General features: G+C 43.5%; 2 protein-coding genes and 1 pseudogene across 4 annotated transcripts in view; 1 reads left to right on the forward strand and 2 right to left on the reverse strand.

Moving 5' to 3' along the window:
- Positions 1-3263: 3263 nt before the first annotated feature.
- Positions 3264-47761, forward strand: LOC110303537 (solute carrier family 5 member 4A). Of its 2 annotated transcripts, XM_021174649.3 has the most exons (15): positions 3264-3432; positions 4096-4167; positions 6329-6433; positions 9578-9637; positions 13032-13136; positions 18491-18596; positions 19657-19737; positions 22651-22871; positions 26713-26848; positions 33079-33186; positions 35275-35425; positions 38996-39164; positions 40014-40229; positions 44022-44124; positions 47451-47761. In XM_021174649.3, exons 1-15 carry the CDS (start codon positions 3298-3300, stop codon positions 47663-47665), a joined length of 1983 nt encoding a protein of 660 aa, XP_021030308.1. In that variant the 5' UTR covers positions 3264-3297; the 3' UTR covers positions 47666-47761. The 2 variants fall into 2 exon arrangements, with proteins under 2 accessions (XP_021030308.1, XP_021030309.2); XM_021174650.3 differs by lacking the exons at positions 3264-3432; positions 4096-4167; positions 6329-6433; positions 9578-9637 and having other exon boundaries at positions 13041-13136; positions 44022-44140; positions 47458-47761.
- Positions 47762-56290: 8529 nt separating this feature from the next.
- On the reverse strand, positions 56291-57327 carry LOC110302706 (large ribosomal subunit protein eL32-like; annotated as a pseudogene).
- Positions 57328-65440: 8113 nt separating this feature from the next.
- Prmt2 (protein arginine methyltransferase 2) overlaps positions 65441-72089 on the reverse strand; it is a 29793-nt gene continuing 23144 nt past the window's right edge. For both annotated transcript variants that reach the window (XM_029482901.2, XM_021173876.2), the window contains exons 8-11: positions 68645-68774; positions 67588-67724; positions 66669-66840; positions 65441-66001 (exon numbers count right to left, since the gene is read on the reverse strand). In XM_029482901.2, the coding sequence (XP_029338761.1) occupies positions 65969-66001; positions 66669-66840; positions 67588-67724; positions 68645-68774 (472 nt within the window). In that variant the 3' untranslated portion in view covers positions 65441-65968. The remainder of the gene's footprint in view (positions 66002-66668; positions 66841-67587; positions 67725-68644; positions 68775-72089) is intronic.

Consider the following 72089-nt stretch of genomic DNA (forward strand, 5'->3'; position numbering starts at 1 on the left):
TCTGATTCACTCCCATTCACTGCTTCTCCCCAGCCCACCACATCTACTCCAGATCCCACATCCAGTGATGTGCCATACTCCAGATAGCCCCCACCTGTTCTGCAACTATGCTCTAGGCTTCTGCAAGGACCCATCCTACCTGCTACATGTCCCTTCTGCACTACATCCAACCTCTGTATCCAACCAGAACTCTCAAGTCCTTCTCCAGGGTCTAGCCTGGTGAATTTCTCTGACCTCTCCATCCATGCCTTCTCCCTTAACTGCTAGATCCACCCTAGAACCTACATCCGCCCCCCCCCCCCCTTGGCCTTCCCAACCTGCACCAAAACCTTTCTCCAGGAAACTCACCACCTGTCTTCCAAGCACAAGACCCTTCCCACTTAACATCCAACCTTTATATCCAGATGTCCAGGCTTCCACAGACATACATCCTGTACACCAGACCGGTCCCATCTGTCCACCTGAGTTTCATTCCACTCAGGCCATTCCCAATCTCTAGGCAAGACCATCTTGCACATCCCCTTCTTCTGCCCCAAACTGCTGTGCCAATATCAGACTTGGAACTAACAAAACAAGACCCCCATGCTCAGATCCCAAAATAAAAATGTTAAAGGTCAAACCCGTCCCTTCTCTCAAAAACCTACCAGTCCTGCAGAAATATTTGCCAGTGAGAATTACTTATATAAATCCCAGGACAAAAAATAATTTAAAAAAAAACAATAAAAAACTTTACAAAAGAATCCAGTGGGTTTAATGAAGAGATGCAAAGAGATGGCTAAATGAAATGAAGAGGAAAGAACTCGAGGAGACAAAATCCTGGAGAGATGCCAAGGAAAACACAGACATAAGGCTGATGATGGAAATGACGAAGACCATCGAGGGTTAGAGAGCAGCATTCAATAAGAAGACTGAAACACTGAAGGGGACTCAAGCCAAAATAAAGAGGGAATTGAAAAACCCTACCACTCAACTGTAAATCTCAAAGGAGAGCTCTAGAAGTCAATTAAGCAAAAAATAGACTGCCAAGACTCAAAGACAAAGTAAGCAAGATCCAGACCAAGTAGGTAGAAAATATGAAAAATTAAATAAAAAAAACATAGGAAAGGAACATACAGGAAATATGGGAAACCCTGAAACAACCGCAAACCTTTGAATTCTAGGTATAAATAGATGAGGGAGAAGAATTCCAAATCAATAGCATAAACCAGGTCTGCAGAGACTGACGTTGCACACAAGACCTGCACGGTTTGAACTAGACAAAATCCCAGCGCTGAAAAGAAGAGGTGGATATACAAAGATTAAAGATTATCTAACCACAACAACTGCTGAGAAAGAAAGGGAGAGTCCCTTGCTCTCCACGGGAGGGTCACTGGGTAAATCAGCCACATGCTCTCCATGGGAGTGTCACTCACTGGGTAAATCAGCCACATTCCAGAGCGGCCTCCATGTCCACAAGTTGGTGGTCAAAACAGAATGGGCTCAGTTTGGTTTTGGTTTTATTTGTTTGTTTGTTTGTTTTGGTTTTTTATGTTTTTCCTGATTTTGTTTACTTGTTTGTTTGTTTTAGAGAGAGAGGAAGATTGAGAGAGAGAGAGAGAGAGAGAGAGAGAGAGAGAGAGAGAGAGAGAGAGAGAGAGAGAAAACATGAGCAGGTTGGCTGGATAGAGATGTGAATAAGCTATGAGGAGTTCCAGGGGGCAACAGAAAATAATCCAAACACACTGTATGAAAAAAAAAATGTTACTAAATTCTCTAAATGGTGACAGGGAAACTGAGTATCCACATATAGAAGAATGAGCCCAGACCCTTCTCTCTCTTAGTGCTGCACAAAATTCACTCCACACAGATCAAAGACCTGAACCTCAGACTTGAGACTCTGAGTCAGCTGGAGGGTGGTATAGGAGAGGCACTTCAAGATACAAGCCAAAGCCTGACAAATACAGAGCTGGATGCTTGCAGCCAACCATTGCACTGAGCACCGGGACCCTAATGGAGGAGTTAGAGAAAGGAATGAAGGAGCTGAAGGGGTTTGCAGCCCCATAGGAAAAACCACAATATCAACCAGACTCTCCAGAGCTCCCAGGGACTAAACCACCAACCAAAGAGCACACATGGAGGGACCCATGGCTCCAGCTGCATATGTAGCAGAGGATGGCCTTGTCTGGCATCAATAGAAGGAGAGGCCCTTGGTGCTGTGAAGGCTCGATTCCCCAGTGTAGGGGAATGCCAGGGCAGGGAGGTGGGAATGGGTGGGTGGGAGGGGGAGCACCCTCACAGAAGCAGGAGGGTGGGGGATGGAATAGGAAGGTTCCAAAGGGGAAACAGGGAAAGGAGATAACATTTGAAATATAAATACATAAACTATCTAAAAAAAAAAAAAAGATACAAGCATGGGTAGAGACTTTCCGAATAGGACTCTGTTCAGTCAGCAAATGACGTGACAAATGGCAAACAGAAACTCAAAAAATTAAAGATCATCTGCATGGCAAAAGGAATCGAATTGAGGTAGCCGATAGAACAGAGCCGGGTTGGTGAGGGTGAGGGGTGGAGCTTGTTGTCAGCTTTTGATGGAGATGAGTTTTAGGTCACGCCAGCCACGTATTTTAAATGTAAAAGCATGGGGCAGGATGCTCTGAGGGTTTACTTCTAAGGCCAACCGCGTGTCTTCCAAGTAGCTGGTATCCTGAGCCATGGGGGCCACCAGCACTCGCCTGAGGCTTCATTCACTCTTCAAAGCCTCTGACTCACCCACCTCACAGCCCCACCCATATTCTTCTGCATGTGGTACAGCAGTGCTGGTTGCCCTTTCTGCACAGGTTGTAGGGTGGGGTAGGGGTGGGGGTGTGTGCGGCTGTTCTGATGTAGCCTATGACTTATACCTCTTCTGGGTAACCTCATTTTCAAGAGACACGATTATCTATCTAGGAATTCCACCTGTCTAATAAGGAGCCTCTATCATCTGTGCCTCCTGACTTTGTCCTGTCCTGGCTTCTCACTTCCCGTATTCTCCTTTATCTCCCCTTTGTACATCTTTATACTGTGCCCATTGTCTTCTGTCTCTGGTGCTCATCCTCAACCCTGGCTTCTCTCCTTGATTTTCCAATTCCACTCAAGCTGGCACTAGTCACCTTAAAGAGAGAGCCTAAACGCACAGGAGCAAACAGTTTAAAGGTCTCCAGTGCATAGAAGCCACCTCTGTGCTCTCTCTCCCCACCTACCTGAGGCTGATCATTAACTTAGGACTTATATAAAAAGAGGTGTCAATGCCTGCCATAGGGACTGCGCTTGCCTACAGCCATGGCCAGCACAGCCAGTGTCAGTACCAGCACTGCAAGCTCAGAGCTGTCTTCACTGTCAAATAACATCAATAATGCTGCTGACATCTCTGTCATCGTCATCTATTTTGTGGTGGTCATGGCTGTTGGAGTGTGGGTATGTGGGAGCCCAGTGAGATTTCTGGGTGGGCACTAAGATTACCAGGGAAAACATGTCACAGTAGGCCAGTGGAATGGTGAGCTGAGACAGGGTTTTTCCAAGGTCTTTCTGCCTGGAAAAGTTGCCTGTGTGTGGCATGAATAATAGCTGTACTAAATGAATCCATTCTCCAAGCAAAGCATCATTTGAGCACAGCCGGGGCTGGGTTCTGGGTGCTGGCTGTGCTCCACATGCCCAGTATCCGATATCAAAACCCCAACTGCTGTTTCTCTTATCTCAATTCAATTGCTTCCCTTTGCTATTTATTCATGTTCTCACTTATCGAGTGGGACATTTAGACCATTTATTCTTGCTCTTTAGTATCGAGTTTGAGGCTCAAATTTTTCTTCCAAGGACCGCTTTCAAGATGCGAAATTCTGTTTTCATAAGCTAAATTAAATTGTGGGGTTTCCAGTGTAATTTCTTGAAGTACATCATCTGAGTCATTATAAAACCATGACTTGTATGTCCATTAAAAACGGACACTGCGTTATTCAATCTAGAAAGGCATGTCTCTTGGAAGAGGGGGCAGTGCTGAAATATGTGGAGCGGCTGCAGGGGTTCCTTGATCTTGGGTGCACCTGTGATTTCTAACCTTCCAGTGGTTTCCTTTCTGCCCAGGCAATGCTGAAGACGAACCGAAGCACTGTTGGAGGCTTCTTTCTGGCGGGTCGATCTATGACTTGGTGGCCAGTAAGTGGGTCTGAGGTTTCTGGGGATACACATTGATTGACAAATCATGGTGGTAGCAGGGGTACCTGACAACTAACTTACTTTCTCTCTCTCTCTCTCTCTCTCTCTCTCTCTCTCTCTCTCTCTCTCTCTCTCTCTCTCTCTCTCTCTCTCCCTCCCTCCCCCTCCCTCCCTCCCTTCTTTCCTTCCTTCCTTCCTTCCCCTCCCTCCCTCCCTCCCTCCCTCCCTCCCTCCCTCCCTCCCTCCCTCTCTCTCTCTCTCTCTCTCTCTCTCTCTCTCTTTCTTTCTTTCTTTCTTTCTTTCTTTCTTTCTTTCTTTCTTTCTTTCTTTCTTTCTTTCTTTCTTTCTCTTTTCCCTTCCTTTCTTCCTTCCTACCTTTCCTCCCCACTCTCTCCCTTACCCTCCCCTCCCCTTCTTCTTTCCTCCCCCTTCCTCCTCTCCTCCCTCCTCCCACTCCTATCTCCCTCCCCCTCTTACATCGTCCACTTTAAGAGTAAGAGCTGGGATTCCAGAAAGATCATACCATATGATCAATTAAGAACAGCTCTAGCCTGGCCTCTGCAGACCTATCAATTCAGTTCAATTTCACGCGCCTCTCCTTAGTTCTCATGAAAACCCTTTTCAACATTGATTAAATCCCTGAATTCCTTTTCTGTTCCCAATCCCGAGCTACCCCTGCTCCTGCCTGGGAGATTATCTCCTCCAATTTACTCCCTGTTCAATCCGCCTTGAGCATCCTGTTCTGTTCTGCACACTTACTGATTGCAGGCTCGGTTCACTGCAGTGATGTTTACAGTGATTCTCTTGGATGGTTGCCTGCCAGATTTGTTCTTCTGGGTTTTGGTATACGGCTTCCTCAGCCAGATGTCTCATTGCAGTAGAGTCAGCATACACCTAAATGAACCTAGAAAGTATCAGGGTTAGATTCTGTATACAGGGAGTGCTCAGAAAATGCTCCCCTTAGGATCAGTATACAGAGAGCACTCAGTAAATGCTCCCTTCAACAGGTGCTCTATCTTGTCTAGATACCATAAAGGGAGATGGAATTAACAATCTGGCGAGGACGGTAGACACTTGGCGCCCACAGTCAACCAAGCATTGTCTTCTTGCTACTCTTTTTTCTGGGAACAAGGGATCCTCAGCTAATCCTAGAGGGGTGAAGCAAATCAGTCCCATCCCTCCCTGACCCCAAACACCTATGTACAAAGAACGACTGTAGAGAGGGGTGCAAAACAGAGGCAACGACAGTGACAGCACCGCAGGATCTCATGGTCCAGTTCCGCTGTCAGCACTAGAGCCAGTCTCTGCCCATGGAAGAGCATGGCCTTAACAACAGAAAGCAAGGGCTTTGGCTTTGAGAAGGAAGAGAAATCGCTCTGATGAAACTGTGGAGTCACCGAAGAGTCAAGTGCTCGTTGGAGACCTGGATGTCTGAGGCTCCACTCAGAACCCGTGGAGGATACGCTGATGTTTCCCTAAGGCAGGCTCTTCAGGTTTTTCTGTTAAAATGCCTAAATGCAAGCATCTTGTGCCTTGGAGGTCAGAGTCTATCATGAATACGCAACACTAGCACTGGTACACGAGGCACCTGCGGTTAGTGTGCTGCAGCGTGTGAAACTGGACATTGTGTTCCAGTGAGAGAACGACAGACGCTGAATTTTAACTTCTGCCTAGTTGCAAGTTTGCACATCTCCTCAGATTAAAAACAAACAAATATACAAAAAATATTTTAAACTGAAATATTTAAAATATTTCAGTGTGAACCGTGTTCTTGGCTCAGGAACCATAGAATAACGGGCAACAAACTAGTTTTTTTGGGATGCACGGATGCTTATTGCTTTTGCTGCAGGAAGTAGGACCTATACATTCCAGCACCTACCTGTTTCCAAGGAGTCTTATTCCAATCTTTTGAATCTAATCTTAGTCCAGTTGTTCTCAACCTGTGGGCTGCAACCCCTTTGGGAGCCACATATCAGCTATCCTGCATTTCAGATATTCACATTACAATCCCTAATAGTAGCAAAATTACAGTTACCGAAGCAGCAATGAAATAATTGTATGGTTGGGGGTCATCACAGCACGAGGAAGTGTATTACAGGGTCGCAGCCTGAGGAAGGGCGAGAACCACTGCCTTAGTCTGATTGCTTGCCTTGCCTTGCAGATGGGCGCCTCTCTGTTTGCCAGCAACATCGGCAGTGGCCATTTCGTGGGCCTTGCTGGGACAGGCGCCGCTTCAGGAATCGCTGTCACGGCGTTTGAATCACATGTGAGTGACAGAAAATAGCTTTGTTCTTTTAAGTCAAATACATGTCTAGGTATTTTCAACCAAATGTATCCAGGTTTTTCTGGGAGACAGTATCAGATTTACTACCTTTGTTCTGGTTTTTATTCCCGCCTTATCCAGGATATTTTTCATTTGTCCTTGAGCGCTTCTGTGGCCTCATTCTTTTCCTGGCTAGGCATTCCCACCAGGATGTCAGTTTTGTACAGGTCAAGCCCACTTTCTAAAGATTTTATTTATTTTATATATATGACGAGTGCACTATACCTGTCTTCAGACACACCAGAAGAGGACGTCAGATCCATTACAGATGGTTGTGAGTCACCATATGGTTGCTGGGATTTGAACTCAGGACCTCTGGAAGAGCAGTCAGTGCTCTTAACCACTGAGCCATCTCTCCAGTACCCAAGCCCCACTTTCATTTTGTCCCTGTGACTCTTTGAGCTCTCATGTCTCCTTTCTGAGATGTCACAGTGTGTGCCCATTCTTGAACCAGAAGCAAGGATTAAAAGCCAACAGAAGCATGCTGGGGAGAGGCTGCAAGGTGGACACACTTGTCACACCAGCAAGGGGACTGGAGTCCAGGTCCCCAGAAGCCATGTCAACACTGCAGAGACATGGCCTCCCATCTGACGTTCCAGCCTCAGTGGCAGAGAAAAGGGATTTGGCAAATTGGCTAGTGAGTCTAGCCTGTGTCTGTGAGCTTTCAGGCTAATTGATAGCCCCTGCCTCGAAGAATAAGGTCTGAGCAATTGAGGAAGATCCCCCAACATCAGCCTTGGGCCCCCACACGTGTTCATGCACACCATAGACTCAAGGGAAGAGAAATATGTAGGTCAGGCATTTGGGACTTTAACCCCAGCACTAGAAGGGTAGTAGCGAGGGCCGTGATGGAGGCAGACCAGGGGCAGGGGCAGGGGCAGAGATGCAGGGGTGGAGAGGCAGAGGTGCAAAAAAGCAGAGAGGCAAAGAAAAAGTCAGAGAGTAAGGGGCAGGGGGGGCAGAGGCAGAGACAGAGGCAGGCAGATTTCTGTGAGTTCAGGATAATCTGGTTTACTTAGTAAGTTCCAGGCCAGCCAGGCTATATAGTGAGACCCTGTGTCAAAATGAATAAGTATGTAAATGACAGGAACAGCATGATCTCCTATTTTCATGGCTTATGATCAAGTAGGACAGACAAATGCGTGCTCACTGCCGTGTGGAGAGGGCAGGGACAGAAGCGTTTGCCATACTGAAGGACCACTCTGTGTAAATGTGTTCCCCCGTGGCTTTTTTTCTTGGTAGGTTAAACAATGCCAAGTGGTCAGCATTAAATACATAGACATTTGAGCAACATTAAGTGGACTGAGCCGGTTGTACATGTGTGAGCATGTGCGTGTACACACACACACACACACACACACACACACGTACCAGTAAGAACTGAATAAAGTAGGTCGTGAGAGTGAGAGGCACAGAGGAGTTGGAGATTAAGTGGATTACAGTATGCATGAGGTAATTCTCAAATAAATAAATAAATAAATGTCATTTTAAAAAGAGAGATCACACCCGAAGCATATCTGCCATAGATAATGGTAGGGTTGTTGGCACATACCATGAATGTTTATAGATGCTTGTGCCGGAAGGAGTAGACACCCAGGTGAGGCCTGACAGGGCAATAGCAATGTGGTAAGGGATGACTGTTCTGAAAGATGGCCAAGGTAAAACCTATGGGGCTTTACGACTGACCTCCTAAGTGTTTGGTTGCCGTTTTATAGAAAGCTGTGTCCTGTAACTAGACCCTAAATTCTTAAAAATGGAGAGCACATTTCTGTCCACCTGCACAACACTAGCGCACAGCTGGGCGTGCAGCGAGAGTATCAAACACAGCTCATGAGGAGCCTGAGGTTTTTGCTGATCTCTACAGTGTTCAATCAGAAGTCAGAGTACACATTTCTAAAGTCTGTTCTTTTACTTATTTATTATCATCATCATCATCATTATTATTATTTTCACTGTGTGTTCTGGGGAATTAAACTCTGGCTCTCAGGCTTGTATCAATGTTGTTTTTACCAACTAAGCTACCACACAGGCCTCTGTCGTATCCTTTCTAATGGTTTGTGTGTGTGTGTGTGTGTGTGTGTGTGTGTGTGTTGGTAAGATAGACAAAGTTAGACTATGGTGCAGCTTCTAATAGACCACCCTAGATATGACTCAGGAAGTGACGTCACCCAGGTCCCTGCCAAACGCCTCTGCCTTCCCAAGGCTGAAGATGGTTCTGTTGCTTTTGCCTATTTTTATCTCAAAAAATATCAGAACCTTCCCAGACTTGGCCAGCTATGCCTTGTGGCCGGGGATTTGATTTGATAGTGCCATAAACCGTACAATGAAGACCACCTCCATCGGCACGGAGAAAACGACCTATAACCCAATGTTCATTGCTCTCAGATTGCAGACATTTAGTGTTTATTTATTTATTTTTTTTATAGTCTTTGGCTTTGAATTTCTTTAACCTCAGAGTTCACATCCTTCATATTTATGACAATAAAGACCCTGTTGGTTATACCCACTTTGCTAGTTATGAAAGAACATGGCGGGTACTATGTGCAGAGATGTCATAGAATTCACACTTTGCCGGGCGTGGTGGCACACGCCTTTAATCCCAGCACTTGGGAGGCAGAGGCAGGTGGATTTCTTAGTTCGAGGCCAGCCTGGTCTACAAAGTGAGTTTCAGGACAGCCAGGGCTACACAGAGAAACCCTTTCTCGAAAAACCAAAAAAAAAAAAAAAAGAATTCACACTTTAACACCAGACTCTATCGATAGCAGGACTATATTTGGCAAGACATAAAGGGACCCAGTGATGGTCTTCCCTCTCCAGAGGCTTTTTCTCCTCAGTGCTTTGACACTCATGAATAATTCCCCATTGCTTTTGACAAAGGTTGTACAATCTTTTCTTAGTCCAGTGAACTCAAAACTCTAACTCCTGCCTGTCAAATATCAGATATTATGTTATGTAAATACTGTGTTAGACAGGAGCTAAGAGAAGTGGTTGGGTTTTTTTTTTTTTTTTTTTTTGGTTGGTTTGTCTTGAGATTCAAAGGTCATAAGGTCACAGCCCCTCCTTAATGTCGCTCTTGCTTTGTTGCAGTCGTTTGCCTTGCTGCTGGTTCTGGGGTGGATTTTTGTCCCCATTTACATCAAGGCTGGGGTGAGTACCTGATGTATCTGTCACACGTTTATTTATCTACTTATTCTTCATGTTAAATCTTGAAATCTTGGTACTTGGCCCTCATTGGTCCTATTGCTAATAATATACAGAAGGAAAAAATATCACATTGCTTGCCCATAGGGTCCCCCAAGATAAAATGTGCCTGTCGACAGGTGAAGTCAGTGGTGGCCCTGCCTGATGTTCACTGTGGTGGACGTAAACCTGAGCAGAGAGCATGCCCAAGGCTATCCCAGGCTCTTAAGCAACGTTTCCAGAGAGCAGGATGCCCATATTGGGTCTCACAGAGATCTCCCTCCTGAGTAGAGGGCGCAGCTGGAGTCAGGAACGCATCTTAAAAGATGTGCTTCAGTGGTGATCTGGCTTAAGTCCTGGGAGATAAGGCTGACTTCTTCAGGTAGAAGGGGAGGAGCCATGTGAGGGGAAGACTGGAAGGAGGGGGAGGGCTGTGATCAGGATGTAAAGTGAATAAAAAAATACATATAAATAAATTATGAATGAGGGAAAAAGGGGAAAATTGGAATGCAGAATCAACACATGAAGCTGAAAATCTTTCTTTCTTGGGGTATTTGGAGGTCAGCTGAAATCAAGACTAAAGTAGGGTTCTGTGGGGGAGAGCAAGGAGAAGTAGAGGCGCCTGCAGCAGAGGATGCAGTGGAGGTGTGGTGCGGTTGTGAAAGCTTTGTGTGTATCCTTACCTGAGAACAGTGGGGGAGGGGAAGGGGACAGAGAGAGTCATAGAGAGGAGATAGTCAAAGCATGGTGTGCACGAGTGTGCAAGTATCACAGTGACGACTATTGTTTTGAATAATTAAAATGTGCTGATAAAGATAGGATGATATAGGGGCTGGAGAGATGGCTCAATTATTCAGACCACTGCCACCCTTGCAGAGATCCCAGATTCGCAGCACCCACAGAGTGGTTTAGGACTATCCCAGCTCCTGTCCCATTGACTCCAGCACCCTTTTCTAACCTCCTCGGGTACTGCACACATTGAGTACACAGGCATGTATGTATGCAAACACTCACACACATAAAAGAAAAAGAGTATAACAAGATGAAGTTAATATGTTCTTAGCATGATGGCTAAAAAGCACTAAATGATGATGCCATTTTAAGAAGATGTTCTAGGGGAAGAGAGATTTCTCAGTTGGTAAAGGCACTTACTGCCAAGCCTGAGCACCTGAGTTCAGTCCCAAGGAGCCATGTTGGTAAAAGAAGAGAGTCAACCCCTGCAAGTGTTCCTCTGACATCCACATATACACCTTGACACTCTCTCTCTCTCTCTCTATATATATATATATATATATATATATACACACATATACATATATATGTATATATATGTATGTATACATATATACACACATATATACATATATGTGTGTGTGTGTGTAGTGCATGCGTATGTGTTATATGTCTATATATAGTCTATATATGTTTATGTATATACTCTCTATATAGACTACATATAGAGACATATATATGCATAGACACATAAAAATAAACAATAAATTTGATTTTAAAAATTTGAAGTGTTCTATATCGTCTTGGAAATGGTTGGTACAGGGCTTTCAAGGATTCAAGGGTCATGATCAGATTTCCATTTTATGAAGTTGCACTTGGGCATCCAAGTGGACAATGGACTTGAACAAAAGTCCATGCATTCTGGGGCTGGGGCGATAGCCAGTAAAGTGCTTGCCATGCAAACACGAGAATGTGAGTTTGATCCATAGCACCTGTGTAAAAATGCTGGACATGATAGTTTGTGCTTGTAACCCAGTACTGATGAAGAAGACACAGGCAGATGCCCTAGGACTTCCCATGGGTGTCCTTTGGCCTCCGCATGTGCACATACACATAAACACACATATATACACACACAAAATCAGATGTTCATGAAATCTTGGCTAGGAATCGTAACACATGCCTGTAACACCAGAATTTAGGAGGCATGGGCAGAAAGATCAGGAGTTCAACATCATGTTTGGCTACCCTCAAGGCTAGCCTGGGCTACATGAGACAGAGTCTCAAAAATAATGATTAAAAGTTCATGCAATCTCTTCTGAGGCTCAAGGAAGGAAACAGGGAAGAAGGGAAGCCACTTCTTGGTGACTTGTGACATGTTTGTTAGCAGGTTTGAGAAGTAAAGGCAGTATGAACAATTTTAAAGCTTGAAATTTGGGGGCCAGGACACAAGGGGCCCCTGTAAATGGAATAAGAACTACAGGGGGAAGCCAGAGATGGAGAATAGACCAGTAATGACTTAATGGTATAACCATGTGTGTGTGTGTGTGTGTGTATGTGTATACCTGTAGTACATACATGCAGAGATGTGCATGTCATGCCTGTCAGGAGGGAGATCTCTGTGAGACCCAATATGGGCTTCCTGCTCTTTGGAAACGTTGCTCAAGTGCCTTGTACAGCCTTGAGCACGCCTCAGTGAACACACACCAGGTGTTCAGATGGCCTTTCTGCAGGATGGTTGGTTATCTGAAAACCAACACGGAATGAGGAGTCCCTCCTTTGCATTTCTGCAGAAGGTGGCAAATTTGTTGGTTCCTAATATCCCTGTTGAAAGGTGCTGTCCTTGGCTCAAGAGCCCATGCCCCAAACCATGTGTATGGTGCTAGCTTGCCATCTCTCCAGGGCCGCTTTCCGTTGGTGGTCTGCTAAGAATTCGTCTTCTTGTTTTTGATTAAAAAGGGATGTGTGTGTGTGTGCTTATTCACATATATTAAAATGGATAAGATGAAATAATGAGGACCGTCACTCTGATAAACACAGAAAGCTATATTTCTTATTCTAAGTGTCTCATGAGCAATCTCTTATTTTAGTAAAGAAATTCACAGATAGTTCTCTAAGTTGACTTAATCTCTTATTTTCAATAAAGGGAATCATATGAATACATATAACTATAATATTCTCAATATGCTTACAATATTCTCAACAATCAATTTATTACATAATTATATCACAATTTATTATTTATAATTTTTTGCTGTACTGCAGTATTACTCATAAAAGTAATAAAAAATATTGTCAAGCATTGTCTATGTATTTGGTGACTCTTTATTTGGGCACTTTCTTTTTGAACTAAAACCCCTACTTTAAGAAGAGGGAAATTCAGAGACTATCATTTCCTAACAGTTGTGACACATAGTAAGCATCAGAGCCTGGAAGACATTCTCATTTTGTCTCCGATGCCCGAGTTCAATCCAGAATCATCACTCTGCCAAGGAATTGTGTCTCTCTCTCCTCTGTACCCCCGAGATGTCGTGCATAGTGCTTAGCTGCCTGTAGGCATTTAGCAGATGCCAAATTATCTGAATGCACTAGGCTTTGAGGTGAATTCTGTGGCTGTCTGTTTCTGCAGGTGATGACCATGCCAGAATATCTCAAGAAGCGCTTTGGTGGGAAGAGACTCCAGATCTATCTCTCCATCCTTTGCCTTTTCATCTGCGTGATATTGACAATCTCAGTGAGTTCCCTGACTCCTGGCATTGGATACTCCACAGTTTGCTTGTTGGGGCCAGCTGCTAAAATCCGGGACTGGCATGTATAGACTGCAGCTGGTAGCACTAGCAGGTTTAAAACTTCCTGATGCCTTAAACTTCCTGGGTGGGAATACTCAGGGTATCCACATGCCTAGGGACTTTCACACTGTGAGAACCACAAGAGTGTAGACCCATCCCCTGAGAACATTCTAGACGTAAAAAAAGCAGGTGTGGCCAAAGAGCAAATGTCGGTCACACAAGTAATAATGGCTGCTTGCCACAGGTGCCTCTTGCTTCTGCCTTACCCACTGGACAATAATCTCCTTATATTTTCTCCGAACCAGCTCTGATTTACATTTTTCTTTTCAGTTTAATTATCAAATTCCTGATTCAGAAAGGAGGTACTTTGTATCATCAAACCAACTTAAGTTTGCCTTATCAAAGACTACCCTTGTACAATCTGTGTCATAAATGAGCTTGCTAAACCAATTATTCCCTAGAAATCACCTCTGATGAAAGATAACAGGTATTGGAACTTTGAGCAGCACTTGAGGAAAGAAAGAATAACTTGTTTATCGTTCTGTAGCAACACCTACATCTGAGCATCTGGGCTCAGAGCCTGGGCACCTGTGTCAGTGTTAGAGAAAAGTTGTTTTCCCTGTTCCGTTGGGCTGTTGTTGGGCTGTTACTGTTACAAGTAAGCCAGCTGCTGGCTATGAATGCTACAGGCTTTCCTAACGCCACCCAAGCACTTTCATCCTGTATTGAGCTGTGATTCCAAGCAGCAGGACTCGCCACACACCAAGCAGATGAGGATTTGCACATTAATACTGGGCTACTTATGAAGACATAAGCAGAAGACATCTGCATGACCATGAGTGGTGTTAGTACCTACTGGGTGGAATTGGAAATGGCCTTTCCATTAAACAGTCCCTGGGGTGGCAGGGTTAGAAGAAGCAGAAGAGCTCTACCACCACCACTGGGTGCCAGAGACTTTGTTCTCTCTGTTCTCCTAGTGCCTAGGACTTGTTAATCTCTGAGGTCCTCTCTGACATCTATAGCTTTATGGTTCCAAAGATCATGAGTGTGTGCCAAAACAGAAGGCAGCAGTTAAAGGAGCCCTTGAGGGACGGGGCCTTTTGGAGCACATGGTTCTGGGTTGTAACTGAGGAAGGGAATGAATGTAGGTAAGCTGGGTGGGGTGCAAAGAGTTCATTCATGCACGTGTTTTCTATGTGTGCCTGTGATCAGCTGATGGCTTGGCAGCAGACCTTTTATGCTTACAAGGTTATGTCCTGAGTGATATTAATGATGATTAACCTTAGACACATTTGTTTATATACACATATACCCTGATAGCCAATTCTATCCTGGCTACTTATTAAACAAATCATCACAAGAACTTAAGATGGAGGAGTTTTCAGAATCTTGCCTGCTAGGATTGAAAGAGATGGACCACAGGTTCTCGGCCTCCAGTAACATATATGTGGAGACTCATTAGTGGACAGGATGTCCTGCAATCCCCAAGTATTTCAGTCCATACTTCCTAGGAAAGCTGCCAATCTCCTGGGAAACAACAGAACTAGGAAATTGAAGTAACTAAAAACTGTGATATTAGCGATTGTTCCGAAATGATCTCTTTTAGCAAAAGAAAATCCCAAGTCGTTAAAATTCCTCTTTATTAGAAATGTTTCTTTTTCATTGTTTTTCCTTTTTCTGAAGATTTTTCATTAATTTATTTTTAACTAGTTAATTTCCCCACCCACAGATTAATTATTATTATCAAAAATACATTTTTTCACACAATATGTTTTTATTATGGTTCCCCTCCCCCATTCCTCCTTAGCTGCTCCCACTTTTCCACCTACCTAAATCCACACCCTTTATTTCCTCTCTCATTAGATCAAAATGAGCATCCAAAATAATACCAATAATAATAATAATAACAATAATAATAACAACAATAATAAATAAAAACAAATCATATAGGACAAAACAAAAAGAAAATACAAAGGAAACATATACAGATGCTGACACACACACTTGCATGCTCAGAAAACCCATAAAAACAAAATCAGGTACTATATTATATAAGGAAAAGATCTACATGGTAAAATAAATAAATAAATAAATATGCTCAGATGAAGCATTGTAAGAAAAAATAACCTCCAAAAAAATTACCACTGAGTTTGTATTCTTTTGACCATCCACTGCCGGGCATCGGTGAAGACTAATTTTCCTTTGTGAGTGGTTACCAATTGGAGGTAGCTTATGGGTTAGGGGTGGGTCATTTGTCCACTTCTCCTGACAGCACTGGGACCCTATTGGCCAAGACCTGTGTAGGTCTTATGCACATAGCCACAGTCTCTGTGAGTTCATATGTCTCAGTCCTGTTGTGTCTAGAAGGTCCTTAGTGTCCTCCACCCTCTCTGGCTCTTAAAATCTTTCCTCTTCCTCCTCCTCCCCCTCCCCCTCTCCCTCCTCTACTTTAGAGTTCCCTGAGGCCTGAAGGGAGTGATTTGATGGAGACATTCCATTTAGGATGAAGTGTTCCAAGGTCTCACATTCTCTGAACATTGTACAGTTGTGGGTCTTTGTATCTCTTCCCATTTGCTGCAGTAGGAGGCTTCTCTGAGGATGGCTGAGAGACACTGATTATTAGTATAGCAGGATGTTACTAGGAGTCATTTTATTGGTGTGTTCCTTTAGGAGCATATTAGTATTTGATTTTCCCCTATGACCATGGAATATCTGTTTCTTCAACACCCAAGCAGTGTCAGGCACGGGTCCCGTCTCATGGAGTGGCTCTTAATTCGAATCAGATAGTGGTTGGTCACTCCCACAACTCTTGTGCCACCACTGCAGTGGCATATCTTTTTTTTTTTTTTTTGAGACAGGGTTTCTCTGTGTATAGCTCTGGCTATCCTGGAACTCTCTCTGTAGACCAGGCTGGCCTTGAACTCAGAAATCCGCCTGCCTCTGCCTCCCAAGTGCTGGGATTAAAGGTGTGTGCCACCACTGCCCGGCCTGCACTGGCATATCTTAGAAGCAGGTCACTGTTATAGATCACAGGGTTTGTAGCTGGGTAGGAGTTTACATTTCTTCTCTGGTAGCGTACAGAGCATTTTCCAGTACAACCAACACTAGTCAGTGGGAGTCAAGGCTCTAGGTAGGCACCAGCTCAACTTCTCCATGTTCAGTGATTTGTAGGGATGTTGTCTTCAGCAATACGGCCTTACCATCAGTTTGTGGAGAACAACCAATAGCCTTGTTGTCTAGGGGTTTCCATGGGGCCCATTGGACTAACAACTCAGGTTGAGATGCAACCTGTCCTAGAACTAGAGGTTTCATTGCACAGCAAGAGATATCTAGTTGGGGATTTTTTTCTTCCCTATTATTTGGTAAATCCAATTTAGATTTCTTTCATATATGTATATATTTTAAGTTTCTATTGTATTAGGTTTCCATATGATCCATCCCTCAAATGGTTCTTATTTTTACCTGCCTTCCCCATTTCCCCTTCCTTAGTCCCCCCTTTCCTCCCTTTCCCAATCTCATCTCCCTTTCCAGTCTTCTCTAGAAATCTATTCTAGGTCCCCTTTCTAGGGATGCTTGCCCTTCCTTCCTAGTTCCTTACTCTGTGCCTAATCTCGGTGAATATACAGCTTTACTGAAGACTTAACAGCTAACATCCATTTGTTAGTGAATACATATCATATTTGTCTTTTGGGGTCTGGGTTACCCCATTCAGGATGATTTTTTTTTCTAGTTCCATCCATTTACCTGAAAATATCATGGTTTCATTTTTTTTTCTTAATGGCTGAGGTATATTCTATTGTGTGAAGGGACCACTTTTCCTTTATCCATTCATCTGCTGATGGTCATCTAACTTGCTTCTAATTTCTGACTCTACTATGGATAGAGTTGTACTACAAACATGGTTGAGCAAATGTCTCTGTAGCAGGATGCAGAGTCCTTCGAATATATACCCACCTCCACCAAAGAAAGAGAAAGAATTCTAATTTAAGAATATGTGTTGAGAGCTGGGGAAATGGCTACCTTGGTGACAATGCTCCCTATGCCAGCATGAGGACCTGAGTCTCAACACCTAGCACCCAAGCAACAATCCAGTCATGGTCACGTGCTCATAAACTGCAGAACTGCAGGACAAGGCAGAGGGAAACAGGAGGATCAGTGTGCGTGTGCGCTATCCTATGAATAGTTTAATAAATCCCTGTGCAGGGTTCCTTCCCGCCTTAGACCATTTTATGCTCTCAGATGAAACACACACACACACAGTCTTTATATTTTAATATGCCTTAAGCAGGACGATAGCTGGGCTACTGCTGACCCTCCGTGCTGTTAGAATCTACCTCCTACCCATAACTCTGGGTTACTTCTTACTAATTTCTATGTTCCATCTTGGCTGGTCTTAACTCCAATTAGTCAGCCTTCTGGGCCACATTCTCTTGGCCCAGAGCCCAGGGTACTCTCCTTGTTTCTCTATCCCATGGCAGCTCTTGTCTCGCTCCTGCACACACTTCTAAGGCATGGTGGTCTCTTGTCTCTCTCCTTCCTCTTTCTTCATGGTCCCAAACCTAGGCAATCTAAACTCCATCTATCTCTCTTCTCCCCAGCTATTGGCTGCTGGCATCTCTATTTACCAATCAGAATTAATTGGGGGCAGGGACCCTGAGTGTCTTATGATGTGTTAACAGTTTTGGGGGACCCAAATTAATATTAGAATACAAGCAGCATTAGGCCAAACCCACTACAGTGTACCATGCCACTTGCCTACATGTAGTTCTCTGAAAGATTCGATCTCAAGGAAATAAGATAGAGAATGATAGAGAAGAATATCTGACCTCCTCCTCTGCCCTCTACACACATGCAGGTACATGTACACACAGAAATGCACATGTATACATACATGCACATATACATACACATGCATGTTTGCACACACATCACTCATATATCAAAAGAATATATGCATATATTATATAATATATGATTATATATCATTCCATCATAATCAGAGAGTCTCATAAGCAACTAATGAGCATCCCCAAACCTCACAGTACAGACAATTCTTAGGCCGTGGCACCTTATTTAATAAGTACCTCAATGGAGCAATGAATGAATGGCTTTGAAGATCACTAGTGACTGGCACTGCTGTGTGAATATCTTCCTATGGAATACTTATGTAGTGTCTTCAGGGATGAATAGGAGTTCACCAGAAAGAGGGCAGGGCCTGTGATCCTGGGTCGGGGCGACGGGGAAGAAACCAGAGGCCTGAAATGCCTGCTTACTCCCATCTGCCCTGTTCCTTTTCTAGGCAGACATATTTTCTGGAGCCATCTTCATAAAGCTGGCTTTGGGACTGAATCTTTACCTGGCCATCCTCATCCTCTTGGCTATCACAGCCATCTTCACGATCACCGGTGAGTTGTCTGTGTGTTTGTCCTTTGTTGGGTTGTGCCAGCTCTGCTGATCCCACGTGTGTGCATATATGTTTGTGCCTATATCATATCGCCAAAAAATGTAGTCCCTAGATAAGATGTTCAACGAAGGGAACAGTGATCCATTCCCACGCTAGAGCAAAAATGGTTTTGCTAGACGGCTTTGAACAAGGATCTGCATAGTGGGGGAAAATAGAGGATTATTAAGGAAAACTTTTGTGATATTAGATGTTTGCCCTTTCTCCCTACTTGATATTCATAAGTGAATGTAGCAGTAAAACTACACTGTAATAGAAACTTTACATCAGACAGATGCAAGGTAAAGCCATGTATGGTGTCATGTCCCGTAATCCCAGAGCTCAGGGTGCTTGAGAGTTCAAGGCCAACCTGGTCTACAGAGCAAGGTGCTGCAAAGAAAGAAGCAAAGGGCAGTTGAAGAAGGCCAGGGGAGGGGAGGGGAAGAGAGGGAAAGGGAAAAGGGAAAAGAAAACAATAAAATAGAGAAGAAGGCGAGAGAAAGGGTCAACTAGTAAAAGACGTAAGTGCTAGGAAGAAAATGATGTTTCCCACAGGCTTATTTAGGCAGGTATGGTGGCTCACACTTGTAATCCCAGGAATTGGAAACGGAGGCAGAAAGACTTCCAGGAGTTCAGGACGAGCATGGCCAACCAACACAGAGATTCCAGGCTGGCCTTGGCTAAAGAATGAGATGCTATCTGGATCAGAACAAACCTGAAAGTCAAGCTTATGACCCAGCTAGGAGCGTTCTCATGATCTTGCTTTGTTTTTGGTTACAAACCCTAAGTTACCCTGTCTGTCCCTGAACTGACTCTGTGCCTAAGATGACCTTGACACTTACAATCCTTTTGCCTCAAACTCCCAGGTAGCTGGAGTGATAGGCTCAGCTCCTAGCAGCCAGGCGCTTGGATGTGTCTTCCTGTATCTTTTAACAATGTTTCTTTGCCCATTCAGGCTGGGGGAGACCACAGCTAGGAGGGCAAAAGTGCTGGATAAATCTCTGCCTCTTCCTTTCTCTCCCCAGGGGGCTTGGCATCCGTGATTTACACAGATACCGTCCAGGCCGTCATCATGTTGGTTGGATCCTTCATCCTCATGGTATTCGGTAAGTCAGGACTGCGCGCACAGATCCCTAGATTCTTGTCTCTGTCTGCTCCGTTATTGCTTCCTTCAGATTCTCCTGGGTCACATTTTTTCCTGTCATTTTATATAATCCCCACCATGGAAATAGTTGCCTAGCTTCTTTCTTGCTTTATTCTATCAAAAAGAGGAAACAAGGGAGGGCTTTATTTCTTTAAGATCGATTAGGTGGATTATCTTCTTTAACCTCCATGCCTCCGTGCTCAGTAAGTCCTTGGTTGATGACTTCAGAGTATTGGCGCATTGGATTGAAAGCATAAAAACCTTTGATTTATGCTGTAGCTGTATCGGTAGGGTAATCACAAAGCCAAAGAATGAGTGCAGAAAGACCCCTGAACTAGACCACTCTGTGGGTAGAAAAACAGTTTACCGGAGAACCAGCTGCCAGGCTGTCTCACAAGACTCGAGAGCAGCAATTCAGCAGGAAAGCAAGTGGATTTTAGATGCCAGTCAGCAGGATGGGATCCTCCAGCTGTCAGGAGCTGTTATGTTTAATAGAGAAGGCGGAGTTTAGGTTCCTGTTTATTTGGTATGAATCCTTATGTTTATCTAATAGGAACCAGACTGGGTTGAGCTCAGGCCTTCGTCTTAGGCCATTGTTAACACTAGTGGGCCATTTTGGAGGCCAATGGCCTCCAAATGAGAGGAGACCTACAAGCTATGGATCTGAGAGAGAGAGAAACTGGGGGGTACCAGGGAAGGATTGGAGAGGAAAGAGAAGAGGGGAAACAATATTTCAATTTCAAAAAACAAAATTTACAAAAATTTTTAGAAAATGCCTTTTGATTATCTAGAACTTTCACTAGGAATTAAGAACTAGAGAATTTCAGATAACTACTAACTAGTATCTACTTTATACAATTAATACTTGATTCAAAGAGGAAATCTCCATCTCCTGCCTGCTCTTGAGAACCCTTTCTTCCTTCTGAGTTGATAGGAGGGTGTGTGCCTAGTCTTGTTGTATCTTGTTATGCCCTGTTCAGTTGACATCCTGGGAGGCCTGCTCTTTTCTGAAGGGAAACAGAGGAGCAGTAGATGTGGGGGCGGGGAGGCTGTATTGGGATGCATATGATAAGAGGGAAAAACCCCACCTTATTTAGTACACTGTTAGCATGCACAAACATGGCTTGGTGCTTTCTTTGTGACTCCCACTGTTTCGTTTTCATATCTTGCTGGCAGGCAGCAAGTAATGGATTCCCAGTGTGCAAATCTTAACTGCATTCTTCTACAGTGAGGTGGCAGGGTCAGGTTATCTAGACCCCACCTTCTCCCCATTGGAGCCTCATCTGGCATGTAAATAAATGGCATCCCCTATTAATAATAATAATAATAATAGTAATAATAATAATGACGATGATGATGATGGGGGATTCTTCCTTCCATGCTGGGAGAGATTTTTGATGTACCCTAAGCTTCGTGCCAAAACAGGACCTTGTATGCTGTATGATGTTTTAACAGATTAAAGGGGTGGGGGTCCCTTCTTTTCCTTCTGTGGAAAGGTACTTTGTAAGCAAACAAACATAAAACCAACCCCCCCCCAAAGCCTTAGCCTGCATGTGGTGGGATACGATTACAGCCTTGTGACTTTAAAAACCCGACCCTGTCCTGTTTTAGCTCCCAAGAGCTTTTCTGAGGTACTGTTCCACTCTTTGTCAGCAAACTAAGTAAAGGGTGTGCTATATTCTTAATTGGCTTAATGATTTGTAACTTTTATGCATAGATTATCTTAAAATGATACTCTGCCTAGATAATCCATAAATGCAACAAAAAAAGACACGGTGAGGATAAATGTCTCTCCTCAGTTCTGAAGTCCCCAGGCTCCATCCAATAAGCTGCACTAAAACAACCCTGAACATGCATGTATCCACTCACATAGCTTCAAGTCTGTGAAGCAAAAACTGAAAAAGTAAAAAGCAACCCAAAACAAATAACAACAACAAATCCACACTGGTATGGTGACTTCAACACCATCTGGATATCTCTAACCATATGACTATCAAATTGAATTCAGTTCATTTACCCAGATCCCCACCTTGGCCATCAGGAATTCAAACAGTCCCATCATGCATGACAAAGATTTTCTGTCGCACACACAATGCTCTTCTGGAGACAGGTCCTAGAGACAGTTCTTTGTATGCATTATGTACAGTTATCCAAAATTCCTATGCCCTTCTGGTTTCCTGGTCTTTGTTATTTGAACTTCATGGTGGGATGACAGGTAATTCTCTCCAGGCCCCACCATTCTGATAAATTCTGCATCATCTGAACTTATACTCAGTAGCTGTGGATATATTGGCTCATTTGTCTCATATCAACTATTATTAACTGCTGTCTAGCCATTACAGACCCACAATGGTCTCTCTTTCACTTCTCATCATTTAGCTTGCTATTTCTAATTCCCCTTCTTCTCTTCTTCCCAGGGTTTTATAAATACCATAATTAAATATAGTACGGCACTAGAAAACTATAGACTGTGTGGAAGGTTTGAAGGCCATTGCTTTCTGCTCCTTCCAAAAGAGTTGAGATTCCTGGTGGATAATTTCACGGGGATTTCTCTGTGAAGGTACCATCAGGTTTGTCTCTGCTCTGTGGGGTTGGGAAGCACCAAGGTCAGTCTATTGCTTGACACTTCTCATTTTTACCATGATGCGAGCTACTAAACGAAAAATGGAAGAACGCCGTTAAGAAAAATGTGTAATAATTACTGGCTTAATGGGCTTGGCGAATTTGACCTGTTGCCAGTGGAGACACCAGAAAGCCATGGATCAGCAGAGAGGGTCACTGAAGGTTTGCGCTGACCCCATGTCAGGGGGCTAATCATAGACAGCAGCCGTCTGCGAGGTGCAGGAGACATTTTCTTTCTCTGGTGCTTTTGCAGCGTTTGTAGAAGTTGGAGGCTATGAGAGCTTTACCGAGAAGTTCATGAACGCCATCCCGTCTGTAGTGGAGGGGGACAACCTGACTATCAACTCCAGGTGCTACACTCCTCAGCCTGACTCCTTCCACATCTTCCGAGACCCTGTCACTGGAGACATTCCATGGCCGGGAACTGCGTTTGGAATGCCTATTACAGCTTTGTGGTACTGGTGCATAAACCAGGTAAGTGAATAACTGCGCATGCGTGTATGCATGAGAAGGCGTGTGCACAAGAGAGAGAAACAGAGACAGAGAAGAGAGAGAGAGAGACAGAGAGAGACAGAGAGACAGAGACAGAGAGACAGAGAGACAGAGAGAGAGAGAGAGACAGAGAGAGAGAGACAGAGAGGAGAGAGAGAGAGAGAACTTCTGTTCTTCCTTTTCATCTCATAGAAAAGCACTAGCATCTAGTTTCTGCACACAGACATCATTTTCAAATCCAAACGTCTTTACGAGGTTTACGAAGAATGGATGCCTCGTGCCACATCCTACCCCACATTATATCCCTCAGAGGTGGACACAGCAGGCTCCTTCAGCCAATTATTTGCTATTTAAAACCCTTCTTGGCCCATGAACCATAAACACATGACCTTAGACATCACTAGAGACAAATGCTCTCAGAACCCAGCCTTTGTTCTGACTAGTTTTAGAAAGAAAGAAAGAAAAAGAGAGAGAGAGAGAGAGAGAGACAGAAAGAAAGAAAGAAAGAAAGAAAGAAAGAAAGAAAGAAAGAAAGAAAGAAAGAGGAAGGAAGGAAGGAAGGAAGGAAGGAAGGAAGGAAGGAAGGAAGGAAGGAAGGAAGGAAGGAAGGAAGGAAGAAAAAAGCAGGCTGAGCAAGCCAGTCTGCAGAATTCCTCCATGGCCTCTGCTTCAGTTCCTGCTCCCAGGTTCCCGCTCTGAGTTTTTGCACTGGATTCCTTCAGTGATGGACTTAGAAGCTATAAGATAAAATAAACCCTTTCCTCCCCAAGTTGCTTTTGGCTGTGGTATTTTATCATGGCAAAAGAAACCCTAACTGAGCCGGGTGGTGGTGGTGCACGCCTTTAATCCCAGCACTTGAGAGGCAGAGGCAGGTGGATTTCTGAGTTTGAGGCCAGCCTGGTCTACAGAATGAGTCCCAGGACAGCCAGGGCTACACAGAGAAACCCCGAGATATAAATTGGTACAGGATCATAGAGTATTGCTATGATGAACCTAACCATGTGTCTTGGGGAGGAGTGTGGTGGTATTTGAACTTTGGGCCAGAAAACACACTGGATGCTCAGAGCTTGGTGGGCTGGTCTGTGGGAGCCTAGAATCTAAGAATGTGGGGGAAAGGACAGACCACGGAGGCTTCCCTTATGAAGTTTCAGAGGGAAGTTCAAGAGTCCCTTAAGGACTCCATTGGATATTTTAAACTTAGAATCATTGAAATGAAACCTTTGCTTTATTAGAACAAATAAAGCAAACAGGGGCTGAGAAATTATCTGTGGTTAAGAAATGACCAGCATCAGTGAGGTGAAATCTTCCAGGAAGTCTTTCCCTAGGATCAACATACAGAAGCTGTGGTCCAGAGGCAATCTAGGATGTACCTAGTGCTGGCAGCCAAACTTAGTAAAATTTGTAAAAGTTTTCCGGGTAGTACTGGTTTTGGAGTCATGAAAAAGCCGTGGAGAGTCACTGAGGCTTGGCTATGTGAGGGTCTAGGAGAAGCTATTGGTAAAGGTGCAGCCTCAGGATTGAGAGAGTCACAGGGAGAAGTAGAAAATGGGTATAAGATGTGGTAATGTCTGAGTGCCCCAAGAGAGGCCAGAACATGATCCCAGTGTGAGTGCAGCTTGGTTTCATAGGAGATTCCAGCACTTTGAAGATGCCAGGATCACAAGATGACCACCAGGGACAGAAGCAGGATGGATGGGGTGTAAGCTGCCTGGCAGACAAGCCATGTGTGCTTCAGAGAGCAGGTCTGGTGAACAGCTGCTGCCATAGCCCTTTGGAACTCAGAGGATGAGGAATGGGCCCCAGGCATCACGCACCAAGCTTAACACTCTCAACTCTTAGTTTTGCTTTGGTCTGACTGTGACTGCAAGTATTCCCAGGTCTGATAAGAACTACATACGTATTTTCAGTAAAATAAATAGAAGGGAAAAAAGAGACTTTAGGTTAAAAAAAGAAGAAAAAGAAACCACACTTTTAAAATATTTAAAAATTTAAAGGCTGTGAGGACTTTTATAAGTTGGAATGTTTTATATTGCGATATTAATATTAATGTGAGATCCTGGGGATAAGCAAGAAAAGAAGGATTATAGTTTAACAGCAATGTGTTTGTATGTCAAGTTGCGAAGGGGTCAATTTTGCTCGATAGTCTTATGTCAACTTGACACAAGCTAGAACCATATTAGAAGAGGAAACCATAGTTAGAAAACACCCCCAATCAGACTGGCTTGTGGAAAAGTCTGTTGTAAAATGAAGTTTTCCTCCCAGCCCCAAGTTCCCAGATTAGTGACTCTGAGAGTCAAGTAGATTTACAAATGCCTTGGCGATAAGTTTCACTTGTTCTCTATCTAGTTTATAACTTAATATCCCACTTATTCTAGTCTAAATCCTGTCATGTGGCTGGTCACCTCTCCTCAGCTTTCATGTATCTGTCCTCCCACACCTGGCTCTATCCCAGAATCCCTTCTCCCTCCCGGATGTCCCACCTTCTTGTCTACCCTTTCCTATAGGCCAGAGCATTCTATTGACAGGTGTTGTATCCATACAGTACACAAGAGATTCCTTTTACAGCCTGTGGTACATTTTCTTGGTTGAGGCCTGATGTGGAAATTTTCCGTTCACTGTGGGCAGTGCTGTCCCTGGGATGATGGTCCTGGGTGAGCTAAGCAGGTCGGGCAAGCTGTGAGGAGCAAGCCAGTAAGCAGCAGTTCTTCATGGTCTCTGCTCTGATTCTTGCCTTCCAGGTTCCTGAATCCCTTCCCTGGCTTCCCAGTGATGAACTTATAAACTGTAAAGTGAAATGAATAATTTCCTTTCCAGATTGCTTCTGCTTTACCATAGCGAGAGAAACCTTAAGGGCAACTAATTTGAAGCAAGCATCCCTATGTTTGGCAATTATATAGAAGAAAATGATCAAGAAGTCAGGATTTTATGAGGAGCTTGGGATAGAGATCGATAGTAGCGCACCTGTCTAGTGTACATAACACCCTGGATTTGAAACCCCAACACTGAAAAACTGGGGAGAGAAGAGAAGTATATAAAACATTATGGAACTGTTTTATAGATTCTGCTTCTCTACATAATTCTCAGTAGATTTGCATAGTTTAGGTAGGAATTTTTAAATCATGTGCACTCTTCTTTGAGTAACACCATTACTAAATATGATTCATGGCTAGGTAGTCTCCGAACATGATGAAAACAGTCTACGTGAATGTCTCAGCGATCTGCTCGATGCATGAATATTGTGTTTCCATAGAGACAAGTATGACTAGTCAAAGAGGCGATTACCTCATCAACAGTAGGAAGATCCCCACGATGATGCCTACAATGATATATTCACAGCCTTAAGCATAACACAGGGCATTATTACCACCTAGAGGGACTGCCATTGATACTCTGCAGTTCGGACACTGTATACATTCTTGTGAATACAGGTAGTACCTGTCACAATGCACCTGTGGAGGTCAGGGACAACCATAGGTACTGGTCCTTATGTCCACTTCGTTTGGTCACTGTTTCATATGCTAGGCTAGCTGGCCAGCCACTTTCCAAGGATTTTCCCACCTCTGTCCGCCATTAGCTATAAAAGCACTGGGATTGCCAACACAGGCTACCCTGTCTAGATTTCCATCTCTGCAGCAGCTTTGAGGGATAGCCCTGCTTGGGGAATGTAGCCTCACAGTATACAATTTAAATAGTTCTTCAAGTCATCCTGAGCCCATTAGCTTCCACCAATGGCATCTTTTCTTACTGCCGTTTTAAAGCTCAGAAGACAGATTGTACATCATTTTCTGGTTGTCTCACTATTATATTGTGTTTCCCTGGGCAGGTCATCGTACAGCGCTGCTTATGTGGCAAGAACATGTCCCACGTGAAGGCTGCCTGCATCCTGTGTGGCTACCTGAAGCTGCTTCCCTTATTCTTCATGGTGATGCCGGGAATGATCAGTCGCATTCTGTACACAGGCAAGCCGCACACTTAATCTCCGTTTTATGCCAGAATTCATATAATTCTATTAAGGAATTCTTATTTCTTTCTAATTTAGATTTATTTTCCATGTATAGGTGTTTTGCCTACATGTATGTCACTGTATCACATGCATGCAGTACCCAAGGAGGCCAGAAGGTGGCATCGGGTCCTCCAGAACTTGAGTTAGATATGGTCATGAGTTAGACATGGTCATGAGCTGGGAACCAAACCCAAGTCCTCTTCAGGAACAGCAAGTGTTCTTCTTAACTGTTAAGCCATTTCTCCAATCCCAAGTATTTTTAAGATATAGCAAAACCTTACTAAAATAGGAAACCTATTCTAGGTGGAAATAGAAGGAGAAATCCAGGTTGAGAAAACAGCTTCTGCAGGTGTGTCAGAGGTATAAAAATCAGTTTGCCAGCATTGCATACACTAGCAAGATTTTGCTGAAAGGACCCAAATATAGCTGTCTCTTGTGAGACGATGCTGGGGCCTAGCAAACACAGGAGTGGATGTTCACAGTCAGCTATTGGATGTATCACAGGGCTCCCAATGGAGAAGCTAGAGTAAGTACCCAAGGAGCTAAAGGGATCTGCAACCCTATTTTTGGAACAACATGATGTACTAACTAGAACCCCGGAGCTCTTGTCTCTAGCTGCATATGTATCGAAAGATGGCCTAGTCAGCCATCAATGGAAAGAGAGGCCCATTGGACTTGCAAACTTTATATGCCCCAATATAGGGGAATGCCAGGGCCAAAAGAATGGGAATGGGTGGATAGGGAAGTGGGGGGGCGCTAGGGGGACTTTTGGGATAGCATTGGAAACGTAATTGAGGAAAATATGTAATAAAAATATTAAAAAAAAAATAAAATATCCAATAAAAATAAGCTAAAAAAAAAAAAATCAGTTTGCCTTACTTGACACTGTTCCCTTAGTCCTTGCAGCTCTCCGTGTGCCCTTGGAGGCATTTGAAACAGTGAGTCCTGTTTTCAGAAGTTTAGAGAATATGGTAGAAGGGCACTATGGGAAGTGGTAGGATTTGTCAGGGATATGTTGGTGAGCTGCTGATGTTGAGTGTGAGAAGGTACGTATCATAGTTAGGGTGTCATTGCTGGGAAGAGACACCATGGCCATGGCAACTCTTATAAAGGCAATCATTTCATTGGGGCTGGCTTACAGTTTCAGGGGTTCAGTCCATTATCATCATGGTGAGAATCATGGCAGTGTAGGCAGACATGGTGCTAGAGGAGCAGAGAGTTACTGATCTGAAGGCAGCCAGGGGACTCTCATTCCACACTGGGAGAATCAGGAGCATAGACATCATCAAAGACCACCACAACTGTGAAACACTTCCTCCAACAAGGCTACACCTCCCAATAGTGCCACTCCCTGTAGGCCAAGCATTCAAACACATGCGTCTGCGGAGGCCAAACCTATTCAAACCACCACATTCCACTCCCCGGTCCCCACAGGCTTGTAGCCATAACACAATGCAAAATGCATCTAGTCCAACTTCAAATGTCTCCATAGTCTATCACAGTCTCAACAATGTTTAAAAGTCAGAAGTTCAAAGTCTCTCCTGAGATTCATGCAATCTCTCATCTATAATTCCCTATAAAATCAAAAGCAAAAAGCAAAAGAAATACCTCCAATATCAAAGGATATATATATATATATATATATATATATATATATATATTACTATTCCAATATCATAGTGAGGAAATACCGGACCAAAGCAAGACCAAAAGCCAGCTGGGTAAACTCCAAACTCTGCATCTCCATGTCTTGTGTCCAACTCCTTTCAGCTTTGTTGATTGCAACACACGTCCTTCTCTTGAGCTAGTTTCATTCCCTAGTAGCAGTTTTCCTTGGTGGGTAACCCACAGGTCTGGACTCTAACAGCTTGGGGTCCCCAAGGCAACTTGAGCTTCACAGATTCTTGTTCTAATGTCTGGGAGCTACACATGATCTTCTGGCTTCCTCCAAAGGGTTTGTGTCACATCTCAGGCTCTGCCCTCTGTAGTACTCTAGGCTCTGGTTGACTCTCTTCCACTACTGCTGCTGTTCTTGGTAGTCATCCCATGGTGCTGACATCTACAGTATGCTGGGGTCCCACACTACAATTAGGCTGTACTTTCACCAATAGCCTCTCATAGGCCCTCCCTTCCTGGTGTCAAGCCTCAACTTCAGCTGCCACTGAGGCTGCACCTTCATCAGTGGCCTATCCTGGCTGCTTACAGTGCCAAGCTTCAGCTGTTCTCCATGATCCTTTCATGCTTTTAAGACCAGTCCACCCATCTCATACAATACCAAGAACAAGGTGCATGCAGAACAAGGTACAACCCTGGCTATTTCTGGAATACAGCTTCTTTGTGTTCTCAGAAAATACTTCTCAGAAGATTTCACCTCAATAATTCGTTTGTTCAGTGAATAGTGTGTTTACATTTTGGTGGAAATTGTATGGAACCTATAGGTTTCTCTTGGTAGGTTGGCCATTTTTACTAGAGTAATCCTACCCACCCATGTGCATGGGAGATCTTTGCATCTTCTGATAGCTTCTTCAATTAATTTCTTCAGCGTCTTAATGTTTTTATCATGCATGCCTTTCATTTACTTGGGTAGAGTTATCCCAAGATATTATGGATATTAAGTCTATTATGGAAGTTTTTTTCCCTTGACTTTTTTCTCAGTCCATTTATCACTTGTAAATAGGGAGGCTGCTGATTTTTGTGAGTTCATTTTGTACGCAGCTATTTTGCTGAAAGTGTTTAGCTGTTAATGGAGTTTCCTGATGGAATTTTTAGGGTTACTTATGTATATACTTAGCATATCATCTGCAACTAAAGATACGTTGATTTCATCCCTTCTGATCTACAGCCCCTTGTGCTCCTTCGTTTGTTTTATTTCTCTAGCTAAAACTTCAAGCATTATATTGACTAGGTATGGAGAGAATACATAATCTTGTCTTGTTCCTGACTTTAGTGGAAATGCTTTATCGCCACGTAAGTTGATACAGGCTACAGGCTTGCTGTAGACTGACATTATGATGTTGAGGTTTGTCATTTGTGTCCCTGCTCTCTTTAGTGATTGTTATTATCATACAGGGGTATCAGATTTTGTCAAAAGTCTTTCCTGCATCTAATGAGGTAGTCATGTGGTTTTGTCTTTCAGAATGTTTATATTGATGGCTTAATTTTTAAATTTATATATGTTGAACCATCTCTGTGACTCAGGGGTGAAGCCTGTGGATGATAATTTTGTGTGTTCTTGTATTTGGTTTGCAAATATTCCATTGAGAATTTTTACATTTATGATCATAAGGGAAATAGGCCTGTACTTACCTTTCTTTGTTGGGTCTTAATGTGGTTTGGGAATCAGGGTAACTGCAGCCTCGTAAAAAAGAGTTGGGCAGTGGTCCTTCTGTTTCTAGTTTGTGGAATAGTTTGAGGAGTGTTTGTGTTATTTCTTCTTTGAAGCTCCTGGTAGAATTCTATGCTAAAACCATCTGGCCCTGACCTTTTTTTAAACTTGAGAAACTTAATTACTGCTTCTACTGCACTAGGAGTTATACGTCTACTTAAACTGCTTATCTGATCATAATCTAACTTTGGTAGTTGAGGTATATTGGAAAAAAATTATCCATTTCTTTTATATTTTTCAATTTTATGGAATACAGTTTTTTAAAGTATGTCTTTATGATTGTTGGATTTCCTTACTGTTCATTGTTATGTCCCCCTTTCCATTTCTAAACTTCTTTACATCTCTCTCATAGTTAATTTGACTAAGGAGAGTTGTCAATCTTACTGATTTTCCCAAACAACCAACTCTCTGTTTCATTGAGTTGGATAAAAACTCTTTGTAATTTTTTATTTCTATTTTTATCAGTTTTATCCCTGAGTTTGGCTATTTCTTGCAGACTCCTTTTGGGTATTATTTCTTCTTTCTGTTCTAGAGTGTGTAGTTTAGTTACTGAGATCTCTCCAGATTTTTAATGTAGGCATTTAGTGAACTTGCTTTTAAGAATCTTCACTGTGCTCCATGGGTGTGGTTATATTGTTTTCATTTTGCTCTATTCTTAAAAGGTTTGGACTTATTTCTTAATTTCTGTCTTCACCCATTTTTCGTTCAGCTGTGAGTGGTTGCTCAGTTTCCATGAGTTTAGAAGCTTTCTGCTGTTTCTCTTGTTACTGGTATCCTGCTTTAATCTCTGATGCTAGGTAGGATGCAGGGCGTTATGTCAGTTATCTTGTATTTGTTGAGGCTCACCTTGTGTCTGAACTTATGACCAGTTCTGCAGAAGGTTCCATGAGCTGCTGAGAAGAAGGTATGCTCCTTTGCATTTAGTGAAATGTTCTATAAATATCTGTTGGGTCTATTTGGTTTATGGTATTGTTTAGCTCCAGCAGCATCTCTGTTTAGCTTTTTGTTTGAATGACTGTCTATTGGTGAGAGTGGGGTATTAAAGTCACCCATTATCGGTGTCTGAGGATCAATATGTAATTTAAGTTGCATATATATAATTTAATATTATATTATATATAATTTATTATATAATTATTATATTTTGTATCATACACACACACACATATATGAGAGTGTGCCAAGGTCTAGGAAAAAACCACAAGTGAGGGTTGCTCAGCCTTGACATTATATGATTGGGTAAGAGGCTTATGGGAAAGTTGACTTTTAAAATGATTGGTTTGTTTTAGATGTCAAAGCCCCAAACATCTCCTCTGGCCGGGCCATCTAGAGAATATCTGGTAATTAACTGCTGCTACAGAAGAGGGGAGATTAGCACCCTTTGTGGCATTCATTTTAGGTGGGGAGGGTTGCTAAGAAACAGTATCTCCTACTTGCAGGAGGGATGCAGCAGGACCAGTGACTCCCAGAAGCTTATGTTTCTAGGCCTCCGCTTAGGTCTCTCATCAGTATCTGTTCTTGTCTTTGTTTGGTAGGTATTTTGTTCCTTTGGTTTCTGTTGCCCTCCCAGCTTCTCAGGAAAATGTGGTGGCTGTGGGTTACTTGGTAGGTGATTGGTTATTCCTCCACCATGTCTGAAATGAGCCAATTTAAACCAGATTAGATTATATTAAAGGCAGGTTTATGGGAAGCTATACTCAGGGGAGTTCACTGGCCCCAAGGACCCAGGCCAGGGAAGCCACCATGGGAAAGTGGGGGTAGGGGAAAGAGAGAGAAGGGATGTACATGAAGAGAGAGAAGAGGAAGAGGAGGAGGAAGAGGAAGAGGAAGAGGAGAGGGACCCTGAGACCAAAATGTCTGAATAATATAGGGAGAGCCTCTGGGGGAAGAGCAGCCCAGCCCCTGGGCTGGAAAGTTCAGGGTTGGAAGCTGGGTATGCCAAGTAGGGACTGAGGGATGCTGGGAGAACTGGAAGCCAGGTCTGCTTTGATGAATGTAAAATATGCACCTCAGCCTCTAATCCCAAAAAGTAGGGAGATCCTGACAGTTGTGGCCACTAGGGTTCTGGATAAAATATTTTTCTAGGTTTCAGGGAAATGACCGAGAATGGGAATGTGCTAGAAGAGGAGGCTGAGGATGTCTACTGGAGGGAGGAAAGCAGAGTGTGCCACCAGTGTCTATCTAGTCCCCTGAGAATGAGGGTAGAGTGAGCAGGAAGGCAAGTCTGGAACAGTTGATCTGCTACAGAGATGGGGATGGGAGGAGGGTTAGAATTGGAGCAGAAGAGGGAGAGCGGAGGTTGTCTATCTGATTCACTGGCTTTCAGATCTGGTGACTGAGACAAAGGGATGGGATAGTGAGGAAGGCTGCAAGGGCCACTAGAGATGAGGGCAGCAAGGGGGAGGGAAACCATGCTGGTGGTACTCTACAGAGCTGGGGGTGAGACTAGGGGACTGGTTGGAGGAGAGAGACTGAAGATCATCAGATGCCTCCCAGGCAGTACATTTCCATGGAATTCTAGAGGGTGATCATCTATCGCTAAAGCTCCATCTGGGTCATATGTAAGGGACGGTCCTCCCGGATGAGTCAGTCCATCGGGATCTATGAAAATAAGACAATGTTGTATGCTGCATAAAGAGGTACCAGGTCTTTGACATCAAATTCAAAAAGGTATCTATCGCTATTTCCGGACAAGTGTCTTTCCTCCCACACACAAGCTTACTTACCTCTTTCTCCAACGGTGGCAAACTCTGCCTGCTTGGATCTTGCTCACTGACCTAGCCTCTGGAATGTCTCCCCAGATATGGTGGCCTGCGTTGTGCCTTCTGAGTGTGTGAAGCATTGTGGTGTTGACGTCGGCTGCACTAACTATGCCTACCCGATGCTGGTGCTGAAGCTGATGCCCATGGGTAAGTAAAGGCCGGGGCTCACACAGCCTCCGATGCTTGCTCTGTAGATGAGCATAGAAAGCGTTGTGATGTAATTGTCATCGAGTGTTACTTTACTTCCACTCATTCAGCTGCTCATAGACATTTCTTGGGCATCTTTCGCATATTGCCAAGAGCCTAGATGCTCCTGAGATGGACCAGGTGTTTTTTTGTCAGAAGCATCTTGACTCTCTATGTTTTTTTAGACTTATTTATTTTATGTAGCCATACAGATGATTGTGAGCCTTCATGTGGTTGTTGGGAATTGAACTCAGGACCTCTGTTCACTCCGGACAATTCTGCTCACTCAGTCCCTGCCTGTTCCGGTCCAAAGATTTATTTATTATTATAAATAAGTACACTGTAGCTGTCTTCAGACAGCTACGGGGAGAGGGTGTCAGATGGCGGTGAGCCACCATGTGGTTGCTGGGATTTGAACTTGGGACCTTGGGGAAAGCAGTCGGGTGCTCTTACCCACTGAGCCATCTCACCAGCCTGGTCCAAATTTTTCAAAGCACTAATGAATGTTATCAGTTATTTAATACAATGAGAAGAAAAAACACCTTTAAGACATGATAACTCAGCAGAGTGAAAGTGTGTCTGTCTAAGCTGAGCCCACTCATGACAGACACTGTTAACACAGCAAGACAGAAAGGAATGGCCGGAACCTTTTATAAGCTCCCCCTAACAGTCCTAACAACCCACCTAGACATACCAGTGGGCATCCTCTTCACAGTCAGGGTAAGACACAATACCTAATACTCATCAGCTGCCATGGTAATCATGAGCACCTATTTCTCAGACAGCTTCTCTCCAGTTTTAGCTAGACTGACTAGTTGGTGAAGCCCTGGGACCAATCTGTCTCCACCTACTCACATGATGTGGGTACAGAAGTGTGCTATTGAGCCCAGCTTTGATGTTCCTGCTAGGGATCCAAGATCAAGCCCCACTGCTTACAAAGCATGCACTTTAACCACTGAGCCATCTCCCCAGCCACTGAAAGGCATTTTAAAAAAAGTGTTAATAAATACAAAGGTAACCATATCATATTCACCTTTCCCTGAAATGTGAATATGACAGACTTATTACACCTGTAACCATTGTCTGAGGACTTACCCGCTGAGCCATCTCTCCAGCCCAGCATCTTGACTCTTTAGGCTCAAGACTCTTTGAAGAAAATTAGGAATATTTACATTGTCTCTTTCTAATAAAAAGCACTGTTTAACCACAAACCTATCTATATCCAGAGGAGTAGAGGTTAATTGTGGGCCAGGGACACTCAGATGTTTGATCTCAAGCTATTCAAGATGCAAACGCACACTGAGTGTATTATGTCCCAGGCACTAGCTTGGGTGCCCAGGAACACTGATGGAGTCACAAATATAAATCCCCCTACCATTCAGAATTCACATTACATTTCCTGAGATATAAGACACGTTGCACGTATGAAGTGAGTACATTACTGAGATGCTGCGGAGCAACTATGGTGAATTGCAGCTGAGAGAATTGTAGAGAGCTCGGGTGTGACCAGATGAAAACTTCCATTAATGCTCCCACGGCCCTTTCTTCATCCCGACACACAAGAACATTCTCTGAATGAAGGGAACGTAGACCACAGATCTGACACCACATTCCCGCATCCTCTCTTCCAGCAGATATAGGGCTAAAGGGAACTAAAGCATCAGGATCCTGTAAGGATTCAAAAAACTCTTGGCTTTTCCTCTCCCAGAACAGTAGAACCACTAACTGGATTCTTCCACTAAATCTTTGTGTGGTCACGAGACCACCACAAGGAAAGAGAGCATGGCACAGTTTATTCTATTCTACATCTAGATTCCAGAAGCTATGATCTGCATTTATATTTGTGACTACCTTCCCCACTGTGTGCTTTTGCGATCACCAGGACTAAGCAGGAAGCTCCCCACCTTCATTTCTGTTATATGTGTATTGACATCTGCTCAGTGACTGTTCCTGAGAAATCCAGCGTTTTGGAGCAACTCCCTATTTTTAGCCTGGCACTCATAGGATAGGACATCCACTCTAACCAGAGCTTGCTCCCTCTGACCCCAGGACTGCGAGGCCTGATGCTGTCGGTCATGCTGGCTTCTCTCATGAGCTCCCTGACCTCCGTCTTCAACAGCGCCAGCACCCTCTTCACTATCGACCTGTACACCAAGATAAGGAAGAAGGCATCCGAGAGAGAGCTCCTGATAGCTGGACGGTGAGAGAACCTGCTCTCTGCCTAGAACTCCTCTGAGGAGGGGAAGATGGAGAGGCAGACTAGAGTTTACATATTTTTTCCTTCAGTGAAAATCGTCACAGAAAAGGTGACACTGGGAACGGTTTAACTCATCTCTTTACACATCCAAAAACTGAGGCCATTTAAATGTAATAGTTGTTTTTTTGTTTTGTTTTGTTTTGTTTTTTCATATTTTAAGTGTTTCAGGTGGTCCACGTGTTTTGGGTTTTGTTGTTGTTGTTCTGACCTCCTCCTCCCACAACCCCTTCCAATCACATCAATAGGTAGATTATCACCTACTCTTGGGACTTCATCTCTTGATGTCTCCGAGTATATCACATGCAAAAGATGATAAATTACATTACTACCACAAATGAGATGATCAACTTCTCACCCGTTAAGGATCAGCTATTAGGAAGGGGCAGACTCCGGTAAGGGACTGGCTCAAGAAGTTACTTAGAGGATTATGTCAACCGAAGACTCCCTAAGTGGTCAAGGAGCCCTGAAGACAAACTAGGGGGAAAATAATCAGAAAGAAAGAACCCCCTTTGCCTCTTCCTTATTTTTTTTTTTTTTTTTTTAGGATTTATTCATTTAATGTATGAGTACACTGTAGCTGTCTTTAGGCACACCAGAAGAGGGCAACAGATTCCATTACAGATGGTTGTGAGCCACCATGTGGTTTCTGGGAATTGAACTCAGGGCCTCTGGAAGAGCAGTCAGTGCTCTTAACCGCTGAGCCATCTCTCCAGCCCTTCTTCTTCATTATTTTCAAGTAGACCCACCATTGTCATAGCATTTTTTGTAACATGAGTTAAAATTAAAGTATGAGATATGTATAGAAGACATGGAGAACATAATTATACAGTCCAGGGATGCATCTCAAAAGGAGCATGCATGTAGTTCGTGCACACATTAAAAGTGGAAACTATGATCACCCCATTTCTATCACTGTTCTTATCTCTGCAAAGTTAACCACTGTGACCTCCAGTGCTACTGAGTTATCCTGCTTCAGATGACCATAAGTATAGAATATCAACATACCTCTCTTGATATACAGCTTCTTTGGCTCACATTATTTTTTGGTGTGTGTGAGCTTCAGCTATGTTTTCATGTACAGTTTGCTCCTTGCTGTATGGCTTCCCACTATCTTGATGACTTACCACATATCAACTCCACTGTTCCTGGCCATATTGCGATGGTTCAACTCTCTCAGCACACGTGATCTTCTGTTGCTGTTGATTATATTACTATGCAATAACTTTTCATTCTTGGCCTTTTCAGATTTATGGTTCTGTGGAATGTGGGGGAGAGTCTTAAAGAAAAAAAAACCTTATTATGACTTAGGAAGAAAATAGATTGGTGATACTAATTCTAAATTTGGATACGGTGGTAGGACAATAGACCAATCACTTTCCTTTTATCATAAAATTTGAGTTATATACTTAGAGTGCATTTTTCAATAATGGGAACAAGCTATCATTTACCTGTGAAGTATCGCCTCAAGGTCATTCCACTGCTTTCAGCTAGTTAGAAGAGAAACTCGGCTTCTTTTCTTCTCCACTATGTGTGGTTGGTCCTTCCCCTGTGGCTTTCTCCCTGTGTTTTGGGATAGGAGTGCTCTCAGAGACTACCGATGAGTGTAGCGTTTGTGCAGATTGGCTTTGAAGGGCACTGCCTGCTTTCTTTAGAAGCTGACATCAAGAGGAACTCAACACTCCACATTTTTCTTTGCTTTTCTAAATCAAACACTTAGAGATGGAAACCTGTTGGGCCTCACTTGGTCCGGATCTTGTCTAGGTAAAGGCTGTAGGAGAAGAGAATGGAAAAGCATCGTTGTTTGCTTTTCTTTCTTTGTTTTGTCTTCCTGGGTTGGTAGTCAAGATACACCGATCCACCAGTCAAGACATAAGCTTGGACACAAATCTCTTTTAAGTCTCAACAGCCAAGTAATATCTGTTTCTTCTGTCTTACCGAATGTCTATCTCCCAAGATGCAAACATGGAAAGCCACACACTACAAAAATATTTGCTTCGTGTAAGCAAGCTATGCCTCTGTTGAAAAGGGAGATAAACTCAGCAACAGCGGGTGAGATCGTAATCAGAACATAATGTTGGAAAGAGATCCTCATTCGGTAAAGAGAAAAAAAAAAAAAAAAAAAAAAAGGACGCCAAAAGGGATAGAAGTCAGCCAGAACGAAAAGATGGACATGACCTCGAGAAAAATGTTAGGAAGTCTTCCCGTGGGCGTGGCACTAGAGTGAAATTCAGAAGTGGGGGCAGGGAAGGCTCCGTGGGGCAAGAACAGAGAGACCACCGGGCAGTGGTGGCGCACGCCTTTAATCCCAGCACTTGGAAGGCAGAGACAGGTGAATTTCTGAGTTCGAGGCCAGCCTGGTCTACAGAGTGAGTTCCAGGACAGCCAGGGCTACACTGAAAACCCTGTCTCGGAAAAAAAAAAAAGAAAAGAAAAGAAGAAGAAGAAGAAGAAGAGGAGGAGGAGGAGGAGGAGGAGGAAGAAGAAGAAGAAGAAGAACAACAACAACAACAACAACAGTGAGACCATCCTGTAGGTCAGGTGTGTGGTATCTTTGCTAATAAGGGATAAGGCTGTCCCCAGGGAGTGAGTAGGAAAATAAACCCAGCACAGCTTAGAAAGGTATCCAGGAGCCAGGCCATGCCTGGCCACTTGTGCACATGACAAAAATAATTGAAGTGGGCTGGGAAGCACCTTTCTTTCCAGTGGGGACAGCGACAATAATAACGAAGTGATTTATCCAGCTTTTGCTGCACTCTGGGTTTCACGATTGTCACACTTAGGTTGTGTTGCAAGGTGGCAAAGGTTTTGTAAAGTTTACGTGGATGTTAGGGTCTCTGTCTTCTGCCCAAAGACTTGTTCCTCTGTTCACCCAACCACCATGTCCATATTTCAGATGAACACGGAGATGGTGAGATTTCATGTATAATCTTGTTAGTATATTCTATCTTTTATTCACACACAAAGCATAGAAGCCCCTGGGTTTAGAAAACCATATTGTTCATCTTTATGGATCCCAGAATCTTCTATTTTTCACCCACCCTTTCTGCCAAAACAAAACAAAACACATAAATTAGTATTTCTTGTCAGTTCATCAAAGAAAAAAGGAAAGGAAAGGGAGAGGCTGTTTTAATCCTCACGAAAACACATTTCATTTTCGCTAGCCAAGAAAAAGATAAAAATTGGATTCTATTTTATTATACAAATAACTACTGATTAAGAAAACTAACACGGCATTTCTGCAATATATGCATCGTATTAAGGAATTATTAAGCAACAGCCGACATTTGACTGTCTTTATGAGGAACCATTCATCTTAGATGAAGCCTTTATGACGGGTGTAGATAAGTATTGTTGGCATTAAATTAATAGGTAATTAGCATGAACCATAGCATGGGCTCATATCAGGTCAAGAAACGTAGCTTTGTTTTGAAAAGGAATGAACAGTGTGAGGATAAACTCCACAGATATGCCTGTGCTGCTGGTGTCTACTGTCTGAATTATTTTTTTTTTCAGGCTGTTTGTCTCTGTGCTAATTGTTACCAGCATCTTGTGGGTTCCCATAGTGGAAGTATCTCAAGGTGGACAACTGGTCCATTATACAGAAGCAATTTCAAGCTACCTTGGGCCCCCCATTGCAGCTGTCTTCCTGGTCGCCGTCTTCTGTAAAAGAGCCAATGAACAAGTACGTAAAAAACAGGAGGGGTTTTCCCTGCCAGTCACTGGCATCACAAGACACTTTCTTGCTGTTCTGTGGGTAGGCTCCAGGCCTGTCTCCATTTCTATCACCATCATGTCTGATCCTTACTAAAATGGGATGATACTTGACCTTGTGGTCCCCATTAAGAGTACAGACTTCACATGTATTATAAAATGTCATGTGTACAGCACAGTGCTGGAGAACACCAGTTCAGGTGACAGACCGTCATATCCCGTCGGGACTCTAGTATTGTGATCTGAAGTAAATCCACTCTGTCCAGTGAGGATGGTAATAGAACCCATTTATAATCGTTCTTATGGAGATTAGATGAGGTAGTATAGTAAATACTTCTTGAAATAGTCCAAAATTAAAGTATGTTCATTGCTATTGTGGTGTGAATGAGTACGGTTAGTCTTTTTTACTTTGTAGGTCGGATCCCTTAGCTGTGTTTCTAGCTCTTTATTGTATTATGTGATTCTCAGGTACGTTAGCAGTCCTTAGTGTTTAGTGATTCCCGGCTCTTCAAGTAGCATGACATGAACCAAAGTTCAATTTGTTCTACAAAACAAAGCACAAGTTCTGATTCTCCATATAAAAGTCAGGGAAATTTTCAGCTTGGGCCAGTGTTAACCGTACAGCTCTGTGGTTGTACATACAACAGTGTAGCGATCTTTCGGGGCCACGGGTGGCGCCTCCCACTGATAGCTTAGGTTTAACCGCTTTCCCTGTTTGTTGATCCTCACCTAAGAAAACAGTAGTAGTTAATTACGGCTTACTTGAGTGAACATCTCATATTTCCTAAGCACTCGTGTGTTCTTGTTTTGTTTTTCCCAGGGAGCCTTCTGGGGTCTGATGGTTGGATTGGTGATGGGCCTTATCCGTATGATCGCAGAGTTTTCTTTCGGGACAGGGAGTTGTCTGGCTCCCAGCAGCTGTCCCAAGATCATCTGTGGAGTGCACTATCTGTACTTTGCCATCATCCTTTTTTTCGTGTCTATACTGGTTATCCTGGGAGTTTCCTACTTAACAAAACCCATTCCCGATGTTCATGTAAGTGACGCACCAACCAGGAATCATTTGCTTTCAAAGGTCGCACATTAGGCTAACGGAATTGTTGACCTATTAGACTTAGGAGGAACCTAAGAGATGATCAGTTATCCAACTAAACAATTCGATTGTGTGTGTGTGAAGCAACAGTATATTAATAAGAAGCTAAGAAAGGAGCATAAAACTTTAAGGCCTGAGAGATGCCTGCATGGGCAAAGGGGCTTGCTGAGCAAGCCTGGCAACTTGAGTTCAATCCCTGGGACCTACACAAAGGCGGAAAGATGTCAGTTCCTCTTAACTGCCATGTGTGCCTATGAATGCACACACAAACCCACATCGCACAGACATGGTAAAAAAAAGAAATAAACAACCATACATTGCACAGATATAGCAAACACACACATGTACATACACACATCACAAGGATATAGTTAGAAAACAATGAGCATACTATTCTGAAAGCTTCGTGATACAGTTGGACAGCGTATCTGCGCCATTGTTATGCATACTGGGAAGGGAGTAACCACTCACTCTTGTCCAATAGACAAAGAAAGATCTAACAACAGACCTGTCAACTGGGCTGGGCCTCTCTGGGGTTGAGTAGAAATTCAGATCCTTAGGAAGGCCGATATAGATATGTTTTTTTTAAAACACAGGGTAATAGTGAACAAGAAAAGAAAAAAAGAACGATGAGGTACATCTCTGTCTTATCGAGCTGACAAAAGTGCTTAATATTACTAATATACAATGGTAAAGAGTTAGTAAAATTTCAGCGTCTAAAATTATTGGTAAGTGTGTGGGAATTTATGCCTGGTAAGAATGCAGTCGTGAGCTGTATAATAGGTGCTCATTCTCACAATTTATGAGTCACTCATCTCAGTTTCAGGAACCGAGGTGGAGATACTTCTACAAATAGGGAAAAAAATATGTGTCAGCACGTTCTGTGCAAGTGTTATTGACCAGAAAACTGGGAATCTTGGAGTGAAACCGATGCTGCCATCACTCATAAAAATAAGTCCATAATAAGAGTGTTGATAAATATTATGCAGGCCCCCAAAGGCAGCTTATTATTTAGTTGGAGAATTCAGTGGGAAAAGAGCATTCAGAAAAAGTATGGAACTTTGTAATATCACTTGTGGTACATAACTCAAATAGGTGTGTGTGTGTGTGTGTGTGTGTGTGTGCGTGTGTGTGTGTGTGTGTGTGTGCGTGTGTGTGTGTGTGTGTGTACGTGCACACACATCTCCACATGCAGACAAAACCACAGATACACAACTGAAATTTTCAGCACCATTATTTCTGGGACAGTAGCAGATAATCTGAGGGCCAAGCAAATGTTTATCATTTTGCCACCTATATGTAATAAACAATACTAGTATGTGAATGTATTATATTTATATTTTATACATTGCACACTATATGCTATATTTACATATCATTTATTAGATGTTGTATATAATACGTACATATAATACATTCACATACTAACATTGTTTATTAGTAACATATTTATGCATTCTATAACCTTTCACGTATTTCCTATCCATCACTCAATCTTAAAGCAATACTGGTTTCCATTTTTAGGGAGGGGCTGGCAGATGACATGCAAAGCTGAAACTCCATGCCTAGGGTTGTGAAATTACTTTACCAATGACATGTCACCAGAGTTCGTAACTCAATGTTTACACCAAGTATTGGATATTGACTGACAGAGCACCAGGAAATGTCATAGTTTCCAAACCAATAAACATAAGATTGAATTCCTTTCTGCTGACATAAATAACCATAATTTATTATTGATTTTTTTTTTATAAAACTTTTGTCTAGAGTTCCAGTGCCACTATTTAATTTGTGTTTTATTTTATTTATACGTCACAAGAGTTGAACTCTGAAAGCAGGTTAGTAAATATCAACAGCTATTTCATAGGTAGTCGTGTAAAGTGTTGTGGGCCACACCCAGTAAAGCCATACTGATATATCCTGGGACAGAAGCTTTGAGACAAGGGAGTGGTAGCCCAAATTAGAGAAAGATTCAAGAAGTCTCAGGGAGATAGCTTTACTGAAAAAGTAGAGGGTGTGATGTTGCCTTAATCCCAGCCCTCAGGAGGCAGATGGGGCTCTGTGAGTTCAAAGCCAACCTGGTCAACCTGGTCTGCATAGTGTTTTCCATACAAGCCAGAGATATACATAGTGAGAACCTGAAGAGAGAGAGAGAGAGAGAGAGAGAGAGAGAGAGAGAGAGAGATTTAATGCATGAAACACTGCTGAAGCCTCTGGAGCTCTGACAAGATGTCCTAGCACCGACATAAAAGCACATGCCCACAAATAAGAGCCAGTAGCACATTTCAGTAGAGCTGCATGAAATTACTGGAAAACTAAAGTGAAGCATGGCTTGGAAAAGACAATGGGTTGTGAACCTATGGACATTTGGACCAATTTCCTCCTAATAGCCTTGGGGCGTGTCTTATTTATCCATTGCATCCAGTCACACTTAGGAAGGGGAACAAGGAGGGAGGAAGGTCGGATAACAGTTTCCAACATAGACTGTGTCAGAGAAATGGCTTCCTGAATTCCGCAGAACAGTGAGGTGCCAATTCTGCACAACAATTTGTCATGTGCTTTCCGACACACTCACAAAAGGAAATGCTTAAGGACATGGAAATGCTAATTCCCTTGATTTGCTGATTACGTGTTGTGTATATGTGTCAAATCAGTACTCTATGGCACATAAATATGTATAATTACTATGTGTCCAGTAAAGCTAGGAATAATGGTGCTTTAGCACCTGGGAGGTGGAGGCAAGAAGATCAGAAGTTCAAGGGCATCCTAAGCTACATAGCAAGTACAAGGTCAACCTGGCTGCTATATGAGGTCCAATGTAAAATCTATAGACAGATAGGTAGATAGATAGATAGTTAGATAGATAGATAGATAGATAGATAGATAGATAGATAGATAGATAGATAGACAATAGAGATAGATAAATATGATAGATAAATGATAGAGAGATAGCGATAGATATGATATATATAGATACAGATACAGATATATATGATATATATAGATACAGATGATAGATAAATAGAAAGGTAGATGATAAATATGATATATATAGATGGATGATAGATAGATGATAGGTATAATAGATCGATAGACGATAGATATGATTGATAGATGATAGATATGACAGACAGACAGACAGATACAAAAGGCAATCTCTAACCAGACTGACAATAACAATGACATCACTACTGACAGTTACACAGTAGGAACAATGAGATAACAATGACATCACTACTGACAGTTACACAGTAGGAACAATGAAATAACAATGACATCACTACTGACAGTTACACAGTAGGAACAATGAGATAACAATGACATCACTACTGACAGTTACACAGTAGGAACAATAAGATAACAATGACATCACTACTGGCAGTTACACAGTAAGAACAATGAGATAACAATGACATCACTACTGAGAGTTACGCAGTAGGAACAATGAGTAAAGCCAGGGGTCATTTCCTAGGTTGATAACACTTTTCTGAAAGTAAGAGTTTTTAGAAATCTTGAGTTTTTAAATGTTTCCCAAAGAATTAAAAACAGAAAAAAATTTTTTTAATGATTCACATGTTTTGGAGAGTGTGGTATGGCAGGTGGACCTCCCATTGCAATCTATAATACTCTTCTGTGCAGCCTGCTTTTTAAAAAAACTATATGAAAATGAGAGTATTATTCAGCGTTTGCAAACCTTTGTGCCTTTTGCTAATGCTCTCTGTGGCCTCTGCTCAGCTGTATCGCCTGTGCTGGGCTCTTCGGAATAGTAAGGAGGAAAGAATCGATTTAGATGCAGAAGACAAGGAGGAGAACGGAGCTGATGATAGAACTGAAGAAGGTAACATCTCACTTCCATATTAGCTTTCATGGCTTGGGGAGATTCTTCTATACACTTTCAATTAAAATATAATTACATCACCTCCCCCTTGTAATCTCTCCCTGTAGCTCCTCCTAATCCCTCTCCCTCCAACCTCTCCCATGAATTACAGCCTCTTCTTCATTAATTAATATTATTACATAGATATCTAGGTGTATTCACAAGTTTATCAAGACAGCCTGCTGAGTCTGTTTCTGTTGTGTGCATATGGTTTCAGGGTTGACAACTTTACATTGCATAACCAGTTAGGGAGCCATCCCTAGAAGAGGTTAATTCTCTCATTCTTGGCAATCATTGGCTGTCTGTAGATTTTTGTCTAGGGGTGTGACGTAGTGAGATATTTTCCCCCTTCCATGTTAACAAGTCTATTGACATTATCATTGCTCTTGTCTTGTTTATACAGCCTGCGCTGGCTAGTTTTATGTTAACCTAACACAAACTAGAATCATCAGGGAGGAGGGAGCCTCATTTGAGAAAATGCCTCCATAAAATGGGGCTGTAGGCAAGCCTGTTGCCGCAGTCTCCGACCCGCAGAGACGAGAACGACACGGACACCAAGTCGGGTTCACACAGCAGCTTCTTTACTTGCAGCTTTTTCACTTACAGCTCTCTTCACTTAGGGCAAGGGCAATTCTTCTATATTCGCTGTGACTGACCTCATCTTGCTCCATACCACCTCATCCAATCAGAATCACACACGCTCCAGGCATGAGCTCAGGTCGGTCACAGATAGGCTGACAGGTCCGGATCACGAGGAATAGTCTAACCCGGCAGGCAGTCCACGCATGCAGTTTCACTGCGCATGTTCGGGCAGGGCAGTAAACATGTGGGGTTCACGGGGCCTGGCAATGGGCCAGGGCACCGTCTTAGCCCATGCAGCCGCACCTGCTTCCCGCAGCCTATAACATATTTTCTTAGTTAGTGATTAATGGGGGAGGGCCCAGTTCACTGTAAACGGTGCCACCCCTGAGCTGGTGGTCCTGGGTTCTGTAAGAAATCAGGCTAAGCAAGCCATGAGGAGGGAGCAAGCCAGGAAGCAGCATTCCTCCATGGCCTCTGCATCAGCTCCTACCTCCAGGTTCCTGCCTTGTTTCAAGCTCCTGTCCTGACTTCCTTCAGTGATGGACTGTTACCTGCAAGAGTAAGCCAAATAAATGCTACCCACCCACTCCCCCAACTTAATATTTGGTCATGGGGTTTCATTGCAGCAATAGAAATTCTAACTAAGGTGCAGCCATTTCTGTGAAAGAAGGTTTCACAGCAGACTTCCTGGTATTCTGGCTCTTACAGTCTCTGTAGCTCCTCTTCCAAGATATTCCCTGAGCCACAGATGAAGAAGCTTGGCTTGATCTCTACCCTGTATCAGGTTGTGGTTTCCTGTAATGACTCCATGTACTGCAAAGATAAGATTCTTTGATGAAGGATGGCACCTGCACTGAATCTGGTTACTGCAATTATCTAGTCTCAAGAAGTTGTCATTTTTATTAAAAAAAAAACTAGAACATTAAAAGATCATCAGTCCAATAATGAAGATAACTTTCTAGCTATAAAATCTACCCATCCATTCCAATACATGAGCATCTTTCTGTTACTATGTCCATCCATTCAGATATACTAGAATCTTTCTGTTACTATGTCCATCCATTCCAATACATGAGCATCTTTCTGTTACTATGTCCATTCATTCAGATATACTAGAATCTTTCTGTTACTATGTCCATCCATTCCAATACATGAGCATCTTTCTGTTACTATGTCCATTCATTCAGATATACTAGAATCTTTCTGTTACTATGTCCATCCATTCCAATACATGAGCATCTTTCTGTTACTATGTCCATCCATTCAGATATACTAGAATCTTTCTGTTACTATGTCCATCCATTCCAATACATGAGCATCTTTCTGTTACTATGTCCATCCATTCAGATATACTAGAATCTTTCTGTTACTATGTCCATCCATTCCAATACATGAGCATCTTTCTGTTACTATGTCCATCCATTCAGATATACTAGAATCTTTCTGTTACTATGTCCATCCATTCCAATACATGAGCATCTTTCTGTTACTATGTCCATCCATTCAGATATACTAGAATCTTTCTGTTACTATGTCCATCCATTCCAATACATGAGCATCTTTCTGTTACTATGTCCATCCATTCCAATACATGAGCATCTTTCTGTTACTATGTCCATCCATTCAGATATACTAGAATCTTTCTGTTACTATGTCCATCCATTCCAATACATGAGCATCTTTCTGTTACTATGTCCATCCATTCAGATATACTAGAATCTTTCTGTTACTATGTCCATCCATTCCAATACATGAGCATCTTTCTGTTACTATGTCCATTCATTCAGAATACTAGAATCTTTCTGTTACTATGTCCATCCATTCCAATACATGAGCATCTTTCTGTTACTATGTCCATCCATTCAGATATACTAGAATCTTTCTGTTACTATGTCCATCCATTCCAATACATGAGCATCTTTCTGTTACTATGTCCATTCATTCAGATATACTAGAATCTTTCTGTTACTATGTCCATCCATTCCAATACATAAGCATCTTTCTGTTACTATGTCCATCCATTCCAATACATGAGCATCTTCCTGTTACTATGTCCATTCATTCAGATACACTAACATCTTTCTGTTACTATGTGCCAGCTGCTGAGATGGTGTTCAGTTACTTCATATCTTGTGATTAAGTATCTAACCCCAACTCCTCTCTAGCCTCACTTCTTACTATTCTTTCTAATACTCCATAGCCGGAGAGATGCTTCAGCTTTCTTTACATACACCAAGATTCTAGGATATTGTCACAAAGACTCCTTAAGACATTTTCATGAGGCAGATCATTAGAATCTTTGCCACCATTGTGACAACTGATATTGCAATAAAGTTTTAGTTTTTTAAATGAGCCTAGGATCAATTTTCCTTCTTATAAGTTGTCTGTCAATTCTATAGTATGTTTAAATGGATCTCTAAATTGTCTTCTTATTTTTTTAAGTTCAGAAACACATTTTGTATTGAGGCTAGTAAAGGCTCTGTGGGGTATTGTATGTAAATGCCTCCCACGTTACCCTGACTTTGTCTCTTATTTTCATTTACCTTTGGGGGACTCCTTTTCAGATCTTATATAGTCAAATGTATAAATACTTCATGATCCTTCTGGCTCTTGTAAAAATTGTAATCATGGTTTACAGATATCCATACAGTGTGGGTGAAGCATTCTACCCATCTTTGATACTAGTTTATCTTTCTTTGTTTCAGACCAAACCGAGAAACCTCGTGGATGTCTCAAGAAGACTTGTGACCTATTCTGTGGTTTGCAAAGAGCTGAATCCAAGCTGACTAAAGAGGAGGAGGAAGCCCTGAAGCAGCAGCTGACAGACACAACAGAGACGCCCTTCTGGCGGACGGTCATGAACGTCAATGTCATCCTCCTCTTGGCTGTAGCAGCGTTTTTCTATGGCTATTTTGCCTGAACTCGAGCTCGTCCACAGCAATATTGGTAAAGCAAAGGATCATTTTATGCATTTTTGTTTTATACTTTATTATCTTACAGAGGGCAATTAGCAATTGGTAATTTTATCTAGTAAGATAACGTCAGACTTGCCTTTGGGGGGGGTCCTCCCTCTATGTAGATAAAATAGAGTTTATAATTTATAAAACCACCAATGTGACTTCATGTAAGTATGTGAAGTAGGCAAAGGGTCCGAAATCCTTTGTTTTTACTTTTTAGGAAATATAATTATCAACTGAAATTTTAGAGGTTTAAGAAGTATAATGTGATGATTTCGTATACGTGCTGTGGAAGTATTGCCACAACCAAGCCAACCAGTGCATCCATGACCTAGCACATTCACTCTCATGTATGACACATGGGAAAAGCATTCAATCTGCTCTCAGTGAGTCTAAAATACCCAGTACATCTTTGTTATCCACAGGCGCAACAGCTGTGTATTATTAGATCTCCACAATGTATCCATCCTACAGCGGAAACCCCTGCACCCGTCACCAGCATCTCTCCTTTATCCCACTGGAAAGCACGGCTGCTCTAGTGTACTCTGTGCCGCTGTAACAAACATAAATGTTAGGAATTCTAGAGAGTGGAGACTTAGGAGTTTGTTTGGTTCTTTTCTTCTTCAGAAAAGACAATATTTAGGAGACAGAATCTGGAGGGGAAATTTTGCTACATCATTCATGGCAAAAGGTGGGCTGTCAAGAGCATCTGTGCAGAAGGGAAAGAAATGGGAGCAAATTTGTCTTTCTATCAGGAACTTGGTCTTGAAACAACGTTAATTCATTCCTGAGGGAAGAGCCCTCATGCATTGGTTACTTTGTAGCGGCCCCTCCTCTTCGCACAGACACTCGGAATTGGGTGTTCCATAGGTGAAGCTGGAGGGTCTATTCAACTGCAGAATTCTATCCCATTCCCTTGCATTCAAATTGTATCCATTTCACACTCCAGTGACACCAAAGGTCTCAATTTGTTTGCAGAATGACTCAAAGGTAAAAACAAACAGCTCATGTAAATCAGATATGAATGAGACTCACAGCATAATCCATTCTAAAACAATCCCCTGCTGTCATCCTGGGATACTTGACATGCTATTTCCAAAGCACAATGGTGGGGTAAGCATGAGATAGATACTCTCACTTCAAAAGGGAAACAACACAAGACGTAGGGAGTCACTGGTCCCTCTTGGTCTTTTTTTTTTTTGTATCTACTCTTTTTTCAATTTTTATTAGATATTTTCTTCACTTACATTTCAAATGCTATTCTGAAAGTCCCCTATACCCTTGCCCCACCCTGCAGCCACCAAACGCAGACACTATTGCATATGCCAGCAAGATTTTGCTGAAAGGACCCTGATATAGCTGTCTCTTGTGAGACTATGCCAGTGCCTGGCAAATACAGAAGTGGATGCTCACAGTCAGCTATTGGATGGAACACAGGGCCCCCAATGTAGGAGCTAGAGAAAGTACCCAAGGAGCTGAAAGGGGTCTGCAACCCTATAGGTAGAACAACAATATGAACTAACCAGTACCCCCGGAGCTCGTGTCCCTCTTGGTCTTAAGCCCATGAAGTAATTTCTTTTGATTTTATGCCCTACTTCTCAGGCACACTGGGGCAGAGGCTGGGCCCCTGGGGCCTCAGGCAACTTTGCCTCACCTATATCTGTATCCTCTAGAAATACAAACATCCATGGGGATCTGTGTGGAAAGATGATCCCAGCTGCACTGTTTGTGGTGTCCTAAGATACTAGCCATTGCCTTTCCTTTGGAAACAAATTACTTAGTCCAAACCATACTGAGAGAAGGGTTTACACTTGGATGTAAAGAAAAAGAACAGACTACCGAGACCTTTCTTAGAAACTATGAGCCATAACAGCAACACTCAAATTAGCCTATAAAGAAAACAGAATGGGCTTCCAGTTTCTGTCTGTGCCCTGGAGCTGACCCTGTGCCACAGCTCTCCATACCCAAACCCCACTGAGAGAGAGTTGGTCTCCCAGGAATACTGACACACCTGAGAGTAAAGGTGAGACCACCATGTCTGCTCAAATTCCTGGTCCAAGAGGCACCCACCTAGAGCCATCAGGGCACAGGAACCAAGGGACAGCTGGGGACAGGATCCTTCCAGTTCCCCTCTGCACCTGGAGCTGACCCTGTGCCACAGCTCTCCATACCCAAATCCGATTGGGAGAGAACCGGTCTCCCAGGAATGCTGACACACAGGCTTACAGGAGGGACAAGCCACAGAGATAGCAAGACCAGCTAACACCCAAGATAACAAGATGGCGAGAGGCAAGTGCAAGAACATAAGCAGCAGAATCTAAGGTTACTTGGCATAATAAGAACCCAGTTCTCTTGCCACAGCAAGCCCTGGATACCACAACACACTGGAAAAGCAAGATTCTAATTTAAAATCACATCTCATGATAATGATAGAGTTTAAGAAGGACACAAATAACTCCCTTAAAGAAATACAGGAGAACACAGCTAAACAGGTAGAAACCCTTAAAGAGGAAACACAAAAATCCCTTAAAGAGTTATAGGAAAACACAGCCAAATGGGTGAAGGAATTGAACAAAACCATCCAGGATCTAAAAATGGAAATAGAAACAATAAAGAAATCACAAAGAGAGACAACCCTGGAGATAGAAAACCTAGGAAAGAGATCAGAAGTCATAGATGCAAGCAGCACCAACAGAATACAAGAGATAGAAAGGATCTCAGGTGCAGAAGATACCATAGGAAACATTGACACAACAGTCAAAGAAAATGCAGAAGGCAAAAAGATCCTAACCCAAAACATCCAGGAAATCCAGGACACAATGAAAAGATCAAACCTAAGAATAATAGGAATAGAAGAGGGTGAAGATTCCCAACTCAAAGAACCAGCAAACATCTTCAACAAAATTATAGAAGAAAACTTCCCTAACCTAAAGAAAGAGATGCCCATAAACATACAAGAAGCCTACAGAACACCAAACAGATGAGACCAGAAAAGAGATTATTATGTGCTGTCACATAATAATCAAAACACCAAATGCACAGAACAGGGAAAAAGGTCAAGTAACATATAAAAGGAGGCCCATCAGAACTACACCAGACTGTTCAACAAAGACTCTAAAAGCCAGAAGAACTTGGTTAGATGTCATACAGACCCTAAGGGAACAAAAAAACCTCTCAAATACCATACAGGGAGAAACCAAGATATTCCATGACAAATCAAATTTACACAATATCTCTCCACAAATCCAGCCCTACAGAGGATAATAGAATGAAAAATTCCAACATAAGGAGGGAAACTACACTCTAGAAAAAGCAAGAAACCAATCACACAACAACCCCCCAAAAAAGAGGACCACACAAACATAGTTCCACCTCTAACAACAAAAATAACAGGAAGCAACAATTATTGGTCCTTAATATCTATCAACATCAATGGACTCAATTCCCCAATAAAAAGACATAGATTAACAAGCTGGATATCCAGGACCCTGTAAACAGGACCCAGCATTTTGCTGCATACAGGAAACCCACCTCCATGATAAAGACAGAGACTACCTCTAAGTAAAAGGCTGGAAATTTTTTTCCAGGCAAATGGCCCCAATTAACAAGCTGGAGTAGCAATTCTAGTATCCAATAAAACAGACTTTCAAACAAAAGTTATCAAAAAAAGATGGGGAAGAACACTATACACTCATCAAAGGAAAAATCCACCAAGAGAAACTCTCAATTCTGAACATCTATGCTCCAAATGCAAGGGCACCCACATTTGTAAGAAATATTACTGAAGCTCAAAGCACACATTGAACCTCACACAATAATAGTAGGAGACTTTAACACCCACCCCACTCTCACCAATGGACAGATCATGGAAACAGAAACTAAACAGAGATACAGTGAAACTAACAGAAGTTATGAACCAAATGGACTTAACAGATATCGACAGAATATTTCACCCTAAAACAAAATAATATACATTCTTCTCAGCACCTCACGGTACCTTTTCCAAAACTGACCATATAATCGAACACAAAACAAGCTTTTAACCAATACGAGAAGATTGAAATAATCTCATGCATCCTATCAGATCACCATGGACTAAGGCTTGTCTTCAACAACAACAAAAACACCTGGAAGGCCACATACACATGCAGGCTGAATAGCTATCTACTCAATGATAACTTGGTCAGGGAAGAAATAAAGAAAGAAATTAAAGACTTTTTACAATTTAATGAAAATGAAGGTACAACATATCCAAATTTATGGGACACAATGAAAGCAGCTCTAAGAGGAAAACACACATCGCTGAGTGCTTCCATGAAGAAATTGGAGAAAGCATACAATTGGAGAAAAATTGGAGAAAGCAGCTTAACAGCACATCTGAAAACTCTAGAACAAAAAGAAGCAAATACACCTAAGAGGAGTAGATGGTAGGAAATAATCAAACTCAGGACTGAAATCAACTAAACAGAAACCAAGAGAACTATACAAAGAATCAAAAAAAAACAGGGGCTGGAGCTGGTTCTTTGAGAAAATCAACAAGATAGACCTTAGCCAGACTAACCAGAGAGCACAGAGACAGTATCCAAATTAACAAGATCAGAAATGAAAATGGAGACATAGCAACAGAAACTAAAGAAATTTTAAAAATTATCAGATCCTACTACAAAAGCCTATACTCAACAAAACTGGAAAATCTAGATGAAATGGATGATTTTCTAGACAGATTCTAGGTACCAAAGTTAAATCAGGATCAGATAAACCATCAAAACAGTCCCATGACCCCTAAGGAAATAGAAGCAGTCATGAAAAATCTCCCAACTAAAAAATCCCCAGGACAAGATGGTTTTAGTGCAGAATTCTAACAGACCTTCAAAGAAGACCTAATACCAATACTTTTCAAACTATTTCATAAAATAGAAACAGAAGTAACACTATCCAATACATTCTATGAAGCCACAGTATACTGATACCTAAACCACACAAAAACCAAACAAATAAAGAGAATTTCAGACCAATTTCCCTCATGAATATTGATGCAAAAATACTCAATAAAATTCTTGCAAACAATATCCAAGAACACATTGAAATGATCATCTATGATGATCAAGTAAGTAGGCTTCATCCCAGGGATGCAGGGATGATTCAATATATGGAAATCCAGCAACATAATCCACTATATAAACAAACTCAAAGAAAAAAAACACATGATTATCTCATTAGATGCTGAAAAAGCCTTTGACAAAATACAATATCACTTCATGCTAAAAGTATTGGAGAGATTGGGAATTTAAGGTCCATACCTAAATGTAATAAAAGCAACATACAGCAAACCAATAGCCAACATCAAACTAAATAGAGAGAAACTTGAAGCAATCTCACTAAAATTAGGGACAAGACAAGGCTGCCCACTCTCCCCCTATCTATTCAATATATGACTTGAAGTCCTAGCCAGAGCAATTAGACAACAAGGGGAGATCAAAAGGATACAAATTGGAAAGGAGAAAGTCAAGATTTCACTATTTGCTGATGATATGATAGTATGTATGAGTGGCCCAAAAAAAATCCACAGGAGAACTCCTACAGCTGATAAATAACTTCAGCAAAGTGGCTGGATACAAAATTAACTCAAACAAATCAGTAGCCTTCCTCTACTCAAAGGATAAATGGGCTGAGAAAGAAATTAGAGAAACAACACCTTGTTTACAATAGTCACAAATAATATGAAATATCTCAGTGTGACGCTAACCAAGTAAGTTAAAGATCTGTCCAGTAAGTGACAAGAACTTCAAGTCTCTGAAAAAAGAAATTGAAGAAGACCTCAGAAGGTGGAAATGTCCCCATGCTCATGGATTTGCAGGATTAATATAGTAAAAATGGCCATCCTGCTGAAAGCAATATACAGATTCAATGTAATCCCCATCAAAATTCCAAATCAATTCTTCACAGAGATAGAAAGAGCAATTCTCAAATTTATCTGGAATAACAAAAACAAAAAACAAAACCAAACAAAATAGCAAAAACCATTTTCAACAATAAAAGAACTTCTGGGGGAATCACCATCCCTGTCCTCAAGCTATACTACAGAGCAATAGTGATAAAAACTGCATGGTATTGGTACAGAAACAGGTAAATAGATCAATGGAATAGAATAGATCTTCCAGAAATGAACCCACACACCTTTGGTCACTTGATTTTTGACAAAGGAGCTAAAACCATCCAGTGGAAAAAAGACAATGGTGCTGGTTCAACTGGTGGTCAGCATGTAGAAGAATGCAAATTGACCCACTCTTATCTCCTTGTACTAAGCTCAAGTGCAAGTAGATCAAGGTCCTCCACATAAAGACAGATACGATTAATCTAATAGAAGAGAAAGTGGGAAAGAACCTCGAACACATTGGCACAGGGGAAATTTTCCTGAACAGAACATTAATGGCTTATGCTCTAAGATCAAGAATTGACGAATGGAGCCGGGCGTGGTGGCGCACGCCTTTAATCCCAGCACTCGGGAAGCAGAGGCAGGCGGATTTCTGAGTTCGAGGCCAGCCTGGTCTACAGAGTGAGTTCCAGGACAGCCAGGACTACACAGAGAAACCCTGTCTCGAAAAACCAAAAAAAAAAAAAAAAGAATTGACGAATGGGACCTCATAGAATTGCAAAGCTTTTATAAGGCAAAGGACACTGTTAATAGGATAAAACAGCATCCAACAGATTGGGAAAAGATCTTTACCAACCCTACATCCGATATATATATATATATTCAAAATATATAAAGAACTCAAGAAATTAGACTCCAGAGAGCCAGATAACCCTATTAAAAATGGGGTCAGAGTTAAACAGAGAATTCTCAACTGAGGAATCTCAAATGGCTGAGAAACACTTAAAGAATTGTTCAACATCTTTAGTCATCAGGAAAATACAAATCAAAACGACCATGAGATTCCAACTTACACCAGTCAGAATGGCTAAGATCAAAAACTCAGGTGACAGCAGCTGCTGGTGAGGATGTGGAGAAAGAGGAACACTCCTCTGTTGCTGGTTGGATGGCAAGCTGGTACAACCACTCTGAAAATCAGTCTGGTGGTTCCTCAGAAAATTGTAAATAGTTCTACCTGAGAACCCAGTTATACCATTCCAGGACATATACCCAAAAGATGCTTCAACATATAACAAAGACACATGCTCTACTATGTTCTCAGCAGCCTTATCTATAATAGCCAGAAGCTGGAGATAACCCAGATGTCCCTCAGCAGAGGAATGGATACAGAAAATGCGGTACATTTACACAATGGAGTACTACTCAGCTATTAAAAACAATGGATTCATGAAATTCTTAGGCAAATGAATGGATCTATAAAATATCATCCTGAGTGAGGTAACCCAGTCACAAAAGAACACACATGGTTTGTACTCACTGATAAGTGGATATTAGTCAAAAGAAGCTTAGAATACCCACTCACAGACCATATGAAACCCAAGAAGAAAGAAGACCACTTTGTGGATGCTACAGTTCTATTCAGAAGGAGAAAGAAAATAATCTTGGAAAGAAGAGGGAGAGAGGGATCAGGGAGGGAGAGAGGAGGGGAGAGAAAAGAGGGGTGCAGTTCAGATATGGGAGGAGATGGGGGAGGAGTACAGAGGGTCAGGAATTTGAAAGGAGGTGTGTAGCAGTGGAAGAGGAGGAACGGGGTAGCCACTAGAAAGTCCCAAATGCCAAGGACCCAAGAGGTTCCCAGGCCCCAACAGGGAGGATATTAGCTGAAATACCCAACACAGGGGGAGAAAGAACCTGTAGAGACCATATCCAGTGGATAGGCACAGCCCCTGGTTGAGGGATGGGGACACCCATCCACGTTAAATATATTAATCCAGAATTCCTCCTGTCAAAAGAAAATGCAGGGACAAAGAGTAGAGCAGAGACCAAAGGAAAGGCTATCCAGAGACTGCCCCACCTAGGGATCCATCCCATCTGCAGACACGAAACCCAGACACTATTGCTGATGCCAAGCACTCACTGACAGGAGCCTGGTATAGCTGTCCCCTGAGAGGCTCTGCCAGAGCCTGACCAATACAGATGCAGATGCTCATAGCCAACTACTGGACTGAGAGCTGGGAACCCAATGGAGGAGTTAGGTAAGGACTGAAGGAGTTGAAGAAGTTTGCAACCCCACAGGAAGAACAACAATATCAACCAACCTGACCCCCAAACATGCCCAGGGACTAAACCACCAACCAAAGAGTACACAATGGGGGGAACCCATGGCTCCAGCTGGATATGTAACAGAGGATGGCCTTATTGGGCATCACTGGGAGGTGAGCCCCTTGGTCCTGTGGAGGCTCAATTACCCAGGGTATGGGGATGCTAGAGCACTGAGACAGGAGTGAATGGGTGGGTGGGAGAGCACTCTTTATAAAGGAAGGGATAGGGGGGATAGGGAGTTTGTGGGGAAACTGGGAAGGGGGATAACATTTGAAATGTCAATAAATAAAATAACCAATAAATTTTTTAAAAATTATTTTAAAAAATATTATGTAATTATGTAATATGTAATTCATGTAATACACAAGTGGTTCCACACTGCTAGCAGGAAGCCAGAAAGGATGCTAGAGAACAGAGCTGGAGAAATGCGCCAGAGTGTGGTCTTCAAATCCCCATGAGCCAAGCCAGCCTAGAGAAGATGCAATTCCTTTGAGCAACTGAAGCAGAAAAGACCCATCACACAACTGGATGTAATTTTCTTCAAGGCATGCTATTGGTTGGAACTTTGATTTTTTTTTCTCTTCAGTTTTTGTGGTTTCATTGAAACACAAAACATGCATGCAAGCCATGTATTCGTTTTCTTTGCTGCGTAGCCTGGCACTGGGATTGGTGACCCCCAAGGCCTGCTATGCTACTCTTTCTATGATGGCTTTGCTTTTCGGTTCTTAGAGGAAACATTGTGAGCAATCTCAGCACAGTAGGACTTGTCCCATGTCTTAGTTAGGGTTTTACTACTGTGAACAGACCCCATGACCAAGGCAACTCTCATAAGGACAACATTTAATTGGGGCTGGCTTACAGGTTCAGAGGTTCAGTCCCTTATCATCAAGACAGGAGCATGGCAGTGTCCAGACAGGCATGGCGCAGGAGGAGCTGAGAGTTCTACACCTTCATCTGAAGACTGCTAGTGGAAGACTGACTTCCAGGCAGCTAGGATGAAGGTTTTATAGTCCAGGCCCACAGTGACACACCTACTCCAACAGGGTCACACCCACTCCAGCAAGGCCACACCCACTCCAACAAGGTCACACCTTCTAATAGCACCACTCCCTAGGCCGAGCACATAGAAACTATCACATTATACAACAGCAGCACTTTCAGCTACTTGACATTGTGGACTAGAAACTTCTGGAATCTGCTGGGTCAAATATGCTTGGTTTTCTTGTTGCTCCTGTAACCAGTGTTGGGCATCAAGATCTGGCCCTTGAATCTTCTCTGAACCTTGTTGTCAATACTTCTGGGTTTCTGCCAGTTTTGCTTAATTTTGACATGTCGGTCTGACTGGTGCCTGATGAACTTCTTGGTCCTTTTTTTTTTTTTTTTTTTTTTTTTGCTTTTGGGCTTCACCAGAGGCGAGAGGGCAGCCATGATACCACAAAATGGTGGCCATGATACCAGATGGCAGCCACCTCGCAGGCAGCGCCAAGCAGGACCATGATGCTTTATATATCATTGCTTCTTAAACTTTTTTTTCAAACACTACCACTTGTCACAGAGAAAACTTTTATATAAATGTTGAGGTTTAATCTTTGCTATGTATTGTAATGCTAAGAACAGGCCCCCAAGACCTGGTTGTCCAAGAGATGAGAGAGTCTGCACGTAGACCCAAGTGACACTATGTGTCCTTGCCCCTAAATTATTTCTGATTGGTGAATAAAGATGCCGGCAACCAATAGTTGGACAGAAGAGACCTAGGCAGAGTTTAGTGTTCCTGGGCTTGAGGTTGGGGAGAATCATGAGGGGGAGGAGAAGGTGGGAGAGGAGGAAGCCACCATGGGTTACATGAGTTATAAAATAACGGCCATGTGGGCTGGCTGATTGGAGTTAAGAGCAGCCCAGATGAAACATGGCACATTATATAATGGGATTATTGGCTAGGGAATAGACATAGTAGCATAGAGGATAGATATCTGCCCAGCTTGTGTGCTGATTAAGGCTTATTATAATTATAAAGGCTTTTATCTGTGAACTAAATGGCCAAAGGCAGGGTAGAAACCCCAGATTGTGATTAAATATTTCTACAACACGTAATCATATAAGATTTTATATCAACGAGAGTGTATATTCATGTTTTATAACAGTGATACTTTTGTGGGCATCTTCTACATTAGTAGGATCTTTAACTATTTCAATAACTGTCACATAATATATGCAGCATAATTTATTTAATAAATATCATATTTTAAGTTTTTCCTAATTGTACCTTTTATAAAGAACATGGTCATTGACTGTACACTTTCTTAAAAATTCTTCCCTCATGCAATACATCCCAGCCACAGTTTCCCCTCCCCCCAACTCCTCCCAGCTCCACCCCACCCCCTTCCTCTCCCCCAGATCCACTCCTTCTCCATTTTCCTTCAGAAAAGAGCAGGCCTGCCAGAGATATCAACCAACGGCTGTCTTAGTCAAGGTTTCTATTGCTTTGATGAAACACCAGGACCAAAAATCAAGTTGGGGAGAAAAGGGTTTCTTCAGCTTACATTTTCACATTGCTGTTCATCACTGAAGGAAGTCAGGACAGGAGCTCACACAGGCAGAGTCGTGGAGTCAAGAACCAGTGCAGAAGCCATGGAGGGCTGCTACTTACTGCCTGGCTTCCCATGGCTTGTTCCGTCTGCTTGTTTGCTTGCTTGCTTTTTAAAGATGTATTTATTTATGTGTATATGTAGCTGTCTTCAGACACACCAGAAGAGGGCGTCAGCTCCCATTTTAGATGGTTGTGGGTTACCATGTGTTTGCTGGGAATTTAGCTCTGGACCGCACGAAGAGCAGCCAGTGCTCTTAACTGCTGAGCCATCTCTCCAGCCCCCAGTCTGCCTTCTATAGACCACCAGCTCAGGCATAACACCATCCATAATGGAATGGGCCCTCTTCCATCAATAACTAAGTAAGAAAATGCCTTACAGCTGGACTTTATGGAAGCGTTTTCTAAACTAAGGCTCCCTCCTTTTAGATACCTCTAGTTTGTGTGTCAAGTTGACACAAAACCAGCCAGCACAAGTGACCCCCTTGTCAACTTGACACACAAACACATACCTTTTAAGCCATAACCTTTTTCTTACTCATCCCCCAAGATCTCACATTAAAAACATAAATAACTTTAAAAGTTCTCCACTCTTTACAAATTCAAGCACATTAAAATTCCAGTCTCTTTAAAATATCCAACCTCCCTTAAAACCCAAAATCTCTTTGAAAAGTTCAAAGTCTTTCAGTGTGGGCTCCTGTAAAAATCAAATTTAAATTAAATACCTTCTTCAAGAGGGAAGAACCAGGGCACAGTCACAATCTGGACAAAGCAAACCCAAACTCTAAGAATGTAAATAACTCAATGTCTAATATCTGAGATTCACTCACTATTTTCCGGGCTCCTCCAACGGGTTTGGGTCTGCCGTCTGCAGCACACACAGCTTGTCTTCTAGGCTCTGGCTGGCTCCACTCCACTGCTGCTGCTGTTCTTGGTGGTCATCCCATGGTATTGGCATTTCCAAAACACTGGGGTCTGTTGCTGCAACTGGGCTGCACTTTCACCAATGGCCTCTCATAGGCTCTCTTCATGCTGCCAACCCTCTATTTCTCTGCATGACCCCTTTAATCCTGGACCTTCAACTGCCACTGTGACTGCACCTTCACCAATGGCCTCTCCTGGCCCCTCACAGTGCCAAGCTTCAGCTGCTCTCCAGGAACCCTTCATGCCTTCAAACCAGTACCACCTGGGTGACTCTTACACATCACAAAGTGAGCCACCAACACGAGGTACGACGGTGGCCGCCTCTAGAACACAGCTCCTCTATGCCCTCAGGAAGCACTTCCCAGAAGATTTCACCTTGTGTTGCTCTTCTCTTAGTCACCACTAATTTCTTAGCTCCAGCTGGCCAGCACCAAGTCCCAGGAACACAAAGATTTCGGGTCAGTGGTGCAGGTTTCTTGTTAATTATAACCGAAGCTGTCTCTTTATCCTCAGCTGACCAGAATGACAGAATCTTAATTCAAAACAGCAAACAGCCGTGATAGACTTTGAACATCCCTCTGGAATTTCACAAGGCAATCCTCCATCTTTTGCATGCCTCAACGCTCAATGGTTCTTCTAGCCCAGAGTTCCAAAGTCCTTCCACAACCCTCTGCAAAACAGGGTTAGATCTGTCAACAATACCTCACCACTTGTCTGAGTTAGGGTTTCTGTTGCTACAACGACACACCATAACCAAAAATCAAGTTGGGAGGCAAAGGTTTATTTGGCTTACACTTCCATGTTACTGTTCATCACAGAAGGAAGTCAGGACAGGACCGTTAACGGGGCAGGATTGCAGAGGCAGGAGCTGATGCAGAGGCCATGGAAGGGTGCTGCTTTCTGGCTTGCTACCCATTCAAGCCTCTTTGCACATTTATTGGGAAGAAATCTGCATAGTAAAATTTGTGTTAGTGGTCCTCCCTCTTGGAGATTAGGTCAAAAGAGGAAAACATTTCAGTGAAAACCTCATTGTGTTTAGTAAAACATAAATTTGAGGGGCTGCCAGGAATGATAAATGTAACTATTTGTCAAAAGCTCTTGAAACAAGCAGCCAGCGCGCCCCCTGGTGGTGATAAGTAATTAGGGGGGATTAATTCTGCAGAAGTTCCTAAAACCAACCATGTTCCATTCCAGTTTAACGTCTCAGCCCACCCATCTAAGATAGCAGTTTTAAAATCACGCGTTCTTCGTCATTACAGAACAAGGCACAAAAGAGGGGCTGGTGAGACGACTCAGCAGGTAAGAGTACTGACTGCTCTTCCAAAGGACCCGAGTTCAGCAACCACATGGTGACTCACAACCATCTATAATGAGTTCTGACGCCCTCTTCTGGTGTGTCTGAAGACAGCTAGCTACTGTGTACTTACATATAATAATAAATAAATCTTAAAACAAACAAACAAACAAACAAAACCTAGCAAAGCATAAAGGATCATTTAGCAGCCACCTGTGTGCCCTCTTCTGCCACCCTCCTCTCTGGTGCTAGAGCCCTCAGCAGTGCACGGGGTCTTTATTCTTTCTGAAATCATTCTTTCTCTTCATCATGCCTGTTTACCTAAAAGGCATATGTGGGGCTGGAATGATGTCTCATTGGTTAAGAGCATTGGCTTCTGGCTGCTCTTCCAGAGAATCTGAGTTCAATTCCCAGCATCCACATGAAGACTGCTCAGAATGATTGTGAACCCCAGTTCCAGAGGATCTTACTCCCCTCTCTTTCTTTCTTTTAGATTTATGTATTCATTTATGTATTATATATAAGTAAACTGTAGCTATCTTCAGACACACTAGAATAGGGCATGCACCCATAGACATAAAAAAAGTAAAATAAAATAAACAAAAGAAGAAGGCAGTTGTATCATCGTATCTATTTTTCTACGTAGCAGTGTGTCATCACTGAAGTTGATGGAGTCACTAACAAGTTTATCCTGAGCGCATCTTGGAACCCAGTGGCAAAGAGGCCTCAGCTATGATTATGACTTCGTGCTCCAACCTCATCCTCTCGTACAGGAGTTACTGGCAACCATCCCAGGTCATACGATGGGGTGCGGAAGACAAATTCCAGGGGGGAGCAGTTAGGGCTAAGGGCTAAGGTGGGGGTGGGCTGGGGGGGTGGAGTCTGAGAGAAAGGAATATAGATCTATGAGGAAGGGGCGATACTGTTCCTCTAAGTCGTTGCCCTCGGCCCCAGGAGGGATCTGTGGCTCAGATGACAGACAATCAAAGACTGGGACCTGAGTCGAGTCTGGGCCTTGGTGAGACCATGGATGGAGTTGGATGAGGGAGGTTAGGGAAACTGGATATGTCTCTCGGGAGGCATAGTGATAGCAACAGAGGGGAACAAACGAAGGGTAATAATAGAACCAGAACACAAAATGCGTTAAATACGGATGGGGTCAGGGTATGGATGTAGATGGGATGAACACGGACCTGCCTGAGGTTGGGGGAAGAGGAGGAATCTGGAAGAGGTGGGTCAGATGATAAAGGTTGTAGAACAGGGGAAGGGAGCCCTATAAAGGGGTCCTGTGTTTCCGAAAGCCACAGAACAGGCAGTGAGGTGGCCAGTGGAAGGAACCCAGCTGCAAAGCGGAGCAGACACAATCTGCCCGCCGAGGCCCAAACTGAGCAGGGAGCAGTGGCCCACCGTACCCCATCTGTCCCCCGGCAGTGGGGCGGGAGTCCCAGCACCCGGGATCATGTCTAGGTTCCGGGGATCTTGCCATGTGAAACGGGTCGGGGCTAGGGGCCCAGGTAAGGTTAGGAAACGACCCTCCGGTATAGAGCCCGGGGAGGAAAAGGTACCAGCGGGAGGAGCCAGGTGTGTGGCTCCAAGAGTGGATTGGTAAGACTGGAAATTTCCTGTCTGGGAGGAAAGATGTGCCATCTACTGGCAAGTTCGGGGGAAAAACAGCAGAATTTGAGACAAGGTTTCTCTGTGTAGCCTGGCTGTCTTGGAACTCAATCTGTAGACTAGGCTGGCCTTGAACTCAGAGATCCTTCTGCCTCTGCTTCCAGAGTTCTGGGATCAAAAGCACTCGCCACTACCGCCCAGCTAATACTATCTTTTAATAACCAAGTTTGTGGTCCTTTTAAGAAAATCTGAACAAGGCGGGATAGGTCAAAGAGAATCTTGGATAAAGGAGATCTGTTCTGGGAAAAGTGTGTATCAGCTAAGGACTGTTAAGGATTAACAGGGATTGAGGACTGTTGACTGTCATCATGGTTAACTTCCAGACTCTGCATGGGAGCACTGAGCCTTAGAACTCTTCTGTAAGTAGGAACGGTAATGATTTAAGGTTGCCAAGGAAAAATTGGTCCCAAACGGTGTGTGTGTGTGTGTGTGTGTGTGTGTGTAATAAATATGTCTATGTGGTAAAGCTATTGGGGAGATGATAGAATCCACACACCGCTTGCCTTTTGTTGGGAGCAACCCTGTTTGAATGTTAACTGCCTTGTCAACCATAAGTGCTTACTTACAAAGTCTTGGCCTTAGTGGAAAAGTACTAGCTTAGTTGAGATTTCTGTGGGAAAAGTTGAGGCCTCTGTAGGAAAGTACTACCCCCAGTTAAGAACAAATAGCTATAGATCTTGTGGACAGGTACCTAGCAACCCATTCTGTTCTGTTCCTTCTGCTGAACTTTTTACCTAGCCAATATCCTGCTTTTGGGAACAGGTGCATACTCCCAGAAACAAAGCGATTCTGCCTCATCCCCCTCCCATCCCCTGCTTCTGTGGGCATAAAACCTGCCTGGGAACAATAAAAATTTTACAGCTTGATCAATCAGACTTGCTGTCCTTCTTTGTGTTTCTCGCCTCCCATTCTCTCCACAGGTGGTTCCCCGGACCCTGTTAGACTGTCCCGCGGGCCAGAACAGCCTTTATTCTCCAGCATGTAATTATTTACATGTTTAAGTAACATTTGGTCAGGCCATGTGTGATGGTTCAATCTTGTAATCCCAGCATTAGGAAGACTGAGGCAGGATGCTTATGAAGATGACACAGGTAACATTCCTGATAAAGGCTTACTCCTCTATTGCCTGCAGTACCCAGGACCATACATTTAAGTAATACAGCATCTAGTCATAGGGGGAAGAGGCACTCCTGGGCACATGTACTCCAGACTTTGTTTTGCTCTGCATCTGGGATGAATCCAGCTCTAAATGGAAGAGACACTTCCTGATTCAACTCTTATGACTCAACATTCGGGACGCATGGTGCATTTTTCTCTGAAGGCTTCTACAAAGATACCAAAATGATTCAGGAAGAGGGATGATGGGCAGGGGCTTGGGAAGGCCACTATACCCGACTGAAACAGGGACAGCTGGCATCTAAGAGTCTCTACCAGAAACACTCACTGAAATACCTCCTCGGTGGCCTTGGATGAAGCAGGACTGTTGTTGAAACGGGGTGTCTAAAACTGCCACAGTCTCCTTTGTCCCCCTGAATTCAGACAGGGTTTCTCTGTGCAACCCTGGCTGTCCTGGAACTCACTCTGTAAACCAGGCTAACCTCAAACTCAAGAGATCCACCTGGCTCTACCTCCCGAGTGCTGGGATTAAAGGCGTGCGCTAGCACCACCTGGCTTATATTCTCCCTCTTAGAATGCATCCCGATGAATCAGGAACAATTGTGATCCTCAGAAGTTGAAGGCTAACTTTTTTCTCAAAGTGCTTGACCACAAAATGACCGAACCAAATGAAGAAAACATGGCATTCTCCTCCATGACACGTGGTTCTACTCACATGCCAGAGGCGTGATGGAGATCATGGTGCCTCTGCGTGTGGTTGTGTCTCAACCTGGGTATGTGTCCTGTGTGCACTTGTGTCTTTTTGGTTTTGCCTTGTTTATTATTGAGACAGGATTTCACTATGCAGCTCTTGCTGGCCTGAAACTCGGTAAGTAGACCAGGCTGGTCTCTTAACTCACTGAGAGCTCCTTGCCTCTGCCTCCTGAGAGCTGAGAATAAGGTATGCAGCTCCATGCCTGGCATGAGGCTCCAGCTCAACAATGACGTGTTGGACTTTGGGGGTTGGGGGTGGGGCAACAGTATACTTTAAAAGAAAATTCTAAACATCAAAACAATTTTTAAAAAAGCCCACAAATTTACATGTAATACTAAGAAATGTTACAAGGCAATAATGTGTAATGTGCAATCCTGTAAGGATCCATAATTCACTGAAGAACGATACCCTAGACTCAAATAGTAAACAAAAGCAAAGAGTATTTCCCTCTGCAGAAGTCCAACATGCTGGGGTCTACCACCTTCCAAGATGGAGGCACCGAGTAAACTTGAAGGCGCATTAGGGGAACTCACGGGAGTGGTAGGTGACTTTTATCTTAATCTCTTGGCTCTATCTCTAGGGACATCCCAGAACCACTGCTGGGGAATGGGGTCTGGAAACTGTTACTGAGAAAGTCTGGAAACTGCTGATACCCCATTGTCCTTGCCTCAGGCCAGGGGCCGGGCCTGGACTTGCCTAGCTCTTGGAAACAGGGATTTAGGCCTAATCTCCTGAACTGCCAGTTTGAAGCCTGTCATGGAGGCAGCCTAGCCTGTCTCAATCCCCTGTGTCTCAGTTGGGGTTTTATTATTGTAATGAGAAATTTACAACTCTGTAAAAGAAAGCATTTGACTGGGCTGGAGTACAGTTCAGAGGGTTGGTCCCTCGTTGGCATAATGGGAAGTGTGGTGGCAGGCAGGCAGGCAGGCGTGGTGCTGGAGAGGTATATCTGAGAGTTCTATATCTGGATAGGCAGGCAGCAGGAAGAGAGAGTGATACTGGGCCTCACTGAAGCATCTGAAACCTCAGAGCCCACCCCAGTGATGAATTTCCTCCAACAAGGCCCCGCCTCCTTCAATAAAGCCACACCTCCCAATAGTGCCACTCCCTATGGGGGTCATTTTTATCCAGACCACCACCCCATGCTTATGAGAAACAGTATATAGGCACAGAAACAGAACAAAATGAATTTGTTCATTAGAAAATATTTATTGAGCATGTACTAAGTCCCACATATAATTTACCCATAGACATTACACGCGGCTACCCATGCAGAGCCCACTGGGCACGCTGCCACCTCCAGTCCTTGCACCGAGACACGGGTGCATGGCTATCTCTCATACTGGAGCACAGCTCTGCAAGTCACAGTCCACAGGTATACAGCAGCTGGCAAAGGGCATCAAGGACACCACTGACACAAGGTGCGGACTTCACAGTCACAGGTACACGGGCTGAAATGTGTGTCTGGGGGATCTACAACTACTCCCAGCTGGGAACACGGTCACCGCTGACAGCCGACGGGTACCACAGGATGAACACCTAAATACACAGCCTACGAGAGACATGACACTGCGGGTGAGCTGTGAGGGGCCCGGTGTCAGCTGCCAGGTGGGAAGGGGTCAGCATGGAAGGGGTGAGTGTGGATGTCACAGTGGGTGGCCAGGTGCATCTTCTTCCATAGAGATGCATGCCGTGACCACAACTCCCACGCCCTGCTTCACTGTCACCTCCATATCGGAAAGACCTTCTCTCCAACCTGTAAAAGATCCGATTAAAAAGAATCGATTCACCATTTCTGTTTGATTGGCATGTAGCATTTCCAAATAATTTAACAGCGGGTGGAGTGGGTGGAGCAGCATCCTGTGCGCCCATGTTTAAATGACAAACATTTTGACACAATATAAAATTACCACAAAATAGAATCATTTCATTATTTTCCTTTTCTCTGCTACATTAATGCTGTATTCCAAAGCAGAGCTCTAATTTCCCCGTAACCCTTTAAGACCTGAGGCCTGACCCCCAATCCAACTCTATGCAGTTCCTGATCATTCCACATATGGAATATGTCCTTCACACCTCACACGTGGCTCTCCCGTGTGAGCAGGTAGCAACCCCAGACAGGCGTAGGACTTCTCTGAACAGCTACGTTATGTAAGTATTAGCCATTTACCCTCTTAAACGGTCCACCTCCCATAATATGAAATGAGGGATCTATCTAATAACCACCTTTGTCCTGTGTAAAGATTATAATGGCACGGGAAAGGCTAGGGCAAATGTAGCAGCGGACATGCATCTGAAACCGGTCTTAATAAGCACCCAGACTGCTCTCCCTGAGATCGGCCCAGACTGCTCTCCCTGAGATCGGCCCAGACTGCTCTCCCTGAGATCGGCCCCTACAGGGCCTAACTTAAGAAGCATCTTACTCTTTGAGACGTGGGATCGAGTGCGGACGTGACAACCCAGCTCAGAGAGACGGACATGTGCCTTCTCCATACCGGATTTCTTTGTAACACAACAGAACCCGTGACCACATCTCCTGTGTGGACCGGGACTGGGTCGTCCATCATGAACAAGGTCTGCTTCCAGTGTGTGGTGCTGCAAGACAGGAGCAAGCGGTCACCTACAAGCCTCATCTGGCAGCCCCAATGAGGTCCTCTGCACTGACAGCCTGTCCTGCCCAGGAACCTAGGGACACGGAGCTTAGTCTCATGCTACCCAGTGTCACCCTCCCACAGACAACCCTACAATCTGAAGTCTTTACAGGATCAGAACTACAACACAGACCCTGACACCCTGCTCCAGATGCAGCAGAGGGGACATTACAGAGATGGCTCGGGTTTCAGAAGGCGAGGAAGGTTCACCTGGGTGGCTCACATCGAACTGAGTGACTACATTGGGTTCTGTGTCCCCAGGCCCAGAGGACAGGAAAGGGCACAGTGACTGAGTGATCTTTGGTTCCAGTCACTCTTGTCCCTGTCCTTCCTCTCCTCCATCATCTGGACCACAGGGGTGAGGGTGGGGCATCCACAGCTGACTCGAGAGGCCTGATGGCATCATGCCACCCCAGTGATTTATCCAACCTCATGGCTGAGGGGTCAGGAGATGTCAGGGGAACAGAGCCTAGGATGCCCTTCTATACTAGGGAAACTTCTCAGGAAGTCTAATCCCCTGATGGAGGAATAATCAAAGCAGAGGTAAGAGGCATCCCTTACCATGCCAGGCAGCTGGCTTAGGGCACCTGGAACACAGTAAGCCAGCTTGCTTCCATCCACTCCTTATCCCCCTGGCTAGCCCCACCACCTCCCCCAGCCACCCCCCACCTCCCCAGGTAGGCTCACTTACGGGTTCAGCGGGCCTGTGCTGAGCACCTGCTGAGGCTGGCCCTCCTCCAGGCTCTGGAAGTACACACTGAACCAAGCTGTGAAGCCGTGCAGGGTCCCAGCCTTCTGGATGTCAAATCGCAGTTCACCACGCATGGTCTGCCCCCCAAACGTAGGATAACATGTTGGTGCCACAGACCAGTGCCAATCCCAATACCCAACCCTAACCTCAAAGGAGCAAGCCATCCTGGATCATGTGGGTAGTCTCACACGGCTTGGGCTCTGCTGACCATGTCCATCCCAAACCCCTTTGCCCACCCAGCAGTCATGGGACCTAACTAACCACGAGAAAGTGCTAATAATTTTTGTCATTGATAGGATGTAAACAGCTGAAAAAAATTGTTACTTAATTATGAGACCACAAAAAAAAATGGAATATAATTTGTATGGTTTTTAGGATGCCAAGAATATCAAATAAATATAAAAGAATAACTGGGGCTGACAAAATGGCTCAGCAGGTAAGAGCACTGACTGTTCTTCCAAAGGTCCTAAGTTCAAATCCCAACAACCACATGGTGGCTCACAAACACTCATAATGAGATCTGATGCCACCTTCTGGTGCGTCTGAAGACAGCTACAGTATACTTATGTATAATAAATAAATCTTTGGGCTGGAGCGAGCAGGGAGTACGCGAATGGGGCCGACCAGAGAGAGCAGGGTTGACCAGAGCGAGCAGAGGTCCTAAAAATTCAATTCCCAACAACCACATGAAGGCTCACAACCATCTGTACAACTACAGTATACTCATATACATAAAATAAAATTAATAAATCTTTTTAAAAAAAAAGAATAACTGAAGACAGTAAAGAGATTAAATATAAAGAATATAAAAACATGAAAGACAGAACCAAAATAGAACGTAAGGAAAAAAACGGTTCATTTATTGGTGTGATACAGTCATCACTAAGACACCCTCTCCCCACTGCCTCCCCTCCCCCATGACCCTTGCTGCATGTCTGCTATGGATACCCAGAGTCTCGTGCAGCAATTTAATGCCAGAGGCACGCCCATCTCTCACCTCCAGGTCAGGGACCTGCACAGTTCTCATGTCCAGCTGCAAGATTGTGCATGGCTCAGAGAGACAGTCTTCCGGCTTCAAGATATGATTAGACTTTGGCCTCGAAAAGAACTCCTTGATTGCTAAAGACCTAGCGGGAGAGTTAAAGAAAAGGTTTGAGGCACTGGCAGGATTTAGTCGTAAGTATACAGGTGGTAATATATGAGCGCTGAGGGCCCTGCCTGGGGGATCATCCCCTGCTAGCTGAGCTCATCTGCTCTGCAGCCTTGCTGAGCCTCTCTAGTTGGCCCTCAGAGCCTGCTGGTCAGGGGGTCCTTCCTTAGCACATCAAATATAGGGACCCGAGCATTCGGAAGCCAACTATGACAAGTTGGAGGAGAATTGGAGAATTGCAATGATGTATCAAGTCTTCAAAGCCAAGGATCTCAGGTTGAGAGCAGTAGCAACTGCTGTTGCCAAAGCTAAGGGTCCCTCATATAGGAAGCCCATATGTGGACTATAAAATACAGGTACCACTTTCTGATGCTTCCATCTGCTTCGCTGCTGTGAAACACTGGGAGACAGGAAAGCTATCAGAGGCCAACACAAGGCTTTCCCTTGTCTATTGACCCATGACTCCTGCCTGGGTATAGCCAAAGTGCTCTCAACATGTTACCATGTTTTTCTAGATGAACCAGAGAACCTCAATATGCAGGACGATTCCCTCTCTGTTCCCTTTGGGATGTTGAACGAGGGAACAATGATTCCATAATTAATGAGGGAGGACATGATGCTTTTATATTGCATTCTCTATTATTTTGATTTTTTGATTAAAAAAATTAAATACAGCCGGGCCATGGTGGCACGCACCTTTAATCCCAGTACTTGGGAGGCAGAGGCAGGCGGATTTCTGAGTTTGAGGCCAGCCTGGTCTACAAAGTGAGTTCCAAGACAGCCAGGGCTATACAGAGAAACCCTGTCTCGAAAAACCAATAAATAAATAAATAAATAAATAAATAAATAAATAAATAAATAAATAAATAAATACAATGCCTGTTGCTTTGGCCCCAGGACCCTACCCTCCAAAAGTATCAATAGGAGCGGAGGCTAGTATGGTCCGTCCTCCCTGAAGAAATCAGTAGTGTCTTGTGCTTGGTAAAGGGGTTTCCCAGACCACCACCTTGCTTTCAAGGGGAAGGAACAGCTTGCCACACCTGTCTAGTAGAGGCAGCTATAAGAGACCAAAGGCCTCATTCCAAGGATCAAGTGACTGGTGTCCATCGGACCAGGAAGTGAAGTCACCTACCTTCAGATCCTTCGTGAAAAGCCTGGGTATATCTGCTAATGCTCATTATGAAATTCAGAGCACCCGCTGGGAACTAAGGTGCGTTTCGACATCCCACACACTGCTGAAGCCTTCCTCATTACAAATGACCTTCCTCCGACTACACCTAGAGACCTAAGGCCGTGGGACCTGTCGCTACTGTCTTTAAAGAGGCCTGTGGCTATGAGGTGCTGCATCACTCTTCTGTTGCTGTGATACAACACCGTGACACAGGTGGCCCATGAGCAGGTCAGAGCCACAGGGCCAGCACTGAGCAGGCTGCACATGACCTCCATGCTCCCCTCACTGCTGAGCCTTCAGATTAGAAGCACAGGATTTTCTATTCGGGGAGCGGTGAGGTGGGGCACTGTCTAGCACATGGTATTGGATCTAGAAAGCTACACTTGAGAGTCATAATGCTTGTCACACGGGTGTGCAGCCTTCCTGAGGCCCCGGGTTGCCTCTGCCATTGCAGTTGGTGCCTTTCTAGTGGAAAACCGGGGTTAGGAAGCAATGCTGTCAGCAGCTCAGGGGTGCTCAGCGTTGTTTCTAGGGGTTTTGGTGGGAGTCCAAGAACATAAGCCTTGTTTCTGGGACAGGACTGAGGCAGGTGCGCTCGGGAGAGAAGCACAGGCAGAAGTGTGGGCTCTGCGCCTGTTGACAGTGGGCTCGCTCTACATTGTCCTAGTTTCAGATGCCTGTCTCAGGGTCTGTGCTAGCCCACCACTTTGTTGAATCCTTTCCCCTTCTTGGAAGGAAGCTCCCGAGTAGAGCTCACTGCATCCCCCCATCACTAGCAGCTGCTGCTCTTGCGGGGCATTGAAGGCTTGGGAAGCAGAGAGCAGTTCCTGTTGGTGCTGTAGAACCTGGCTGTGCATCCAAGTAATTTTCACAACTCCTCTTCCTAAACCTCAATCATGGGATTAATAATATACCTGTTTATTTATGACCTAATTGTGACTCTGATTAATAAAAGCTAGTGGGAAAGGCCCATCCAAGAAGCCGATGACCAGACTCACATTTAGCTTTCTCATAGCGTATGAAGCATCAGGCAGAGTATTAAAGAAATATAATATTTTACTGATAGACCTGTCCTTTAAAAGGAACGTAGTTTTGGGTGTCATCATTTTGGTGTGAATCATGTAAGGGTTGGCTGTTGGCTGTTTGCTGTTTAATACACTTTAGTGTCAGGAGACACACTCAGCTGACTTTCTGCCCACGCATATCGTGTGGTCTGGATTTTTAAGTGACATTAACAGAATAGTTTTTGTAGAGAAACTTCAAGTTGTTGGCTCCCCAGCTGTGCTGTGAGTGTATCTGCATACACTCCAGTGGATTTGTGAGCTTTCTGGAACTAAAAATCAGAAAAAAATCATTTTCTTGTACTAAAAAAAAAAAAAAGTGACAAAGCATGACTTATGGGAAAACAGAGTCTGCTTGAGATTTTGGCTCCACAGGAGTTTAGAGTGTTTCGTGGTGGGGAGGCGTGTGGCAGACACGGCAGGCAGAGCAGGAAGCTGGGAGCCCACGTTTACAAACGTAAGCATGAAACAGAAAGAGTGTCTTAATTAGGGTTTTACTGCTGTGAAAAGACACCGTGACCAAGTCAACTCTTATAAGGACAACATTTAATTGGAGCTGGCTTCCAGGTTCAGAGGTTCAGTCCATTATCATCAAGGCAGGAGCATGGCAGCATCCAGGCATGCATGGTTAGGAGGAGCAGAGGGTTCTATATCTTCATCTGAAAGCTGATAACAGAATACTGACTTCCAGGCAGCTAGGATGAGGGTTTTATAGCCCATGCCCACAGTGACACACCCACTCCAACAAAACCATGCCCACTCCAACAGAGCCTTCTAATAGTGCCACTCCCTGGGCTGAAGATATACAAACCACCAGAGTTTCATGGAAGTGGAGCAAGGCTAGCATCTTTCAAAGCCCGCCCCCAGTGACACACTTCCTCTGACAGGGCTACATCCAAAGGGTTCCCAACTCCAGTGCTACCAACTGGACACCAAGTGTTCAAATACCAGAGCCTGTGGGACATTTTTCATTCAAACAACCATATTCCACTCCCTGGCTTACAGTTCCAGAGGGTTAGTCCATGATTATCATGTCGGGGAGCACAGCAGCAGGCAAGTG

Source organism: Mus caroli, unplaced genomic scaffold, assembly GCF_978045245.1.
Source record: "Mus caroli unplaced genomic scaffold, Mus_caroli_1 scaffold_9, whole genome shotgun sequence".
Lineage (NCBI taxonomy): Eukaryota > Metazoa > Chordata > Mammalia > Rodentia > Muridae > Mus > Mus caroli.

Bases quoted from the DNA above. Each gene is read 5' to 3' on its own strand.
- LOC110303537 (XM_021174649.3), top strand. From the start codon at position 3,298: ATGGCCAGCACAGCCAGTGTCAGTACCAGCACTGCAAGCTCAGAGCTG. The intron at 26,849-33,078 runs GCAAGCCGCACA...ATGTCTCCCCAG, and splicing joins CAGTCGCATTCTGTACACAG to ATATGGTGGCCTGCGTTGTG. The intron at 35,426-38,995 runs GTGAGAGAACCT...TTTTTTTTTCAG, and splicing joins GAGCTCCTGATAGCTGGACG to GCTGTTTGTCTCTGTGCTAA.